Genomic DNA, 72089 nt, shown 5'->3' on the forward strand with positions numbered 1-72089 from the left:
AGGATAGTCAGTTTTACGAGGGTATGTTTGGCAGCATGAGTGAAGGATGCTTTGTTGTAAAATAGGAAGCTTAATGTGAGTCTGGAAGGAGAGTTTACAGTCTAACCAGACACCTAGGTATTTGTAGTTGTCCACATATTCTAAGTCAGAACCGTCCAGAGTAGTGATGTTAGACGGGCGGGCAGGTACAGGCAGCGATCGGTTGAAGAGCATGCATTTAGTTTTACTTGCATTTAAGAGCAGTTGGAGGTCACGGAAAGAGAGTTGTATGGCATTGAAGCTCGTCTGGAGGTTTGTTAACACAGTGTCCAAAGAAGGGCCAGAAGTATACAGAATGGTGTCATCTGCGTAGAGGTGGATCAGAGAATCGCCAGTAGGAAGAGTTATTCCAAAATTCATTACAGTTTAAACTGTTCAACAAGTAAAAATTCAGTCCAACATTAATTCAAAATTCTAAATAATCAACAATTCAAACTATAAGTAATCAATTAAAATTAAGCAAACCAAATAGTCATCCAATCAAACAAAAGTAAAGAGGGGGGGAAGAAAAGAAACAAAGCAATCGTTAAATAAAAAAAGGAATACGAAAAATCTGTCAGTCAATTCAGTCCATCAGTCAGTCCACAATGTGTCTTTGGGGAGGGGAAAGGTTGAGCTGGCAGTTGCTGGATGAAGGTGGCAGTTCTGGTTGGTCAGTGCTCTGTCCAGGGTTGGTGCTGGACCTGGGACCAGGAAAACCTGGGTTGGTGTTGGGGCCAGTTTAGAAATTGTGGTCATAACAGGGCTGGAAATCCAGGGGTTGGTGCTGGGACTGTGGGCCTCTGAGAAAGCAGGAACCCGGCACCGGGAACTGGGGCTGGGTTGGGATCTGTAGAGGGGAGGAAAGACAACCTGAAGAGCAAGCAGACACAAGGGAGCCCTAGACCTGGAGGTCAATTGTGGCACTCCCCTGTGGTCCGCTTGCTCCGGGTGAAGGTCTGGTGTTTTTTCCCTCCTCCGCACCTCGTGGTCTGGTGCTGGGACCGGCCAATGGGATCTGGAATGGTGCTGGGACTGGTTCTGGATCTGCAGAAGGGAGGAAGAACAACTTGAGAAGCAAGCAGGCAGACAAGGAGCCCTAGAACCAGGGGTAAGTGATGGCACTCCCCTGCGGTCCGCTCGCTCCGGGTGACATTAAGCCACGGTGCACCTGGCTATGGCTGGTCTAACCAATAATGGAGTGCTGATGTTACACCCATCACTGTTGATCCACCCACTGATGTTACACCCATGGCTGTTCAGTGGGACAGGTGAACATTGCCCTCCAGCTGAACCCTGAGGAGTTCAAGGAGAAGTATGGTGGAGATGCCCCAGCGACAGACCACATTGTCTTTTCCTGCCTGGCTGGGATCAGGAGCCAAAAAGCCCTAGACCGAGCCGTCTCTCTAGGATATAAAGAGTGAGAGACTGCATTATCCACACACTACTAGTAGTACCATAGTATACATTTCAGGCCTATATCATATTGACAAAATGCATAGGCTCGAAATAACTTCTCACTTTAGAGATTTCCTCATGTCATGCTTTTTCATGCTGTAGAAAATACAATTCAGCTCGACTTAAACAAAATTAAGGCCCATTTAGGGAACTCCCTGTTTTATCTCACTTCCTTACACAACAGTGCTTTACCCAGCATGCTCAGCACCACAGTGCCACGTACAGTACCAAAACATCTGATCAAGTACAAGGAAAGATTTACTTTCTTTTTACTAATATGTTGTAGTTATGAAAAACAGGGACTGTTACTGTCTCTGGAAGGTGGTGATTGACTCCGCTGTCCTGGCGTCGTGAGGGAGCTTGTTCCACCATTGGGGTGCCAGAGCAGCGAACAGTTTTGACTGGGCTGAGCGGGAACTGTGCTTCCTCAGAGGTAGGGGGGCCAGCAGGCCAGTGGTGGATGAACGCAGTGCCCTTGTTTGGGTGTAGGGCCTGATCAGAGCCTGAAGGTATGGAGGTGCCGTTCCCTTCACAGCTCCGTAGGCAATCACCATGGTCTTGTAGCGGATGCGAGCTTCAACTGGAAGCCAGTGGAGAGAGCGGAGGAGCGGGGTGACGTGAGAGAACTTGGGAAGGTTGAACACCAGACGGGCTGCGGCGTTCTGGATGAGTTGTAGGGGTTTAATGGCACAGGCAGGGAGCCCAGCCAACAGCGAGTTGCAGTAATCCAGACGGGAGATGACAAGTGCCTGGATTAGGACCTGCGCCGCTTCCTGTGTGAGGAATCTCTTAATCTTTTATCTCTCTTTCTAGCGTACAACACTATGCAGGGGGATGGCAAGATTGGGCAAAATGTGAACAGGAAAGCTGATTCTCCGGGAGGCTCAAGAATTGTGCCATTCTTGGACGTCATAAGTTTTAAGGTTTTATTTAATCAATTGATTGAGCTAATTAATCAAAGATTGAGCTATTATCTGACATTTCAGATTATTATGGAAGGTAATCCATAAATAGACAACTTTCTTTATATCATTAAAGAGGGAATGTACACAGCAAATTGACCACAGTTACCTGTTGATTCAAGAGTGAAATTGACTCTGTGGTTTAAAATAAACCCATTGTTGGTGTTAATAACCAGTTTCAAGTGTGATTGTGTCAGTTTTACTCTGTGGAGAGTAAAACATTACCATCAAATTCACGCCCATCATTATCATATTTCCCAGCATTCTCTACTGCAGCAAAAAATAGGATTGTTTTTAATATCAGTGTTATTGCATGTACATTGATTCATTTCAAAATCTTATGCTACACAAAGATAAATAAACTAAACTAATCCAATCAGTTAGTTTGATTTATTGCACCTGAATTGGTATTTCCAGTTTAAATGGTATAGGTAGTCTCCTTTTATTAATGCTTCTAACCCTGACAGTCATTTTGAATGCAGGTTGCGGGTGAATAAAAATGGGTGAATAAAAATTCCAGCTGTTGGATGTCCTAACTCTGGCTAGATTCGAATAGGAATTACTTATCACTTTGTAAACCAGCATAATGAAACTTGCAGGCTTGATGAGGCCTGTAAACCAGGAGGTTCCTAACCCCACTGTGTTTGGGTAAAACTTGGCCATAAAAGTAAGGCATTATGATATATGTAATGTATTTTCATAAACAATTCAATTTTAATGATAACATTCCCCTGACAGTAGGAATTCACTTGGTGAAGTGCACAGGACTAAAAATGAATGATTTCAACAACCATGTCTTGAAAATGAACAAATTCAACAACCACTAACAAATCCAGTCATGGGTGGTAACTCTACAATTCACTTCAAAATACAAGCCACACTGGGAAAATATATTGTAGGCGTGGCTTAGTTGGGGCGTGGCTATCAATAAGTTATTTTTGGCGACCCGTGAGTGGAAGTGTTATACTATTTTAAGTGGTCTGTGGTTATGTTAATTGAAGTTTATGCATGTCTACTGCCAATTCTAAATACATGCTTACGTAAGAGCATGTGGGAATAAAGACTTGTACATATTATTGTAATGTTCTGTTGATATGGACCTCTTCGTGTAATGGTTAAAACTACTATATGAGGTGTTATTGCAAAACACCATTGGAGTAAACTATGTACACTTTCTACTGTTAAAAATACTGTATGAGGTTTTATTGTATTCCCTAACACTGACCGATGTAAAAGCGTCAGCACTAAGCAGTGTTAATTTAACACTAAAAAGTGTGGACCCATATAGACACTGGCACATTGTTATATTTAGCACTGTCAGAGTTTATTTAACACTGGAGATTTTGCTGTGACACGGAGCATTATATACAGTATAAATTCCTTAACATAGATTCTCAAATAAAACTGATAAGTTGTATTATATTTTAATTAACTGATAATGCCAGAGAAGACGGTGTTTGGAGGATATATTGCCACGGGTGTTATTAGCAGACCATGCTAATATATCCTCCAAACACCAGCTTCGAGGGCATTATCATTTGTATACAACGGGTTACCAACATATTCAAATAATGATTGACATATTTTTATTAAACATTATTTTGATGAATTTCTTCATACTATTTAATTATTACACAAGATATAGTCCCGACACAAATCTAGGGTTACTATCCAAGTCGGCTGGTCGTTCGTTCTTTCGGTTCGGTTGTCAGAGAATCGACCCAGTCGTTAAGTCTTTTTGTCTATTCATTCTAAATGTTCCGTTGCCATGACCTCTGAAGAGCTCAGTGGCTTTCAACTTGTCACCGTCATAGGATGCCACCTTTCCAACTAGTCAGTTCATAAAAGTTCTGCGCTGCTAGAGCTGCCCCAGTCAACTGTTGTGAAGTGGAAACGTCTAGGAGCAACAACAGTTCACCCACAAAGTGGTAGGCCACACAAGCTCACAGAACAGGACTGCCGTGTGCTGAAGCACACAGCGCGTAAAAATCGTCTCCTCGGTTGCAACACTCACTACTGAGTTCCAAACTGCCTCTGGAAGCAACATCAGCACAAGAACAGTTCGTTGGGAGCTTCATGAAATGGGTTTCCATGGCCGAGCAGCCGCACACAAGCCTAAGATCGCCATGCGCAATGCCATGCGTCGTCTGGAGTGGTGTAAACGTTCTCTGGAGTGATGAATCACGCTTCACCATCTGGAAGTCTGACAGACGAATCTGGGTTGGGTGAATGCCAGGACAACGCTACCTGTTCGAATGCATTGTGCGGCAGGAATAATGGTTTGGGGCTGTTTTTCATGGTTTGGGCTAAGCCCCTTAGTTCCAGTGAAGGGAAATCTTAACACTACAGCATACAATGACATTCTAGACAATTCTGTGCTTCCAACATTGTGGCAACAGTTTGGGGAAGGGCCTTTCCTGTTTCAGCATGACAATGCCCCCGTGCACAAAGCGAGGTCCATTCAGAAATGGTTTGTTGAAATCGGTGTGGAAGAACCTGACTGGCCTGCACAGTGCCCTGACCTCAACCCATCAAACACCTTTAGGATGAATTGGAATGCCGACTGCGAGCCAGGCCTAATCGCCCAACATCAGTGCCCGACCTCACTAATGCTCGTGGCTGAATGGAAGCAAGTCCCCGCAGCAATGTTCCAATATCTAGTGGAAAGCCTTTCAAGAAGAGTGGATGCTGTTATGTCAGCAAAGGGGGGACCAACTCCATATTGATACCCATGATTTTGGAATGAGATGGTCGATGAGCAGATGTCCACATACTTTTGGGCGTGTAATGTATTTGCTCTCTCACCAGGCCACTATTCAGAAGAGATAGCTGTGAAACGTTAGCAAACTAACATAATCACTTCAAACTGAAGCTGCAATGACAGCAAACCAGCTCCATTTTGTTTTTTTCTATTGACATTTCTTTGTATATATCCATAAAATTATGCTGATTCATGATTTCGACTGGCTGAGAAAAGCGGCCAGCCTGTATGTCTCGTCCTTACTCCCGACATGTTCATTACTATGGGATAGCTGGAGATCGAATTTCAATATTGAAACAATGTTGCAAATGTTGGAGAGACAGCAAGGTTAATACAAATCACTATTAAAAACCAATTGTTAGTCTAAAACAAATGGGAGATACTGTCTAGATGCTTTTTACAGTGTAGATCTAGTGTATACATTGTGTGGCTGGGCTGATGAGACAGTGGGTTGCACAGTCAGATGGAACAGAGTAAATAGGCTTTTCAATGCCATAGATTTAGTCGCTGGTAACTTGTGGAATAGACACCGGCTGGAATGCAGTTTTAACCGATCAGAATCTAGGATTAGACCCACCTGTTGTATAAAGTTAATAATCAACTCCAAATTAGTGTTTTTATTGGTGGAGTATGTCACTGTTAACGTTGTACTTTGTGCAGGCTACTGTAGGTAGCTGATATGGTAATCTAGGGATATGTTTTGGCTTCAGATTGTATCTGGGCTGCGTTCAGCAGTGCACAACATTGTGACACGTGCAGATAGAAATATATTGTGTAGGACAGACATGATTCTCTGTCTGTTTATCCATCAAACACTATGAACTGAAAAACAATCAGGTCTTAAATGCCTTTACTATAAATCTTTACTATAAATCTCTACAGCCAGAAGAGGATGGGCCAACCCTCTGAGCTGGATTTTTCTCTCGTTTTCTTTTTCTGTCTAGGGAGTCCTGGCCACTGTGATTCGCTTCTGCTTTGCTTGCTCTTTGGGATTTAGGCACGTAACTGGTAAAGTACTGTGTGACAACTGCTGTTGTAAAAAGGGCTTTATAAAATAAACTTGATTGACATGGAAAATATTGAATTACATCAATTCGTGACATTTCTATCTGCAACGTTCCATAATGTTTGCCTACTCAACGTGGCCCAGGTCTCTGCTGTGATGTAAATATGAGCATTGGTGAATACAGCATGCGTTGAAGGCTAATGTATTGGATATAATATAGATAGGTAGGTAGGTAGGTTGGTGCTGCATATACTGATCAAATAAACTATTTTATTTAGCTTTGTATGAAATGAAATAAACACATTGATTTACCGGTGTCTTTTTATTGTCAAACAGGTTTTCTGAGGATCGAGCAATGGAAACTAGGCTAAATCAAGGTACAAACAACATTATTTACTAGATAAATACAGGTTCTCATTAAATAACAGACATGGCCATATAAAATGCTATTTAACTGAATTAAATTAGGATATTTGTCTGCTATGAAAAAGGTATTGGAAACTTAATCCCTACCATGTAGAAAGCTGGTGCAGAGGGGGATATACTGTATGTAATAACCCCTTCAAATAACCAATAACTCTCTATATGAATTTGCCACAACCTCCAGAAGGCATTCACTAGTTCCTTTGTCATCAATGACAGATGTGTCAAGTTTGTTGCCAAATTCATCAGTCCTTGTACACAAATACATAGCTGTGGGCATCTATTCACCTAGTGGTTCTCCACTCCATCCAATTAAAAAACCACCATAAACACAATCCAGGTCCAATAATGAAAGGCAGATCATTTAGAATTGCTTTAGAAGGAACAATGTCTATGTCTTCTTAATTTTCCTGGCTCAGCATTCTCTGTTTAATTGCGTTCTCATCTTGAACTAATTTATGACCAGGGTTGGGGCCAATACCATTTCAGGAGGTAAATTGTCAATCCAATTACACATTTTTCGCAGTTTGCTTCCTGAATATAAATGGAAATGACCCGAACCCTGTTCATGAAAGGGTACATAGCCAAAAACAGAAAGTAAGAAATATTTTTGGACAAGTTGATGTCTTCTCAAGGACAACACAGAGCCATAGTAACTTACACTGCCTTCAGAAAGTATTAGTACCCGTTGACTTATTCAACATTTTGTTGTGTTACAGCCTTAATTAAAAATGTATTAAATGTATTTTTCTCTCCCCCATCTAGACACAATATGCCATAATGACAAAGTGAAAACATGTTTTTAGAATTTTTGCAAATTTATTGAAAATGAAATACAGAAAAATCCAATTTACATAAGTATTCACACCCCTGAGTCAATGCATGTTAGAATCCCCTTTGGCAGTGATTACAGCTGTGAGTCTTTCTCGGTTAGTCTCTAAGAGCTTTGCACACCTAGATTGTACAATATTTGCACATTATTCTTTCAAAAATTCTTCAAGCTCTGTCAAGTTGGTTGTTGATCATTGCTAGACAGCCATTTTCAAGTCTTGCCATAGATCTTAATGCCTTAATCTTAATCTTAAGACCCCAATGCCGTAAACACGGGCACCCTCAACCAAGATCTCAGCAATCACTGCCTCATTGCCTGCATCCGTAATGGGTCAGCGGTCAAACGACCTCCACTCATCACTATCAAACGCTCCCTGAAACACTTCAGCGAGCAGGCCTTTCTAATCGACCTGGCCCAGGTATCCTGGAAGGATATCGACCTCATCCCATCAGTAGAGGATGCCTGGTTATTTTTTTTAAAAGTGCCTTCCTCACCATCTTAAATAAGCATGCCCCATTGAAGAAATTTAGAACCAGGAACAGATATAGCCCTTGGTTCTCTCCAGACCTGACTGCCCTTAACCAACACAAAAACATCCTGTGGCGTACTGCATTAGCGTCGAACAGCCCCAGTGAAATGCAACTTTTTAGGGAAGTTAGAAACCAATATACACAGGCAGTTAGAAAAGCCAAGGCTAGCTTTTTCAAGCAGTTGCTTCCTGCAACACAAACTCAAAAAAGTTCTGGGACATTGTAAAGTCCATGGAGAATAAGAGCACCTCCTCCCAGCTGCCCACTGCACTGAGGACAGGAAACTCTGTCACTACCGATAAATCCACTATAATTGAGAATTTCAATAATCATTTTTCTACGGCTGGACATGCTTTCCACCTGGCCACCCCTACTCCAGTCAACAGCACTGCACCCCCCACAGCAACTCGCCCAAGCCTTCCCCATTTCTCCTTCTCCCAAATCCAGTCAGCTGATGTCCTGAAAGAGCGGCAAAATCTGGACCCCCACAAATCAGCCGGGGTAGACAATCAAGACCCTTTCTTTCTAAAATGATCTGCCGAAATTGTTGCAACCCCTATTACTAGCCTGTTCAACCTCTCCTTCGTGTCATCTGAGATTCCCAAAGATTGGAAAGCAGCTGCGGTCATCCCCCTCTTCAAAGGGGGGGACACTCTTGAACCAAACTGCTACAGACCTATATCTTTCCTACCCTGCCTTTCTACGGTCTTCGAATGCCAAGTTAACAAACAGATCACCGACCATTTCGAATCCCACCGTACCTTCTCCGCTATGCAATCTGGTTTCAGAGCTGGTTATGGGTGCACCTCAGCCACGCTCAAGGTTCTAAATGATACCTTAACCGCCATCAATAAGAAACAATACTGTGCAGCCGTATTCATTGACCTGGCCAAGGCTTTCGACTCTGTCAATCACCACATCCTCATCGGCAGACTCAACAGCCTTGGTTTCTCAAATGATTGCCTCGCCTGGTTCACCAACTACTTCTCTGACAGAGTTCAGTGTGTCAAATCTGAGGGCCTGTTGTCCGGGCCTCTGGCAGTCTCTATGGGGGTGCCACAGGGTTCTATTCTTGGGCCGACTCTCTTCTCTGTATATATCAATGATGTCGCTCTTGCTGCTGGTGAGTCTCTGATCCACCTCTACGCAGACGACACCATTCTGTATACTTCTGGCCCTTCTTTGGACACTGTGTTAACAACCCTCCAGACGAGCTTCAATACCATACAACTCTCCTTCCGTGGCCTCCAACTGCTCTTAAATAGAAGTAAACTAAATGCATGCTCTTCAACCGATCGCTGCCTGCATCTGCCCGCCCATCCAGCATCACTACTCTGGACGGTTCTGACTAAGAATATGTGGAAAACTACAAATACCTAGGTGTCTGGTTAGACTGTAAACTCTCCTTCCAGACTCACCTAAAACATCTCCAATCCAAAGTTAAATCTAGAATTGGCTTCCTATTTCGCAACAAAGCATCCTTCACTCATGCTGCCAAACATACCCTCGTAAAACTGACCATCTTACCGATCCTCGATTTTGGCGATGTCATTTACAAAATAGCCTCCAACACCCTACTCAACAAATTGGATGCAGTCTATCACAGTGCCATCCGTTTTGTCACCAAAGCCCCATATACTACCCACCACTGCGACCTGTACGCTCTGGTTGGCTGGCCCTCGCTTCATACTCGTCGCCAAACCCACTGGCTCCAGGTCATCTACAAGACCCTGCTAGGTAAAGTCCCGCCTTATCTCTGCTCGCTGGTCATCATAGCTGCACCCACACGTAGCACGCGTTCCAGCAAGTATATCTCACTTGTCACCCCCAAAGCCAATTCCTCCTTTGGCCGCCTCTCCTTCCAGTTCTCTGCTGCCAATGACTGGAATGAACTACAAAAATCTCTGAAACTGGAAACACTTATCTCCCTCACTAGCTTTAAGCACCAGCTGTCAGAGCAGCTCACAGATCACTGCACCTGTACATAGCCCATCTATAAATATCCCAAACAACTATCTCTTCCCCTCCTGTATTTATTTATTTATTTATTTTGCTCCTTTGCACCCCAGTATATCTACTTTGCACACTCATCTACTGTCAAATCTACCATTCCAGTGTTTTAATTGCTATATTGTATTTACTTCGCCACCATGGCCTATTTATTGCCTTTACCTCCCTTATCTCACCTCATTTGCTCACATTGTATATAGACTTATTTTTCTACTATATTATTAACTGTATGTTTGTTTTACTCCATGTGTAACTCTGTGTTGTTATATGTGTCGAACTGCTTTGCTTTATCTTGGCCAGGTCGCAGATGTAAATGAGAACATGTTCTCAACTTGCCTACCTGGTTAAATAAAGGTGAAATAAATAAAAATTAAAATCTTCAAGCAGATTTAAGTCAAAACTGTAACTAGGCCACTCGGGAACATTCAATGTTATCTTGGTCAGCAACTCCGGTGTATTTGGCCTTGGGCTTTAGTTCATTGTCTTGCTGAAAGGTTAATTTTTCTTCTAGTGTGTGTTGGAAAGCAGACTGAACAAGATTTTCCTCTAGGATTTTGCCTGTGCTTAGCTCTATTCCGTTTCTCTTTATCCTAAAAGAAATCCCTAGTCCTTGTCGATGACATGCATACCCATAACATGATGCAGCCACCACCATGCTTGAAAATATGAAGAGTGGTACTCAGTGATGTGTTGTGTTGGAATTGCCCCAAACATAACACTTTGTATTCAGGACAAAGTTTTTTTTTTAGCCACATTTTTTCGAGTTTCACTTTAGTGCCTTATTGCAAACAGGATGCATGTTTTAAATTTTGTAATACTTGTACTCTGTACAGGCTTCCTTCTTTTCACTCTGTAATTTAGGTTAGTATTGTGGAGTAACTACAATGTTGTTGATCCATCCTTAGTTTTCTCCTATCACAGCCATTAAACTGTTTTAAAGTCACCATTGGCCTCACCAGGGGTGTGAATACTTTCTGAAGGCACTGTATATCTCTCGATATATGGCTCCGGCACAGTGCACCCTTGTGCAATGGAGCAAGTATGTTATGGATGAGTGATATCATAGTTTGATTTGTTGTTGAACTGCGCTTGTGGGCATACTTAGCTTCTGTTTTCATCACTGAGATATGCAGAGCAGACTCCTCCACATCCCACACGCCTGCAAGCTCTGAGTTAAATGGAAAGAATCTTACCAACAAAAATTCTGTGAATCTCTCGTAAAAGTGTTGACACCTTCACACAATGTTACAATGTTGCAGTTTGTCAGATCAGGCATTAGGCCTATAGGACAGGAGTCCAATGTACTGTATTTGAGGTAACACTTTAATATATGATTATACTTGTCAATCAATACTCATTGTTTTGCTGTACTTAAAGGGACAATCTGCAGTTCAAACAACAACAAAGCCTTCACTACGCCACTATTTTTGTAAACAGCTGTGAGATGGTCCCTTTATTGTGAATCGTTTTACTGCTATAAGTACAGTATAACATTGAGTATTCATTACCTACACTGTATGCACAATAATTATTATAGAAATAACACTGTAAAATAATGTGTCACCATCTTTGACAGTTTTATGACTTAGGCAGTGGCTCAAGCAAATAATGAGTAGGAACCATGAAATCCTGAGTATAGTACTCAGGGCAGCAGAAGGTTTGCTATCTTCTATATACAGTGCTGGCCTAGTGTAGCTCATTCGAGAATCCTGACTTCAGTGGTGCATAGGTTGTAATAGGGAACACATATATTGATGCTGTATGTACAGTTGAAGTCGGAGGTTTACATACACTTAGGTTGGAGTCATGAAAACTTGTTTTTCAACCACTCCACAAATTTCTTGTTAACAAACTATAGTTTTGGCAAGTCGGTTAGGACATCTACTTTGTGCATGACACAAGTAATTTTTCCAACAATTGTTTACAGACATATTATTTCACTTATAATGAATTGTATCACAATTCCAGTGGGTCAGAAGTTTACATACATTAAGTTGACTGTGCCTTTAAACAGCTTTGAAAATTCCAGAAAATGATGTCATGGCTTTAGAAGCTTCTGATAGGCTAATTGACATCATTGGAGTCAATTGGAGGTGTACCTGTGGATGTATTTCAAGGCCTACCTTCAAACTCAGTGCCTCTTTGCTTGACATCATGGGAAAATCAAAAGAAATCAGCCAAGACCTCAGAAAAAGAAATTGTAGACCTCCACAAGTCTGGTTCATCCTTGGGAGCAATATCCAAACTCCTGAAGGTACCACGTTCATCTGTACAAACAATAGTACGCAAGTATAAACACCATCGGACCACGCAGCCGTCATACCGCTCAGGAAGGAGATGCGTTCTATCTCCTAGAGATGAATGTACTTTGGTGCAAAAAGTGCATATCAATCCCAGAACAACAGCAAAGGACCTTGTGAAGATGCTGGAGGAAATGGGTACAAAAGCATCTATATCCAGTAAAACGAGTCCTATATCGACATAACCTGAAAGGACGGTCAGCAAGGAAGAAGCCACTGCTCCAAAACCGCTATAAAAAAGCCAGACTACAGTTTGCAACTGCACATGGGGAAAAATATCGTACTTTCTGGAGAAATGTCCTCTGGTCTGATGAAACAAAAATAGAACTGTTTGGCCATAATGACCATCGTTATGTTTGGAGGAAAAAGGGGGAGGCTTGCAAGTCGAAGAACACCATCCCAAACGTGAAGCACGAGGGTGGCAACGTCATGTTGTGGGGGTGCTTTGCTGCAGGAGGGACTGGTGCACTTCACAAAATAGATGGCATTATGAGGGAGGAAAATTATGTGCCTATATTGAAGCAACATCTCAAGATATCAGTCAGGAAGTTAAATGGGTTTTCCAAATGGACAATGACCCCAAGCATACTTCCAAAGTTGTGGCAAAATGGCTTAAGGACAACAAAGTCAAGGAATTGGAGTGGCCATCACAAAGCCCTGACCTCAATCCTATAGACAATTTGTGGGCAGAACTGAAAAAGCATGTGCGAGCAAGGAGGCCTACAAACCTGACTCAGTTACACCAGCTCTGTCAGGAGGAATGGGCCAAATTTCACCCAACTTATTGTGGGAAGCTTGTGGAAGGCTACCCGAAACGTATGACCCAAGTTAAACAATGCTACCAAATACTAATTGAGTGTATGTAAACTTCTGACCCAATGGGAATGCGATGAAAGAAATAAAAGCTGAAATAAATCATTCTCTCTACTATTATTCTGACATTTCACATTCTTAAAATAAAGTGGTGATCCTAACTGACCAAAGACAGGGAATTTTTACTAGGATTAAATGTCAGGAATTGTGAAAAACTGAGTTTAAATGTATTTGGCTAAGGTGTATGTAAACTTCCGACTTCAACTGTATGTACTTGCTGTCTATGCTTGTGAATATGTTTGGGGGGTTTTGTTTGTTAGTGGCCAATTAGGGTTTAGGGTCAAGGAAGGCAGTATCTTGTCAGGACGATGTCTATTTGCTGACGCCCTGGCCGGCTGAGTGGCCTTATAGGTGTTAGGAGCTACTCCCTGGCCAGACCAGACTACCGTTTACTCCATTCACATCCTTCTGCCACATCAAGCGTGAACTTCAGATAAACCCCCCTGCTTCTTCATTTTCCCTGATTCTCTCTCAAGCAGTTAATTCAAAAAAAATTCTACATATCCTTTATTTAATGTAAAAACAGACCAGAGTAATAAGTACTAATTTATGTCAAATCTCAGGCAGCCCCTTGTCCTGTCCCTCTGAAGCCAGCCTGACCTCATCGGGTCACCCCCTGTGCTCTGCGTGCAATTAAAGCCCCCTGCCCCATCAGAGCAGATTACATCAGTGACTGCTGCTGCACGCGCCTACTGCCTAATGGGCCCTGCTAGTGCTGCCTCTGTTCTATCTGCCTTTCTGTTCCATAGCCCCTATTCAGATCCTCGCAGGTTGCTGGCAGATGTCTGAATGTCATGGCAGGTCTGGCCCAGTGTGGTGCTGAGGTTAGAGATTCCAGAGTTCTTGGCTCATGAGTTGGGTTGGGCCAGGCCATGTCTTTGGGTTGGGCTAAGCCAGGCCGTGTGGAGTATAAAGAGCCTCGGCGATGGAGCTAGTGTACAACAAAAGCAGCAGAGGTCCCATAGGTGAAGACTGACCACCTCCAGAGAACCCAGACATAGGCAAACCCGAGCAGCCGCCAACATGAGTCGCAGCCCTGAGAGGATTTCGTCCTACCGACGCCGCTTTGAGGACATCAGCAGCTCATCCTCCTACCAGGTTAGGGTGTCCAGCCCAACCCCAACCCTGAGAGTTAACCGCCACCAGTCAGCCAACTACTCGCGCAATGCCGGAGCCAGCAGAACGCAGGCCCAGACCATAGGTAGAAGGACCGTCTCCACCTCACGCAACGCCCACATGGCTGGGTAAGACGCTCACTCCACCCTGTACACCTAGTACACTAACAGCCTTTTCACACAACTAAGCCAAGCTGAGCTGTACTGAGCTGGCCTGGTTCTGCATCCACCATAGTTGCAAGGGCTATACCAAAGATCTTTATAACTAACCCAAGATAGACCAGAGCCTGCCGTTTCCAATGGGAGCAAATTAATCATAGTGGACAGAACAAGCATGAGCTAGCGAGATCCTACTGGTGCATTTTAGCATTTATTTCAGTTGGGGAACGCCTACTCTCTGAAGTCCCTATGTGTAATAACTCAAATGGCCCTTGCACTCCTTCTAAACAATGCAATTCTTAGAACCTTTGGCAAAGGATAAAGTCTACCAAACGTGGTCCACTCTGTTTGTTACAGATTCTAGTTTTGGAAACAGAAAACTATATTAAGATCAAATGTTTCATCAAGGAGAAAATTAGCGGAATGTCTGCCAAAATCCATCTCTCCATCTTCTCCCAGGTAGCCTAGTGGTTAGAGTGTTGGGCCAGTAACGGAAAGGTTGCTGGACCGAATCCCCGAGCTGACAAGGTAAAAATCTGTCGTTCTGCCCCTGAGCAAGGCAGTTAACCCACTGTTCCCTGGGCGCCAAAGACGTAGATGTCGATTAAGGCAGCCCCCCACACCTCTCTGATTCAATGGGGTTGGGTTAAATGCAGAAGACACATTCAGTTGTACAACTGACAAGGTTTCCCTTTCATCACCATATTTGGAAGTGAGTGGAAACGCCAACTGGATGCTACACATTTATACATCCAGTGAAATATCTGGTTCATTGTTCCATCTGTGGCTATACTCAAATGTTCAAGCCCAGTATGGTTCGGTTTGGCATAGTAGTGGGTAATAGAGGTTATATAGATACAGTTGATAAAATATAGGTAACATCTTAAATAGATAATGTGAGATTACACACTGCTGATACACAAGCATTGTATTTGTGAATTTACAGAAAACTACACATTACATTACCACCAAAATACATGCAATTATTACAGTACAAGATAGATGATATGTTGCTGTAAACAGTGTATGTACCTCCCCTGCCCTTACCGCTCTTCTGAGGCTATAGGCCAATTTGTCTCCTTACTGGCAGATGACTCAAAGACTTGCCACAATTCTTCCTGACAGACAAAACAAGTCGAATTCTCCTTCACTCTGTGAAATAGATTTTCCCATCTCATTGCACTAGAGATGAGCATGGCTTTCAGAGCTGATAGGCTACCTTTATTGTAATCAAGCATTAATAACACCCTCAAGCAAATTAACTCTTAGATAGTGGAAACACAGACAATTTATAATCCACCACCTCCCCCTCTCTTACACAAACCACAGTTTTAATTGTTTCTTATTGTGCAGCTTTAGCCTATTTCTAAATGTATTTTGATGCAATTCGAAGGCATCAATTGATTAAAACGAATAGAGAAACTATTAGTTGTCAAAAAAAGTAAGGCCTATGTCAATTTTCCACATAAAGCTTAGCCTACAGGCCTAGCATCTAAATAATTTACAACTCTTTATATTATTGTGAATTTTAGGTTTTAGGTATCAATAAATACATAAGTAGGTAGGCCTAAACATTGTAAGAGACTAAATTTGATACATTTCAAAAACTGCAAAATAGCAAATAGCTCATATCCATGAGAACAACATTCATTTTATTAAAATGTATTATTTTAATTTGTAACAGCTGTAGGCCATAGCTGTGGGATTTATAGGTGCTGAAAAGTTAGAATTAAAAATATATATATATATAAATTATGCTTTGTAAAAAAAAAAAAGAGGGTCATATAATTAAGAACAGTATTTTGAAGGATTCAAACAGTTGGAATTGTAAGAGTTGTTGCCCTTTCCCTTTCTCTGCGATTTGTCATTCTAATGGAATCAATAAAGAACAAAACCCTGTCCTCAAACACTTACATCAAAAGGTGCAAAGTTATGGGCAAAGGCACAAAACATCCACATGAAATAAAATATTTTTCTTGGTCATATAACATGGAAAACAACCACTTTTTGAGAAGTATTAAATTACCATCCTTACAAACCAGTTTATGTCAATGTACATTACTGTATTGGCTGGTCATCTAGGTTTGTACCTGTAGATTTTCCATCACCACAAAGGAAAACAATGCACAATACAGTAATTGAGTACATTGAGACATCAAGTGGTTTGTGATGATGAGGCTCAGTTGGTACAGCATGTTCTTGCAACGCTAGGGTTGTGGGTTTGATTTCCACGGGGGACCAATACAAAAAAGTATGAATAGGTATGCACTCACTATAGTAAGTTGCTCTGGATAAGCGTGACTAGTAAAATTAATGAATAGACCATTTCAATTTTCACATAGAATTAAGTTACATTTGCAAAGTATTTCAAGAAACTGCAAACCATACTTTATATCAAGCAAGTATTAGGCTATCAGATTAATTGTCAGATAATTATCAGACTCAAGTTACACATGCTATTAAACACTCAAATACATATACATTTAGTTTTTTTTAAATCACAGAAGTAGTGCACTGGGCCTTTACTAGTACTGTATTAGCGGACGGATATAGATTTCTTCAGCGCAGCCAAAACCTTATTTTGCATCTGACATCAGAGTAGGAACAAATGTGGCACCTGGAAATTAATAAAATATTATTTGACAGGCCATCGATCAACCATGTGGCTGTGATATGACATGCAACTGACAATAACCTTTAAAACATTTCATGTTTACGTTATGTCTTGATATTCACAGAATAACAAAGTGATGTCAGTTATCTCTAGGTCAAGCGGTGAGTGTTGAACTGTCTGTCATTTTAGCGGGAATGTGGGAACCATGGCATGTGTGGGCTATGGCAATGGGGCCCCGGTGGACCTGGACGCATCTGCTGCCGAGAACAAAGAATTCCTCAGCACGCGCAGTGGTGAGCGGCAGGAAATGGTCGTATTGAACGACAGACTTGCTGTTTACATTGAGAAGGTAAGCACTCACCAGGCTTGCTCACACACAAGGCGCCAAGGCTAGTGCACACGAACAGCTTATTGGATAGGTGTGCGTGCACAGACTACTTCACACAACATATGGGGATGAGCTTGTTGTTTTGTGCCTTTTCATATTAGAGAGAGCCAACTTTCTAGTAAGCTATAGCCTATACATAGCTGTTCTTCACACATGCATGTGCTATTGTGTGTAGATTCTGGCCGGATACATTGCCTCAGTGCCACTGCCAATATTCTTTAACATCTGTGCGATATTCTGCCGCCCTTAACGTAGAGGAACAATGTTTATTTGATGGAATTTGTCTGATTAGACTACGCATGCTTGAGTGTGCCATACAGGCCTGAAGTGGAGAAACGCGCCTTCTGGCTGTGGAGACTGAGGCGCTCATTATTCTCACTTATTTGGGCAGCGAGCATATTCAAGTGGGGGGGCCCTGGCGAACTTGATGATAATTCATACCCTGCCATTGTCATTCTCTTAAAAAGGTTCGGTCCCTGGAGCAGCAGAACAAGCTGTTGGAGATGGAGATTGACGGCATCCAGAACCGGTTCGTGAAGCCGTCGGGGCTGCGCAAACTCTATGAGGATCAGCTGAGAGATCTGAAGAGGATTGCAGATCAGATGAGAAGGCAGCGGGTGAGACGGAATGGCTTAATCCACACGTCATCACTATCCCCGTTTTTCTTGTTTACCTCGCAGAAAACAGAAATCACACACACACACACACACACACACACACAGGAGGAGAGGGAGAAAGAATGAAAGAGAGCGAGAATTAGAATGTGTCCAATATGGTGACACGGCTGACACAGCCTATAATTTATTATCGGCTTGTTACCTTTATACCCCAATAAAGGTTAATCTGTGTTTTGGTTTACAGGACCAAGCCTTAGCCGGTAAAGAGGCTATGGCCGGTCAACTGGAGATAACCAAAGTCAAATACGAGGAGGCAGTTGAGCTGAGGAGGCGTGCCGAGATGGAGATAGAAGCATTCCGTCCGGTGAGAGGTTGTTTAATCACTATATAGTCTTAGCCAAAATTGCCTAATAAACATTAAAGTGCCATTGACGCCATTGTGTGCCGCTATGTGGTTTTCAGGATGTGGACAGAGCCACCTCTCAGCGCATCGCCCTGGAGAAACAGCTCGAGCAGTTGGAAGTGGAGTTAGAATTCCTTCAGAGGGTGCACAAAGCGGTAGGTCCCGTATAGCGTGCACTGATTGATTTGGACCGACCTGTACCAACACTAGCTAATGGACGAAATGCTAAACAGTAAATCAAGGATTGTTGTAATCACAGTGTTAAACATTTTTTGGGTTAAATTCACTCTTAGGAGTTATCTTAACCCTCAAGAGAGTGATATGCTTCCTGTGTTGATAACTGGAGTTCATTGGGATGGAGTACTTTTAACTCCATTAAGAGTAACCAGAGACAGGCAGTTAAATCTATGGAGTTATCCACAGATGTGGGAGGGGCCTCTGTCATATTTCCCAGCATGCTATGTTGCAGGTAGATTTTTTATATTGTTTCAATATGTGTTTTTGCATGTACATTGATTGTTTTTTATCTTATGCTACACAAAGATAACAAACGTAAATGTATCTTAACAAATCCAATCTGTAAGTGGTTGGATTTATAGCAACTGTTAGTGAGATAGTTGTTATAGTTTACATGGTGTAGGTAGTCTTCATGTAATGTGTTTTCTTTCCTACTTTGACAAGCATTTTAAATGCAAGTTGTGAGTGATGTAAAAGTGCTGGATATATTCCTGCAAATTGGCTTCCAACAGAGATTGGATATCATATTGCAAACCACCATAATGTGACACATTAAGAAATATTCAAGGGAATTGATTAAAAAAAAACATCACTGAAAAGGGTAAAATGGCAATTGGAATTTAATTTAAGCAACTCTGAGATTTTGATATTTACTCCATATAGTGTCGTTTTAACTCCAAAAATATAAACACCATGACCAGAGTAGTTTTAAAACAAACTGGTGGTGGGACCATATAAACCCCAAAATAGTACTACATTGGACTTAATTGAACCTTTTTTTCTTTCTCAGGAAATTGAAGAGCTACTGAAAATGATATATGCTGCCCATTCCTCAGCCCAGAGCGCTTATGACCTCCCCGACCTCTCAGGCGCACTCAAACAAATCCAAGCTCAGTATGACGAAATTGCGGCAAATAATCTACAGGTAGGCCTAGGCCTATTTATAATTAACTGGAGTGTATACATACAGCAGTCATTAAATTCAAGGTGTGAATGCGTTTCATGGCCCCTATATGTTCTAGGAAATGGATTCCTGGTATAAAAGTAAATTTGAAGACCTGAACAACAAAACGACAAAACATGTGGATATGGTTCGAAGTGTCAGGGAAGAAGTTGCTGGCGCCAAGAAGGATGTAAGTTAGGCTATTTGATAAAGATATTACTACATGGTTGTAAAATGTGACACATTAACTATTATTATCGAGGCTATATCTAAATAAGAGTTGGAGCCTATGGCAATGGAAATTTTTCGTCAATCAAAATATGAATGAAAAATTCATTTTTATTGTATTTTTCCTAACCTTTTGAAGATCCTAAACAAAGAGCGTGGCCTGGAAGCTCTGAAGACCAAGAATGAGGCTCTGGAGGCACAAATTCGTGAAGCACAGGAAAAGTACAAGAAAGAGCTGGACGACCTTCAGGTGAGCATGTTAGATCAGTCCGGTTTTCTACAGAACGCAACCATTAAATATATCTGAATTGATTGTACACAGTTCAAATCCAAGTAGGCTGCATATGTAAGGTTGGTGTTGAACCTTTCACCTGTAGCCTACTAAGGTGCAAACTCAAGCTGGTTCTTTTGACGTCACAGGCAAGAATTGAGGCCCTGAAGGAAGAGCTGAAATCCACCAAGTCGAAAATCGCTCTGCACCTGCGTGAATACCAGGACCTTCTGAACATGAAGATGGCTCTGGAGATTGAGATCACAACTTACAGGTGAGGTACCACTCAGGTGGTGCCAGGTTTAGTGCAATAGATTTAGATAGGATCATATAGAGCATGTAAATAACCTTTAGAAGAGTGAATTTGTGGTAATGTCATATTCTTGATTCTGATCCATTGATACGGCTTTTCTCTGTTTCCATAGGAAGCTGATTGAGGGCGAGGACATGCGACTCACAACCATGGTTGGGACCATGTCCATAATGAGTAGCAGCTCGAGCTCCATGAGCGCTGGGATGAGTGTGGGCATGGCTAGAGGCATCGGACCTGGAGGCAGTGGTGGAGGAATGGGTGGAGCTGGAGGGATGGGTGCAGGAGGGGTGGGTGCAGGAGGCATAGGAGCTGGAGGCATGGGTGCCGGAAGCAATGGCCCTGGAGGCAGGGGTGGAGCTGGAATCATGGGTGGTGGAGGAATGGGAGCTGGAGGAATTGGAGCCAAAGGCGTGGGTGCTGGAGGCCTAGGAGCTGGAAGCACAGGTGCTGGAGGAATGGGTGGAGGCATGGATGGTGGAGGAATTGGTGCTATAGGCAATGGTGCTATAGACATGGGTGCTGGAGCCATGGGTCCTGGAGGCAATGTTGGAGGCATGGGCGGAGGCATGGGAAAAGGTGCAGGTGAATATGGGTACGGCGCCTCCATGGACTACTCCCACGAGGAGCAGGCGGTGGAGATGACTGAGAGGAGGACGGTGCTCATCAGGTAAAAGTAACCTGCACTTAAACAATAATGAGAGTAATGTAGGCTTATCATTGACCATTGTTAGGACACAACATTGTTAGGTCAGAATGTTTAACACAGTTTAACACAGAGGAGAAAACATTTTCTTCACATTGTGTCTTTGTAAAGAAACTTATTCAACCAGTTAATTTTTAAAAACTCCCTTAGAACAGTTAAATCAGAGGATGAGACACTGGAAAGCGACACAACGGAGCAAACCTACATAATCTCTGGCGCTGCCGATGACTCGGACGAGGAATAGGCATGAATGACCATGTGACCTCCTCTCACCCCTTAACCCCTCACGCCCCTGGAGCTTTGCACTGACGGCTCATGTCTGGTCTCTGACCTTTGACCAAGACATGAGACCATGAATGACCCTGCCACCTAGTCAAGTAGTACCCTTTTTGCTCTAGTGATGTGCCTTTGAACCACATATTCAGAACCTCTGTGTGCATTACACAGCTACTCAACAAGCAGCAAATAAAGCTCTCAGCAATCAATTCCTGCTGTGTCTGCTGTTTCATTCATTACATTATGTCTAGTTTGGTTTAGTTATTAGGCTACATAATGTTTTTGTGCACGATGAATCATAGAAGATGTTATCCTGAAACGCATTTCTATGTAAGCTTTTGTGACATCCCCCTAAGGCACAATGAAAACCACAATCAATATGGTACCATGGAGAGGTTAAATTACACACATTCCATGTTACACAAATTCACACTCGTTCTCCCACTCACATTCAATATATGAGGTGGTCCTTGCTCTGCACACTAGGCCTACAGGTTGTACGAGCGTGTGGAGAGGTAGGGTGCAATAGAGCAAAAAGAGAGTGAAGGAGAGGTAAAGTGAGGATTGAGTGAAGAAAGAGAGTCACCTGAGGGGTCCTTCACCCTGACATCCTCTCGAGGGGCCATCATACAGCTTCAGTCTTGCAGCGAAGCGATGGCACACAGGCGTTCCATGTCCCCATTCCATCCATATCCACACCTTTTCTATCTACCACTGATCGGGAGTGATTGGGTCTCGTCAGCACATGCCAAACACAGTCCGCGTCCCATGATGGAGAGGACCAACAGCACAGAGGACATGAGGCAGATCAGAGCATCTAAAGGTCATGCAACACTAATCCACTCAAATACAACACAACTGAGATTAGAATACCGGTAGTACTATATCAGAATAGTATCATGATTCTAGTCATATATGCGAATGCACCTGCGCTCTTGTGTTATTGAATTGAATTGTAGCATCAGTGGATCTGGAAGACCTCACTCACCTACTATTAGTTGTGTTCAAGATAAACTGAGACCCATTGCTGGTTTGGCTACAGGCCTACATTGACAGGGAGTGTTTTGACATTGCCATTCCCTGAAGCCTATAAAATATAAATGTGGGAGTGAATGAAAAGAAACACTTGCTGCTGTTTGTGGACAATAAAGAGTATTTTGCCATGAATTTAGGTCAAATACAAAAGAGAAATATAAGTAAAATGTTGAGGAAGATTTTTGAGAAGGTGAAAAGGTTTTCAGGCCTATGGGTATAGAAGACAACCTATAATATATGGTGTTTACCTCTCAATGCATCTCTCTCATTCTGTTTCTCTAATGTGATGTATTTTATGACACCGTTTGTGAATGTAGTGACTTGTAATCATGAACGAAAATATGTAGCATTTTTGGATCACTTAGGGGAGCGTCTAATTGTATTTATATTTTTGTAGTTGGGGGTATGTTACTTAATATGTAGTCAAGCGCAACAAAAAAAACCTGCTGGGTCTACAGTAAGATGCAAATGCATTTGTAAAATACGAATGTATGTTATGTGTAGGCTATAGGTTCCAATTCAGCTCAAATCATTTTAATGCAGCAATTATCCGGATGATTCAGGAGCATACACGAGATAATGTAGGCATATATTGAATTAATCAATAGCCGCCATTGTCCCTGGGTCATCATTTCCACAAGCTCATCCCATCGAAACACAGGCGCAATTAATATCCAGTATACAGGACTCTCACTCTCTTGCTGTTTCTCGTTAGAAGCGCACAGGAGATTATTTGAACCTAGAACTGTCAATCCCGCGCTCTAATGAGGAAGAGCCAGACTGACGTTCTCTCGACTTTGATTGGCCTTGATTCATGTCATTAGATTATATTTTGTTCGCTACTTAATGTGCATCCAACCTAAAGGAGACTCGGATCTTGTAGGACTACTTGCGAAATAGAAAAACAGCGAACAATAGCCTTCATCTAAATGATGGGATGCAGTGTATTATCAATATAATTAAGACATAAGAAAGAGCCAGAGGCCTGCGAGTGACCTCTGCGTCGAGATGCGTTGATGTGGCGTAGGCATAACCCGGAGCTAGCCGTGTTTCTGTCAAGCACATTCCATCGTCTGCTGGAAATCGAACATATTAAACAGGCAGAATATATATTGAACAAAAATATAAAATATATATATCAGCATTCCTGCAGTCCACCAGAGTTGTTGCCAGAGAATTGAATGTTAATTTCTCTACCATAAGCCAATGTCGTTTTAGAGAATTTAGCAGTACATCTAACCCGCCTCACAACCACTAATCACGTGTATGGCGACGTGTGGGAGAGCGGTTTGATGACGTCAAAGTCGGTGGGGATATGGTATGGGCAGGCATAAACTACGGACAACGAACACAATTGCATTGTGTCGATGGCAATTTGAATGCACAGAGATACCCTGACGAGATCCCAATGTCGTGCCATTCATCCATCTCCATCACCTCATATGTTTCACCATGATAATGCACGGCGGCATGGTGCAAGGATCTGAACACAATTCCTCGAAGCTGAAAATGTCCCAGTTCTTCCATGGCCTGCATACTCACCAGGCAGGACACCCATTGAGCATGTTTGAGAAGCTCTGGATTGACGTTTAAGACAACCTGTTCCAGTGCCCGCCAATATGCAGCAACTTCGCACAGCTATTGAAGAGGAATTTGACAACATTCCACAGGCAATAATCAACAACTTGATCAACTCTATGCGAAGGAGCTGTGTAGCACTGCATGAGGCAAATGGTGGTCACACTAGATACTGACTGGTTTTCTGATCCACGCCCCTACCTTTTTTAAGGTTTCTGTGACCATACAGATCCTTATCTGTATTCCCATTCATGTGAAATCCATAGATTAATTAAGGCCTAATGAATTAAGTTAAACTGACTGATTTCCTTATATGAACTGTAACTCAGTAAAATCTTTTAAATTGTTGCATGTTGCTTTTATAGCTTTGTTCAGTATAAATAGCACAAAAACAAATATTAGTCCACTAACAACCAGTTATTGTGTAGAATGGCAATGAAAACGTAGAACTAAATCTAGTCAATTGAAGTAGCCTATACGTATGCAGAGTTCCTGCACTAACTTTGTTATAGGCCTATAAATCATGCTCTTGGAATAAAGCCCCCCAAATTTGACCTGCTTTGAGAAATGTCTGAAAAATAGAAAAATAAAAGCAAAAGCACTTTGACATTTATCGAATTTCTCTGAAGTAGACAAAATACTTGAAGTATCCTAAAATTAGGCCTTGTTACATCCCTTATATTGACACATGCATGTTCAACTGAAATATATAATATTCCATGTAGGCCTAATGCATTTAATAGAGAAAAGGTCAGCTATTGACGTTTATCAAAATGTAGCCGAGTTGTTACTCGAGCATGGAAGATCATCCTCATTGTGAATGAAAAATAAAGATCCCACTTATATTTGTGTAAATACTCATATTTCTCCCTAAATGATGCCTTAACAATTGACTTCATGGATTTTCCATTGATTAATTAATTTAGACTAAAAGCTTGACAAGACACAACATGAAAACGGTTGTTAATAGTTCTGTACGATAAATTAAGAAATGAATGTCAGTCAAATCAGTCAAATGTAGGCCTATGGAAACTAAACTAACAATTAGGCCTATGAGAATACAATAATAACATATAATACCTGTAGGCTACTGAAACGCACGTTCCTTGTTGATTTACAATTCCAAGAATATATGATACTATTTTGACTTCCTCTATACCTTCATTGAGAGCCTTTAGTATTTCCTCAATAAGAAAATCTTGAAAATATATACATGGAAACATTTTATTTTCCTAATATAATTTGTGGTGTGATTTTTTAAATTAGCAGACATTCATTTATTAAGGTGTTTTAGTCCTACCTTTGATAAGCAGCCAATGTCTAATTCAAATGATTTACATATAGTGCATACGAGAAGCAAGAAAGCTAAAACACACATTACTCATCATGCATCCAGCGAAAAACGTGCATACGCAACATAGGCAATTCCACACAAAACATTTAAAAATGCCATCAAATATTTCATAATTATTGCCTAAACATAAAGCTCTGAGTGTGCTGGAAGGACAAAAGTTTGACTTATTTGAAACCTGTGAATGTCTGTCATTTTTTTATGTTTTAAGTGCCTTAATCCCAATTAGGGGCGGCTGATACGCCGCGCTATTCATCTCGAGCGGACCCTGAATACATTTGCCTAGGAATGAACTTCACAAATAGAGCTCGTGCTAAATGCGCTCGACAGCAGAGAAAATCGAATAGAGTGACAGTTTCATTCTGAGGCGGTCGAGTGAGAAAAGGTATGAATTTATGAGGTACACCGAAACAAATTTTCAATTCAAACAACTTTACACCCCATTATCCGGGTCTCCTCAACCGAGGCAAGTGAGTTAAAGTCAGGGAAATGTGGTTCAAAACCCGGCGCAAACTTCGTTGAGGATTTTGAATGCTGAAATGGAGCAGCCCTTCTCTAAAAAGGGAGCGTTTAAAAATGAGAGCACGCATGAACAGCGTCGAATCAGTTGCCACTTATTTCGCCACTCTTTAATGCGATTTTGAATATTAGTCTGGGTTAACATCCGAGTCAGTATGTCCCGCATCACCTACCTGCAAAGCAACTGGTCCAGCCTTTGTGCAGCATATATTTTCCACGTTTTAGGTGGAAAAGCAAATTTAAATAAAGCCTGTGGAATTTCCTAAAAGTGAAAAACATAATCATGGTAATATTATCATTAAAAGGGATAGGCTATGTCCGAAGTGTGAAGTTATTAATGGAAAATACGTTGCTCTTTGGGTCTCATTCTTTAAAGCATGCTCTTTATGAAAATTCACTTGTTCCCCCAGTGGACCTGGCTATAGTCCATGCCAGAGGTGTCCTGCCCATAGGGGCACGTGCCCCCTCAGATTTGTCCTGTTTAAACATTACAAATAAATAAATGAATATATATATATATATTGGTACTGTAATAAGTTTGGACACAACTACTCATTCAAGGGTTTTTCTTTATTTTTACTATTTTCTACATTGTAAAATAATAGTAAAGACATCAAAACTATAAAATAACACATATGGAATCATATAGCAACCAAAAAAGTGTTAAACAAATCAAAATATATTTTAGATTATTCAAAGTAGCCACCCTTTGACTTGATGATAGCTTTGCACACTCTTGGCATTCTCTCAACCAGCTTCGCCTGGAATGCTTTTCCAACAGTCGTGAAGGAGTTCCCACATATGCGGAGCACTTGTTGGCTGCTTTTCCTTCACTCTGCGGTTCAACTCATCCCAAACCATCTCCATTTTTGTTGAGGTCAGGTGATTGTGGAGGCCAGGTCATGTGATGCAGCATTCCATCACTCCCCTGCTTGGTATAATAGCCCTTACACCGTCTGGAGGTGTGTTGGGTCATTGTCCAGTTGAAAAACAAATGATAGTCCCACTAACCAGATGGGATGGCGTATCACTGCAGAATGCTGTGGTAGCCATGCTGGTTAAGTGTGCCTTGAATTCTAAATAAATCGCTGACAGTGTCACCAGTAAAGCACCCCCATATCATCACACCTCCTCCATGCTTCACGTTGGGAACCACACATGCGGAGATTATCTGTTTACCTACTCTGCGTCTCACAAAGACACGGCGGTTGGAACCAAAAATCTCAAATTTGGACTCATCAGACTAAAGGACAGATTTCCACCGGCCTAATGTCCATTGCTCGTGTTTCTTGGCCCAAGCAAGTCTCTTCTTCTTGTTGGTGTCCTTTAGTAGTGGTTTCTTTGCAGCACTTCGACCATGAAGGCCTGATTCACGCAGTCCCCTCTGAACAGTTGATGTTGAGATGTTTCTGTTACTTGAACTCTGTGAAGCATTTATTTGGGCTGCAATTTCTGAGGCTGGTAACTCTAATGAACTTATCCTCTGCAGCAGAGGTAACTCTGAGTATTTCTTTCCTGTGGCGGTGCTCATTAGAGACGCTTTCATTATAGCGCTTGATTGTTTTTGCGACTGCACATGAAGAAACTTTCAAAGTTCTTGAAACTTTCCATATTGAATGACCTTTATGTCTAAAAGTAATGATTGACTGTCATTTCTCTTTGCTTATTTGAGCTGTTCTTGCCATAATATGGACTTGGTATTTTACCAAATAGGGCTATCTTCTGTATACCAACCCTACCTTGTCACTACACAACTGATTTGCTCAAACACATTAAGAACAAAACAAAGTCCACTATTTAACTTATAACAAGGCACACCTGTTAATTGAAATGCATTCCAGGTGACTACCTCAAGAAGCTAGTTGAGAGAATACCAAGAGCGTGCAAAGCTGTCATCAAGGCAAGAGGTGACTACTTTGAACAATCTGAAATATAAAATATATTTTGATTTGTTTAACACTTTTTTTGGTTATCTACATGATCCCATATGTGTCATTTAATAGTTTTGATGTCTTCAGTATTATTCTACAATGTAGAAAGTAGTAAAAATAAAGAAAAACTCTAGAATGATTGATACTGTATATATGTAATACTACTAGCCACCTAGAATTTTTATGAAGTTGGCCTTAGCTAGCCCAGATAGGTTCCCAAGGTTGGAAGACTTTGCTAAAGCAACCAATTACTAAATGTTCTGATTAAACAAGTTGTTAATTGAAAGCTAATTGAAAGCTGTTAATTGAAAGCTGTTTAGCAGATTTCAATATTTTACCCAGATTTTTAGCAGAGATGCAGATAACCATATTTTGTTTCTCAAGAGGTATGCTTAGATATGAAGAAGAATTAAGCATAACTATTATGGCTCTAGATTGCAGGAAAATGTGTTTCAGGTGTTTGAAAATGCAAAAATCTCCACTTTATGGACGGGGCCTAGCCCCCCTTCGAACCACCCCCCAGCCATCCTCACATACTTAAATTGTGCCCCCTCAGATTTTTGTCGTGCGTGACACTCCTGGTCCATGCTACACAAAAAAATGAAGTGGGGAAAAGTATCAGAATGACACGATATTTCACAAAATGTCATTATGTCAGTTATCGGAACATGGGGCCAATAATGTGACACTGCTGATGGTATGAAGTATGACACTTTGTCTTGTCTTTGCACTTTATCACACTGAACATGCTAAAGTAAAAACAATAAGCATCAAAGAGACAATCTAAATGAAGGTTAAATAACAAAATATAATAATCATTGTGCATAAGATGCAATGCTACCCCCTCTACCCAACACATGATTATACATGGGGAAAAAATGACCTACCAGGCTAAGTTAAAATGGAACAATGATTTGGTCATTTGAAAAGGCCTGAGCAAAGTTTATGGTCTACTTATTTTTCCTGGGAGCCTGGTGGGACTGAAATGGTATTGTAACCGGTCCAGAAGAATGTGTGTTGAACCCTTGGCACTCTCGGGTAGTTAAGGAGCATGAATTGAGTTCCCTGGTGGGGCATTGGTCCCCGTAACTGCGCTGCTTTACACACTGGTTGTCCCTCTACATGCATGGCTCATTAAGGGCCAACCTGTTAAATCAAAACCCCACATTACGATGGGATTGTAAAATTGAAGTGCTGGCACTCTAATCTGGAGGTCCCGGGCAAAGCGAAATAGGCCAACTCCTATAAAAACGTCTTCCTCCGCTCAAGTTCCAATTATTCAGTGGTCGTTATTTACAATCATTAAAGAGATGCGAAGTTCGTTAAGAGAGTAAGGTTTTGTGGAATATTGTGATTGACTCCGCAATACTGTTCTCGAATAAAGCTGAGACCATGTAATTAATGTGTCGTTTAAAAAGAGGAGGACAATACCGCCTGTCAAGCTATTTAATTTCATTTAATTTTCCATCCCATTTGTTTCGAACACTGCTTTCACTTCTGACACCTCGCCTTTGACTATTCACTGTGCTTCAGTGCGCGCATTGGAATGGGATTCACCCTTACTTTTCGAGGGTTAGCAAACGTTCCCCCTCTGAGAATAATTAATTTCACTTTGAGAACTTCGACGTTGAGCCACAGGATGCGAATGAGAATCGTCCCGACTGGTGTGAGAGTTTTGGAGGCCGGACCCGTTATTCCCGGGTGGATGGGAACCAGTCACAAATGGCAACATTAATAAATAACCCTCCGCACAGCCGGACTTTGCATACGCCTATTGATGAAATTGTTCGCGTGTCGTTCACGCTCGTTGACTCGTGAAGCTGGGAGAAGAGAAGCCTTACAGAATGGAGCAGTGGGATACCTTTACGTGGCTAGAGAGAGACCCCATCTCCACCCCCCTCAATTATGGCGCAGTGTCATCCCAGAGTCGCCAGGGCAGAGGTTAGCAGGACATGTTCATGGCCTGAATTTATCGCCCACAGGTTATTGTTCTCACTATCTCGCCCTCTGTTGAGACTTCCACGACAGATGATCAAGGGATCAATCGCAGTTTTAAAACCTGCGGTGAAAAAGCGACTGGAGGTTTATTTCACTTTTTTTGAGATCACATGACTTTGTGAAATTAAGTAGGCCTAATAATGATAGGCCTATAAATATCGTCTATGGAATTTAGACTGTACAAAATACTGAGTAGGCCTATACTCAGCCTAGTATACTAGTATTTCATAATATAGGCATGCCTATTGTAGCTTATAAGTAGAACTAGTGAAGTTTTCCCACGTAAAACAATGAAAGTTCATTCAGAGGATTTGAGCATCCAAAAGCCAGTAATCTACTACAAATAGTAGCCTAAGAAAAACACAGCATAAATAAATGGTTTATTGCCTAATGTATTGATTCGTATTTGAATGTATCAATAAAAAGAAAACAAAATGGAAGTTTATAACAAACATATACATTATGATATAATAATGTAAAATATAAAATATGCCCTTAAAATATCAGGGCTCACTTGAAAAAGAGATACCAGTCTCAACGTAATTACCCTGCTTAAATAAAGGATGAATAAAAAAATAAAAAAATAAAAAAACTTCTTAAAATAAGATTTATTTCAAATAAATAATTGGATGACATTTAAATGATCAAACTCAAAACTGTGGCCACTTAAAGTCAAAGTTATGAAGGTCTGTGTTGTGCCATGTCACATCTGAATTAAAACGTCTGGAGTGAATTCGTGACAAGAAAACCACAAGTGTGAAATGATAAGATGGTGGTTATTTTGAAAGCTGTTGCTATTTTTCTGGTGGTTCTGGTACCTGCCCGATCTCAACCCGGCACACGCCGGGAGTCAATAGAAGTTAACAAGTCTTCCAAGCATTCCTGCTCCTTTTGTTAAACTAGGGACACACAATGCAGCCAAACGGAGATAATGAAGTGCTTTGAAGTATATAAACCCAAAATAACGCAGCCAAGTAGATTTAAAGTAGTGACTGATTTCCAAAAACTGGTTTGTAAAGGAACAATAAAAAGGGGAGAATTTATGGAGAAATTATACAGTGGATTTGTCAGTTAAAATATCGGAGCTGTCTGGGGTACAAAGCCACATGCTGAGGATTAATGGTAGCTCCAGACCTTTGATTCTGCACTCTTTTTTTCTTTGCCCTTGACAAATTGGATTTTGGGGATGGGAAGGTCGCCTGGCCCATTGTCTCCTGGCGGTTTTGCAGCAATTCATTATTTGCAAGGGTGAGGGAAAGTCTCCATGTGACCATCTCAGCCCGTTTTCTCCCCACAGCTGCCGAAAGAGGCAAACTCTCTCACACCGCGCGCATACTGCTCGCCCTTGCGCGTTAATGTGTCGAGGGGGTACCTTGCTGCTCCATTAGAAAAGCCGGATCACATACGCCACCGCATCACTTTGCGGGCGGAGATTGGCCTGTCCTCATCTCTCTGACTCCTTCTTGTCTCAATCAGTCATTGCGTGGTCTTCATGGTTCTCAAACCACTGCACGCAGAGCCAGCCATGCAAGCAACTCGGGCATCAACTATCAGTGTGTTTGCAGACTGCAGCATCCCGGCCGGCCTGCGGATAGGACCGGTGCAGGGTATCTTCAAACTAGGGAAATACTTTACTGATCGCAAAGAGGTCGTAACCAAGAAAAAGGTAAGCACAGTTTTTATTATGGCATGAAATAGGATTTATTCCTAATTATTTCTATCTGCAAAAATTCATTTTTTACAATTCTACTTTTTGTAGGATGATACAGTATAGGCCTGATGATGCTGCTTACTGGAATTGGCATTTTGTGAGTTCCATCATTGCACAGTTAAGTGACTGTCCAAACCTTAGCGTCCAGCTATTATAATCAATTTCTGTGGAAAGGTTGTAGTCCGATATTTTCACAGTTGACAAATGTGCATCCCCAGAGGATACATTTCAATTCCGGGGTCATTTGAGGGTTTTATTTACATTAAAAGTTAAATGGTCTTGTTAACTAATTTCGTTAATACTCATATTAATATAGGCCTAAAGGCTGATATGAATAATGGATGCATTTCGAAAACATTATTTTCTTTATATAGAACCTACATTTAATTATCAGGGCAGGTAAAGGGGACACAGTGATCTTTTTTTAAACATTTTTGAACCAGACCTGTCAAAGTTCATTGGGCCTTCGGTTATTAATTGGTTCGTGCTGTCAGGTTGGAAATAATTGAGTTATATTAGTGGGACGACTTGTCACTCTGTGCCTTTACTTAACCGCCCTAATAGGGCGACCTGGGGTGCTATGAGAGATTTCATTTCCTCGCCTACTTTAAATTTCACAGGCTAGTAGGCAAGTTATTCAAATGAACAATTTAATTTTAATGCACTCCGGCCATGGAAAGATGCTAAGTCATAGAACACAGCCTCGAGTTATAAAATAAGAACATGGATAAGAAATACTAAAATATAGCCTATAGAAATGTATTGAACATCTAAAATAACATTATTGCAACATATCGTTATTAATACAATATGGAACTACCAGAAATGGATGCTATTTCTATTTTAATGTAATGTTTTATCATTGATTTAACATAATTGTTTTATATAGGCTAATTGTTTATTGGTGAATTTATGGTCCTTAACAAACCAATAGATAAGTACCCTACATTATAACTGCATTTTAAGATAGGAAAAGGCCTACACCCTGCTGTCGTAGTTTGTGATTGATGCGGCTAAATGCATCGCCCTGGGCTTCATGTGATGCATCAGGTGCAATCTCCGTGTCAAATGTCACGCTTCATTCTTTAATTTGCTTGAACAGTTTAGAAACCCGTTGACACTTCTCAAATTCGTTTCCCATATCAACTCAATTATGTGTCATTCTCCCTGGTAAATGATCACCGCTGGTTAACATCGCGGATAAAAGACGCATTAAACGTATTGGCACACCTCAAGGTACGCTGTAGCCTATCATTTACCCATTGGGCATAATAACAATCATATTTAGAAACTATTAATTCAATATTTAATAAACCAACATTTCTAAAACTAAATCCTTGAATATTTACATATGTTAAACCTATACGAAAAGAAACACCCAAGTTTTTGTATTGCTCCAATTGCAGTCAAGCGTGATGTCGCAATGTCAAATATGCAACTCTGTTTATGATTTATTCATAAACTATTATAAACTGCGGCTGCCGGCCTTTTAGTGAGCTGTGATTTTATCGAATGTTAGGCCTCATTAGCATCATTTCTAACGTTGAACCGTCCATGTTGTGGATCTAGATTCGGCTGCTGAGGGGGGAAATCGTGGATGAATCAGGTTGTCCTGTGCCAGACTGGATTGGGTGTATCCGGGCAGCCAGAAACAGTCAAGAACAGAACTTGGAGGCTGTCTCAGATCTACCTGGTGGGCAGGTCAGTACTGTGTTTTATTTAAAATGCATAAAGCTCAAGTCATTTGATTTAAAAAAAAACTCAAGCTGAAACAGTTAGTTGAATGTATCTAACGTTGACCTTTTACATTAGATTTTCTATCGTGTGCTGACGGAGATCCCAGCAGGCGAGGAGCTGAGTGTGTGGTACTCCAACACTCTGGCCCAGTGGTACGACATCCCTACCACTGCCACTCCAACACACGACGAGAAAGGTACGAAAACTGTAGAATGATCCTGTAATATAACCATACAAAACGATGAGAAAAGTAGCCAAAAATAGATGATGGATATTTGTTTGCCGGCTGGTTCAACACGCTTATGCACGATCGAAATCCACATGTGGTATTGTCCAAACAAAAGTTTTAATAGAAATGGATTAGGCTACAGTATAGGCCTGATGATGCTGCTTACTGGAATTGACATTTTGTGAGTTCCATCATTGCACAGTTAAGTGACTGTCCAAACCTTAGCGTCCAGCTATTATAATCAATTTCTGTGGAAAGGTTGTAGTCCGATATTTTCACAGTTGACAAATGTGCATCCCCAGAGCATACATTTCAATTCCGGGGTCATTTGAGGGTTTTATTTACATTAAAAGTTAAATGGTCTTGTTAACTAAATAGGCTTGACAGAATTTCATGTTAAACAATTCAATAATACAATTAAAATGTGTAAAACAGCCAGCAATAGGTCTAACCACCACCTACTAGGCTTCGTTGTGCTAGTGTAATAAACAGAAAATAACAATAATAATCCCCCCCCCCCCCCCCCCAAAAAAAAAAAAAAGATTATCTGGATAATTAAACAGTTGCATCGATGCCATGGGTTTATAGGCTTGTCAAATTTAAGCCTAATCATATGATCACCAGCTAAATAATACGATTTTAATCAGATTACACCTAACGGATACCGCCTACTCAGGAAAATACAATAACTGTGTTCAGATTAAATTATAATGCCTAGACTATATTAGAGTAGCTGCTGCTTTTGCAACGGCTAATTGAGATCCTAATAAAATACCAAATACCAATACCGATCTATTACTGCACTCTTAGGAAAAAAAAGGTTCTGGATAGAACGAAAAAGGGTTCTATGGTTGTTGCATATATGGTACCCCTTAAGGGATTCTATATAGAACCTTTAAGGGTGCCATCTATGAACCCTATTTGGTTCTATCTATAATATGTTTGTGTGTGTAATTACTCTGTCTGAGAAAAATAGGGCATGAGAAAGGGAAGGCCTGACAATCATTTTCAAGATATAGCCTACCAAAATTATATTCGACTGTTACACTAATTACAGTGACAGGCACATGGAATAAACCCGCAATTTAAAAACAGGGATAGGCGTGTTTTAACAACCTCAAAGCAGACGATAGTAATTCATGGTGGGACAGAGGTTAACAAATGTCATCGCCTCATTAATATTAATGTATTCAAAAGAAAATCAATTCAAAAAAGGTACTTTACGGTAAATTAGCTGGCTACATAAGGTATTGTTGCCTAATGAATGCTAACTTTTATGTGGGATGTATATTGCCCTGATTTGTGGCGAAGCACTTTCTGCTGCTCTCTGGCCAATACACCGGGCGCTCCTTGACATACGCGTCCTATTATTTGGCGTTAACAGATGGGCCAGCCTTATTGTCTATGGCGATTTGCGATTTCAAGCAACAGCTGCTGTCACTTCTACGGGAAAGAGCACAGAGAAAGTCCCCCTATTCAACGCATTGGTTTCGGAGCGACAGATTGGACGGGGCGTTTGCTCTTTTGATGGAGATGATAAACAACAGCCCTATAAGGATTACAAAATCATTACATCTATATAATTGACCCCCTATTGTTCAACGTGTGTCATTGCTCACTTTGATGAGGTGGATAGGGTTAATATACTCTGTCGCCTATTCAAAACCTGAATCCCATTGGAAACGTGTAGATTCATCTCAAGGGATTTATCCATAACATTTAAATAGGAAACGGAAAAGATTTGCATGTGGCACAAAATAACAGTACAGTTTGAGGTTACTCTAATAGGCCACTGGGAGCATCTGCAAATGGGAGCATCTGCAAATACCCTGATGAAGACAGCTTCGCTGTCTAAACGTTGGTGATTACATTTTTGCATCTGAGCTCTTAGAGTGTGCGGCTTTCCTTTATTTTTTAGCATCTGCAAATGGAACATCAGTCATAAAGCACCCAATAATAGGCTTCTACACTCACAAAGCAATAGATAGAAATGTGTTGTAACACAAATGTTCAAGATTGAACGGGCTTTATTGACAGAAGTGGGGAGAATAACGAATACCGAGACCCATCGATATTAACATCATGTCTCTCTGCTTCTCTACAGGTGAAGAACGCTACATTTGCTGGTACTGCTGGAGAATATTTAAATATCCAAACACACTCAAGGCCCACGTCCATTTCCACTGCGCTTTGAGCAACGGGCGGGGCTTTGTGAACAGCGAGCAGGCCAGGAGCACAGACAGCTTCAGCAGGTCACCCAAATCCGGGGACATTCCCAACACCTCGGCCTCGCCCAGGAACGGCCACAACACCTCCATCTCAGACTCTGTCAGACGGATCGTGTCTTCCTCACCCTTCCTCAACAAAGCGGGGGTAGCAAAGAAACCCAGCTCTGAGGAGCAGGACAGAGCACTTGACATGAGCTTCACCTCAGCCAGAAACCACGGACATCTCATGGGCCTTGGCGCAACGTCTTCAATGTTGAGCAACATGGGGTTCCACCCAGGCGTGCGCTCTGCATTCAAGCCCATGGGCCAATCCAAGGTCCCCGCGGCTGACGTCTACAGAGAGGAAACTAATGGGAAGCATAATGGACTAGGCTTCAGCAAACTCCCGGGGAACATGAAATCGACGCGAGCCTTGAATGAACCTTTAACCGGAAGCCATCCCTCCAAGTTCGTCCATCCATTAGATTCCACATCTCCCGTGGTCCCGTGCGCAAACGCCATCAGGGGTTTTCCGTTAATACCTAATTTCGAGGAGACATCGGCTTTCAAGCACGTGGAGAGCAGGATGCACTCTGGACTGTCCCCCTCGCGTTTCTCTCAGATGTCCTCTGGATTCCAGATTGAGAGGTTTTCTCTGCCTCAGTTCGATGGCGTCAAGCCATATAATGGAGATTGCAATATCCCCCTCATGCCATTCACCGTGTACAATGGCGAGCTGCTTTATAGTTCACCCTACTACCCACTGAAATTCCATTTTAGCAATCTCCTAAAATACCCGGAGTCTATGTCCTACTTTGGCTCACCTGCACTCAACCAAGACCTGGGTTCAATAACCAACATTGACAGGGAGATAGCCATGCACACTCAACAGTTGTCTGAAATAGCCGTCGAAAAGAACCGAGCCAGGCTCGACTCTATGCCCACTGCTAACACAGGCTCAGGGAAGCCCAAAAAGGGACACTTATGTCTTTACTGTGGTAAACTGTACTCTCGGAAATACGGACTCAAGATCCACATGAGAACTCATACAGGGTACAAACCACTGAAGTGCAAAGTTTGTTTTCGGCCTTTCGGTGACCCCAGCAACCTGAATAAGCACATCCGTCTGCACGCGGAGGGGAACACCCCGTACAGGTGCGAGTTCTGTGGCAAGGTGCTGGTGCGCCGGAGGGATTTGGAGCGTCATGTCAAATCAAGGCACCCTGGACAAACAATAAAAAAAGCTGAGGACAAAACCGAGGGCATATTCGAAGATCAAGAGCAAAAGAGCGACAATGACAGCGACGTTGATGTATGCTTCACCGATGATCAGAGCGACCAAGAATCCAGTAAAATAGATGATTAATTGAGATTTTGACACATACAGGGGCTATGGCAAAGACGGCACAATGTTTTATGAAATGGTTACAGGTTACCTGTACAGATTTCTGTGTAATTTATTTAAGGAACGAAAGTTATTTATGTATCTTTTAAAGCTATTGAAAATGTAATTGTTTTTTATTTTAAAAAATCTGATTAGGACTAGACAAGTTTCAAATGACAGCTTTTTCTTTTACAACAATGTCTATTCGTTTCAGATGGAACAAAGTATAGGCAGTATGATTTCAGAATTGTATAATATCACAGCTGATGATAATGCATTTCTTTTTTTATATGCTAATTGGTAGCCAATTTGTTCCCCAAATAGAGGTCGGCTGCACTTTAAAACAGTTATGAACAACTCATTATCAAGCCATGTAGGTCAAGTGTTTAAACACTGAATATCACACTTACTGCTATATTTTTTTCATTCATTTGAATTACAATAACTTAAATGTTGCACTTTCTGGCGAGGGCATTTCATTGTTTTAGGACAAAGTTGAGAAGGACAGGAAATATTTATAGCAGTTAGTACCAATCCATTATTTAAGGCTCTTGTTTATAGTAGAAAATAACATCTGATTTAAAAAGCATCATGTATAAATGTAAGAATATGATATTTCACTGTTCAGTGAAAAAGTGTTGTACGTTTGTTCATAAGTGATATTGTATATTGACAATATTTTCCTCTTGTTCACTGAGTTGTTCCTTTTTAATAAATGTAATTTAAAACTTTGAAATTGTTTGTAACTTGCTTGATTCAAATATATAGTCTACTCTAAAGCCTACTTGTTTATTAGGCTATCTAATGCACCAACGCATGCACAGAAACAAAATTCCCCTCACTTTTAACTGCCATGGTTAGTGCACTAATGAATAATTCGATATTCCACTTGTAGGCCTACATTGTAGACAGGGTTATCATCAGGATGTTAGTCTCTATATTTCCTGTTTTTCAAATGGGGTGTCCTCTGAATTCCTCTGAGGAAGCAATCGCACCCAGACGAAACGCTTGGCTGTGCGCATTACTGTAAACCTGCAATATATTACATTTGGTTAAAGAGGTTATCATCATCATCATCGTTATCATCAAAATGGTCTTCAACCAATTGTCTGATCAAACAAGTAAGAGATTCAACAAAATCCATGTTAAATTGAAAACAAACAAAAACATGTGCGGTCTGCAACAAGTAGGCTTCTAGATACATACGCGATACATTTTATTCAAATTTTTTAAAAAAAATCGGAATTTAATTAGGAAAATAAATAAACATGGTCAGTTTCCAACACATTCATGAATGTATACGAATGTGTGCTGAAATGCCTGGCTGGAAATTAAATTAAATTAAATCAACCTCAATCTTGATAGAGAGCCTAAACCTTCGACAACACGCACTATTCACGAAATAAAGTCAACTTTTCGTTATAGAGATAACGAACAGTTTTAACCGTGCAGTGAAAATGCTTCCTTCCTACATTGTGCGTAAAAGTGCATTTCGGAACGTGTCTTGTTCCATGGAAAGAGCGGATATAATCTTAAAATAACAGGTCAGATTTATGGCCTGTTGTAAAAGGAACATTTAAACGAGTAAAAGACGTTTATTTGGGTAAAAGGTGAGATCCAGAAAAGGTTTAGAACAAAAATATTGATGCATTTGAGAAGCAGATAGTTCTAAAATAGTATAAAGTTAATAACACCCATTAAAAAATCTATTTAAAAAAACCCTCTTATTTGGTTTTCCCATTTTGAAACAAAAGCCTATCAGACTTTTTAACGACTCCCGCTGTTTACTTTTTCTTTTGCTAAAGGGCTCTGGGTCTCGTTTCCTAGTTGCGATGTAATTTAAGCATTATGATGATCGTACCAGATTAATAACTATTTACAGACAACCTTTTAAGTGTTTCCCAAACAAGCATGCAGAGAGAAGGTTCGCCAAGTGCGTCGCTAGACCATGTGTCTATACTGATAGAATTGAAAGAAAAGCAGCGCTGTTATCAAATCAGCTTTCTCCATTGAAACCTAAACATTATAATTATTCCACAATACTGACGACGGATCAGCTCCTAGAGAGAGATTACCACCTTTGGCTGCAAATAGGCTATTGAGGTGCTTATCATTGTCATATCTGGTGTAGGCCTAATTCTCCTGTCTTATCTGGTGTCCTGTGTTATCTTAGGTATGCTCCCTCTAAATCTCCCATCTCTCTCTCTCTCTCTCGCCCCCCCCCCCTCTCTCTCGGAAGACCTTTAGCCCTTGGACCATGCCTCAGGACTACCTGGCCTGATGACTCCTGGCTGTGCTAGAAGGGTGCAATTGCTGCCAGCTATTCAGGGCGTTTCTGCATGTGGGCATTCCTGCATCTACAGGAATGTATGCTTCTATTGGTCTAGCAAGGACAGGTGGGGGCACTCCAGTACAGTAGGTGACGTTAATGCACAATAATGTTGGATGCCAGCCGCTGATAAACCCCACAGAAGAAGGGGCGGTGGTGATCATGGTAGCTAGCTAGCTTTACACCGGTAGACAGTGTCCTTTGTCTCTGCCTGTCGGCACTGTTTTCCCGCAGTTCTGTTAACGATGGCAAGGGCAGGTTTTTGGCAGGAGAGAGCGAAGGACATTGTGCTAGCTTAGTCAGCAAGTCCGGTACACAGTAGGCGGGAGGCGACACTGTGTGCTAGCTAGCTAACTAACCTGCTAGCTAGCACAGGGTGTCCCTAACTAACAAGCTAGCTAGTTAGCTAACACACAATTTCGCCCCAGCCCGGGTGACCGGTAGACATTGTCCTTCACCTCCTCCTGTCAGGCACGGTTTTCTCCAGCACACAGCAGGCGGGGGCGACACAGTGTCGGTAACAACTCTAGCTAGCCAGCTAGCACCTGGTGTCGCTCCAGCCTCCTGCCTGCTGTGCTAGCGGGAGGTGGGGGAAACCGGAAGACAGTGTCCTTTTCCCCCCCAGGGAAGAGGTGTTCCTGCAGATGTTCCTGCAGATGCAGGAATTCCCACATGCAGGAACGCCCCGAATTGTGGGCTGAAGTTGCACACTATTGGGTCATGCTGCTGATCCAGTTTCTGCGGTTCTGCCTGTGGTTATGAAACCCTGACCTGTTCACCGGACATGCTACCTTGTTGTGCTGCTGATCCAGTTTCTACTGTTCTGCCTGCGGGTATGGAACCCTGATCTGGTCACCGGTCGTGCTACCCTGTCCCGGACTTGCTGTTTGTCCCTCGCTCATCTGCTGTCTCGACCTCTAAATACTCGGCTATGAAAAGCCAACTGATATTTACTCCTGAGGTGCTGACCTGTTGCACCCACTATAACCATTGTAATTATTATTTGACCCTGTTGGTCATCGATCAACGTTTGAACATCTCGAAGAACGATCTGGCCTTAAAGGCCATGTACTCTTATCTCCACCAGGCACAGCCAGAAGAGGACTGGCCACCCCTCAGAGCCTGGTTCCTCTCTAGGTTTCTTCCAAGGTTTCAGCCTTTCTAGGGAGTTTTTCCTAGCCGCCATGCCTCTAGATCTGCATTTCTTGCTCTCTGAGGTTTTAGGCTCGGTTTCTGTATGAGCACTTTTTGCGAAATGATGATGTAAAAAGGACTTTATAAATACATTTGATTGATTGATTGATTATGCCTACCCAATAATAATGTACTGAATAACAGATTGGGCACATCATTGCGCACGTTGTCACACATCATGAAACACAAAAAATTGACAGTAGCCTAGTCACAAAATAGAACTCAATTGATTGAACATGAAATTGATTTCAATATGATTTAAATAGCCTATATAGGCCATGTAGCCTATGTATATTTTAATGCAGTCATCTCGGTTTTCATTTGAAACATAATTTTATCCTTCATTTGTTTGTACAATTGCAAATACTTTGGCAACTTTGTATTTGTAGGCCTAGTGAACTTCGTTCTGAAGTTATCAGCAGTCAGTCAGACCGATAGCCTACCTGCGTTGAGCATCCAAAGTGCATCATTAGATTATTTTTGGCCCTTCCGCTTCACTTTATTCACAGAAGATCTCTACTAAACAGCCTAAACATCTTGATTCTATGTTTAGCAGAGATCTTCTGTGAATGAAGTGAAGCAGAATGGCCAAAAATAATCTAATGATGCACTTTGGCTGCTCAACGCAGGTAGGCTAACTTCAGAACGAAGTTGACGACAAATACAAAGTTGCCAAAGTACTTGCAATGATGCACCCAATTTGTGATTTAGTGCATTATTATTGGATATGCATAATAAGCCACCTCAATATTTGCAGCCAAAGGTGGTTGTATCTCTTTAGGAGCTGATCCGTTGTCACTATTGTGGAATAATTATAATGCTAAGTTAAGATATGAGTGATGGCCAATCCGAGATCGGCATTGCTTTTCTTTTGATCCTATCTGTATCGACACATGGTCTAACGAAGTACTTAGCAAACGTTCTCTCTACATGCTTGTCTGGGAAACACTCTTAAAAAGTTGGCTCATAAATAGTGATGCAACTGGTACGATTATCGTAATGCTTATGTTCCATCACAACTGGGAAATTAGGCCCTTAGCTATACTGAAGCCAATTATGACGAGGCTCTCTGCTGGTTCCGTTTCTCTGTGATGGATGACGTTTGACTCCCGATCGAGCGCGAGCCTGTGGGAGGAAGCAACTGGATACGAAGTACATTAAGACTGCTCAGACGTCAGCGGCCCTCTCCTGAAGATGAACCACTGCGACCTGTATGCTCTAGTCGGCTCACCCTCGCTACATATTCGTCGCCAGACCCACTGGCTCCAGGTCATTGTCACGAGAATTTTCTATCTCAATGGTTGAATTCAACTACTACTCAAAGCTTTGTCTATTTCCCAGAGGTTGTAAGGCTCTGGTTAATGAAGAATTAGACAAAGTCTCAGTCTGCAATAGATCAATACTTTATTCAGAGAGCGCTCTGTCTTCAAAATGAGAACACAATCTTTTTATAGCATGGCACTTTGAGATTTTTATTTTAAACTGCAAAACCCTTACACACCACTACACTTTGTATACCAGGGTTGGCTGTCCTTCTCTAGTCACTCGTAGGCTCAGTCACTGGTATACTTTTATTTACAAAGTCATTTTGGGTTTACTACCTTTTTATTTGGGGCATTTTTATTGTTCAGAAATGTGGTGGGTACTCTCTTCGTTTGCTGGACTTTATCCTGCTAACTGTTCCAAATGTCCGAACTGAATTTGGTAAAAGGGCTTTTATGTACTCTACGCCATCGTCTTGGAACGCCTTACAAAATACTTTTAAACTGGAAGAACTTGTCCCGATTGGTATTTTTAAATCACTGATGAATGATCTTGAGTCTGATTCCCTGACCTGTCAATGTTTTTAATTTGCTGTTTTTGATTTTGTTATACTCTTGTGAATTCTATGGTTTTTACTAGATTACTTGTAGTTTTTCATGTTGTTTGACTGTAATTTTTGTAATGACTTGGTGCTGCCTATCTTGGCCAGGACGCTCTTGAAAAATAGATTTTAAATCTCAATGAGCCCTTCCTGGTTAAATAAAGGTTAAATAAAAAAATACAAATAAAATAGCACACACACACACACACACACAAATGAACTCACATCAGTAGAAACTCCACCTCTCTTTAGGTGGGCTGTATTTTTTCCAAAGTTCACATACATTATTTATCACCCTTCTGCAACATGTTTCATCATCTTCTGCAAGCCTAGCCGTTTCTAACAGTGCTTTTTCCTCCCTAGGGTGGGGAGGCCTCTTTCCAGTTATTAGTTTCACCATTATCACAAGTCAACAGTTCAGTTGTCCTTGAATGTCTCAACTATACCCTGCTCATATTGCGAAATAGTAACACAATGGCCTAGTCACACTCATTATTGGATTATGACTCTAACACATTTCATACAATTATATGGTTTCAGGGTGGAATACTTTAGTCATTATCTTAAACATACAAATTATTCTATCAGTCATCTATAAGTCTATGCTAGGTAAAGCTCCGCCTTATTTCAGCTCACTGGTCATGATAACAACACCCGCCCGTAACACGCGCTCCAGCAGGTATATCTCACTGGTCATCCCCAAAGCCAACACCTACTTTGGCCACCTTTCCTTCCAGTTCTCTGCTGCCAATGACTGGAACAAATTGCAAAAATTGCTGAAGATGGAGACTTATATTTCTTTCAATAACTTTAAACATCAGCTATCGGAGCAGCTAACTGATCGCTGCAGCTGTACATAGCCCATCTGTAAATAGCCCACCCAATCTACCTACCTCATCCCCATAGTTTTTATTGACTTTTCTGCTCTTTTGCACACCAGTATTTTACTTGCACATCACCATCTGTTCATCTATCACTCCAGTGTTAATTTGCTAAATTGTAATTACTTCGCTACTATGGCCTATTTATTGCCTTACCTACTCACGCCACTTGCACACACTGTATATAGACTTTTTTTCTATTGTGTTATTGACTGTCCATTGTTTATTCCATGTGTAACTCTGTGTTGTTGTTTGTGTCGCACTGATTTGCTCTATCTTGGCCAGGTCGCAGTTGTAAATGAGAACTTGTTCTCAACTAGCTTAGCTGGTTAAATAAAGGTGAAATATATATATATATTTTTAAAGATAGGCACCACAATAATTGAACAGGGACTCGTTTCCCAGAGCCTTCGTAGCTGGTGATGGGAAACAGAGGCTTTCTGAAGCCTTTGGGTCTTCCACCAATTGTTCCTGAAAACCGTTTCATTACTCTGAGCTTTTAACACATTGAAAATTAGTGATATCCATGGGTCAGCAATGAAAAGCAGGGTTTGATGTTCATATAGAAGTTTATTGCACAACATATCATATATCCGTGGCGCGTTGGTTAGTCGCCTATTTTCAGTTAGCTACTGTTACAGGTTCGCACCTTTAATCGTGCTTCTCTTTTTTGAAGTGAATACCGTTTTTTTGCTGTCAGAAATTGTGAATCTATGACATTATTTAGGATAGAAGCTTATACTTTACTAAATAAAACAAATTGTTTGAACAACAATGTGCATAAAGTGTGGTGTACTATTTTCTAAATAAAATGCCTTCGGCAGGATTCAACCTCATTCACTGTGGTCTGAGAGTGTTCTTGTCCTTGTCCCCAACTCTACCTGCTAAACTACCAATCAGGTGACACTATATGAAAAAATCCTAAGTACATTGTAAATACGATGTCAAGTAGAGGTCGGCATTTGAAAGCAGCTTAGAATTGAAGAAAGCACCAGAACCATGGCAAAATCAGTGGGATCTCACATTTTACAACATAAAGTTTCAAAAACCATGTGATCAAACGAAGCTTCATATGTCATTGATCACGTGATAATGTTACTTTGAAACGCCATGGCTTTCACTGTTAGAGAGTTTGTCCCACCTCAATTAAGGTGTTTTAAATAACAAAGAATTGTCACGCCATGATCTGTTTCACCTGTTCCTGTTATTGTCTCCACCCCCTCCAGGTGTAGCTTATTTTCCCCAGTGTATTTATCCCTGTGTTTCCTGTCTCCCTGTGCCAGTTTGTCTTGTATGTTTCCAAGTCAACCAGCGTTTCCCTGTTCTCCTGCTTTTTGCATTCTCATTTTTCTAGTCCTCCCGGTTTTGACCCTTGCCTGTTTCAGGACTTTGTACCCACCTGCCTTGACCATGAGCCTGTCTGCCACTTTGTACCTCCTGGACTCTGATCTGGTTTTGACCTTTTTGCCTGTCCACGACCATTCTCTTTGGATTAATAAACATTGTAAGACTCCAACCATCTGCCTCCTGTGTCTGCATTTGGGTCTTGCCTTGTGCCTTGATAGAATGGGACATGTAGCGGCTCTGTGCAAAGGATAGAAAAGATGTGCCAAGTATGGATGGGAACATGATTATGGTGAATGTGGGAACAATGTCAGGGTTAAATGTTGTCATTTTGGGGGGAACACAGTGCAGTATTTGGTGCATGCGAGGTGCAGAAAGAGGCAAGAGGCCCAAAGATATAAACTCACTCATATTGTCTCTTATGCAGAGGCTGCAAGATAGATTGGTGGAACTATTAGGCAGAATGATGGAGATAATAGGGTTACTACTAGAATTAGTAGACCTACTGTAGTAAATGTTGCTTATGTTGGTCCAGACACGGATAGAAGACCTGCTCAGAAATATTGCTCTCACAAATGTGTTGTTTCAAAGGACATCTTAATAGTTAATCAGATTGACTTTATAGCCTTCATTGGAAAGGTTACCAATCTGACTGTGTTTGTGGAAGGAAGAACTGCCAAGTTGAAGATCATTGTGGAAGCAACAACAGAGTTTTTAGGAGTAATAGATGTTACTGTCGCCATGATTGTAGATATGATGACGCCTAATAATACTAATGATGGAATGTCTCAGTATGATGATAATCAGAGTTAGGGTTTTTGTTATCCTTCAGTGGAATGCCAGAAGCCTTATTGCTAACGGTGAGGAGTTTAAGAATACTTAAACTCCTGAACGTTTAAGTATCAAACCTGATGTGATATGTGTTCAAGAAACATGGCTTAGACCACATCTTGATTTTATTATTCCTGGTTATTGCTCATTTCGATCTGATAGATCAACTGGACAGGGTGGTGGGTGTGCTACGTTCATACGTGAAGGTCTTATATATAGTAATATACCTGTCTCATCTGAATATCAGTGTGTGATGGTGGAAATCTACAGTGCAGGTAGGAATATTAAGTTACAAAATTTTTACAAGCCTTGTCATCAACTATCTGTAGAGATATTTGATGAAATATCAGGGGAATTGGGCTCTTGAGAGATATGGTGCGGAGACAATAATGCACATAGTAGTTTATTGGGAACCAAACATACAGATGCTAATGGTACTATTGTGGAAGATATGATGGAAACAATAGCATTAGTATTTCTTAACAATGGATGTTTTACAAGAGTTAATGTTGTTAGATGGGTTACATCCTGCCTGGACTGGCTTCTAACTCTATTGCATCAACTGTATGTGTGAATGGAATGGAATGAATGATTCTACTGTTGGAAGGGATCATTCCTGGATTTCGTGTACCATGAACTATGATGCTACTATTCCAGATAGAGTACCATTCAGAAGATGGGGCTTTCATGAAGCAGACTGGGAAAAGTGTTGTGTTCATTGCTTAAAGTCTGTTTGACAGTTGTCTTTAGAGAGGCCGGTTGATGTATGTGCTGCCTCTGTGACCTCTCTGATTTTGAGTGCTGCAAATATGTACCAGTGAGTGAAGTGGGTGAGAAAAGGAAGGTGGCGCCATGATGGACTGACGAGTGCACTGCGGCTATTCGAGAAAGAAATAGGGATTACAGAGAGTTGCGTCGGAATATGACTCCCGATAATCTACTTGATTTCCAAAGAAAGAGCTTTAGTACGCAGAGTCAATAATATAAAAAAAATGAATGGAGACAGTTCTGCTCTACAAAAGACAGGGGTACTGAGCTGGGGGATGTATGATCTATGTTGAAGAAGATGACTGGAAGAAGGAAGTTCACTCGAATTCCTGTTTTGATTGTGGGTCAAAAAACTGATAAAGAAAAAGCTGACTTGTTGGGGGAAGACATTTGCTAGGGTACATAGTGGTGTTACTTTGGATAAAGTATATAAGCAACGCAGGTGTGCGATTTGAAATGCTCATGTCAATGTGTATAAGAAAAGGGATAACGTTAACTCTTCTTTGGATGCTGTTTTTACCATACATGAGAAGCGTTCAGCCTTAATAGGCTGTGGATATACAGCCCCCGGTCATGATCAGTTGTGCTATGCATCATTTAAGCATCTACCTGATGAGATCATACATGTTCTCCTTGGATTATTTAATGCGATTTGGAGTGAGGGGGTTATACCTTCTGGTTGGAAACGTGCGGTAATATTACCTTTTGTAAAGCCTGGTAAGGACCCTTCATGTGCTGATAGTTATAGACCAATAGAACTGACCTCTAACTTGTGTAAACTGATGGAAAAGATGATTGTCATATTTCCTGGAACATTTATTTCACCTTTATTTAACCAGGTAGGCAAGTTGAGAACAAGTTCTCATTTACAATTGCGACCTGGCCAAGATAAAGCAAAGCAGTTCGACAATATACAAAAACACAGAGTTACACATGGAGTAAAACAACATACAATCAATGATGCAGTAGATAAAAAAATAAGACTATATACAATGTGAGCAAATGATGTGAGATAAGGGAGGTAAAGGCAAAAAAATGCCATGGTGGCAAAGTAAAGAAAGTATAGCAAGAAAAACACTGGAATGGTAGATATGTAGTTTGAAGAAAGTTCAAAGTTAAAATATAAATGATATGGTGCAAAGGAGCAAAATAAATAAAATAAATAAATACAGTAGGGGAAGAGGTAGTAGTTTGGGCTAAATTATAGATGGGCTATGTACAGGTGCAGTGATCTGTGAGCTGCTCTGACAGCTGGTGCTTAAAGCTAGTGAGGGAGATAAGTGTTTCCAGTTTCAGAGATTTTTGTAGTTCGTTCCAGTCATTGGCAGCAGAGAACTGGAAGGAGAGACGACCAAAGGAGGAGTTGGCTTTAGGGGTGACCAGAGAGATATACCTGCTGGAGCGCGTGCTACAGGTGGGTGCTGCTATGGTGACCAGTGAGCGGAGATAAGGGGGGACTTTACCTAGCAGGGTCTTGTAGATGACCTGGAGCCAATGTGTTTGGCGACGATTATGACATAGAGGTTTATTGAGTCAATGTCAAAGTGGATTCCATAAAGATAGATATACTTTGGATGCATTAGTAAAGGTGAACAATGAAGTTGAGAAAACTCTGGTCATGAAAGAAGTAATGGCTACTGTCTTTTTTTACATTGAAAAGGCTTATGACACTATGTGGAGCAAAGGCCTACTGATTTAGATGGAAATAATTGGTAGTGGTGGGAGATTATATAACTGGGATTTGGCTTTCTTATATAATCGCTCAAGTTAAAATAGGATCCATTTTATCTGATGCCTATGGGGTTGACAATGGTATTCCTCAAGGCAGTGCTATCAGTCCTACTTTGTTCAACTTTATGATTAACAATTATTTTGGGGGGTATTGGGGCTTTCCTAAATGCTGATGATGGAGCTATTTGGAAGAGGGGGAGGAATGTCTCTTGTGATCAAAATAATTCAACAACTATAGTGGAGGTTGAAAGATGGTCGATTGACTGGGGTTTTAAATAGTCAGTGGCGAAGTCTTGTTGTATGTTTTTCTCAAAGAAGAAAGTTGCTGATATTATACAGTTGTTTCTGTATGGACAGCCTATGGGGAGGGTTTATAAGTACAAATATTTGGGTCTATGTTTCAATGAGCAATATGCATGGAAAGATCATGTCATAAATGTTGAAACAACTTGTAAGAAGGCGGTGAATCTTATGCTTATGAATGGGGTGCTGACAGACAATTGTTGATGGATATTTATAGAGCTCTGATCAGGACAACAATTGATTACGGGTGTATAGTTTAAGGAACAGTGGTGAAGACTTGGCTTCAGAAGCTGGACAGAATCCCATATATATAGTGCATTTGGAAAGTATTCAGACCGCTTGACTTTTTGCACATTTTATTACATTACAGCCTTATTCTAAAATATATTAAATTAATGTTTTTCCTTATCAATCTACACACAATACCCCATAATGACAAAGCGAAAACAGGAAAAACCCTGTTTCCATTGATCATCTTTGAGATGTTTCTAGAACTTGATTGGAGTCCACCTATGGTAAATTCAATTGATTGGACATGATTTGGAAAGGCACACATTGGAAGAGAAGGGCTTTGGTCAGGGAGGTGACCAAGAACCCGATGGCCAGTCTGACAGAGCTCCAGAGTTCCTCTTTGGAGATGGGATAACCTTCCAGAAGGAAGCACTCCACCAATCAGGGCTTTATGGTACAGTGGCCAGAAGGAAGCCAATCCTCAGTAAAAGGCACATGACAGCCCGCTTGAGTTTGCCAAAAGGAACCTAATGGACTCTCAGACATGAGAAACAAGATTCTCTGGTCTGATGAAACCAAGATTGAACTCTTTGGCCTGATAGCCAAATGTTGCGCTCACCACCTGGCCAATTTCATCCATACGGTGAAGCACAGTGGTGGCTGTGGGGATGTTTTTCAGCGGCAGAGACTGGGAGACTAGTCAGGATCGAGGGAAAGATGAACAGAGCAAAGTACAGAGAGATCCTTGATGAAAACCTGCTCCAGAGTGCTCAGGATCACAGACTGGGGTGAAGGTTCACCTTCCAACTAAACAAGGACCCTAAGCACACAGCCAAGACAATGCTTGAGTAGTTTTGGGACAAGTCTCTGAATGTAATTGAGTGACCCAGCCAGAGTCCGGACATGAACTTGATTTAACATCTCTGGAGAGACCTGAAAATAGCTGTGCAGCGACGCTCCCCATCCAACCTGACAGAACTTGAGAGGATCTGCAGAGAAGAATGGGAGAAACTCCCCAAATACAGGTGTGCCAAGCTTGTAGCGTCATACCCAAATAGACAGCTCTAATCGCTGCCTAACGTGTTGCAACAAAGTACTGAGTAAAGGGTCTGAATACTTATGTAAATGTTATATTTCCTTTTTTATTTTTAATACATTTGCAAAAATGTCTAAAAACCTGTTTTTGATAAGGGAAAAAACGATTTAATCAATTTTAGAATAAGGCTGTAGCATAATAAAATGTGAAAAAAGTCAAGGGGTCTGAATACTTTAAGGATATGTATTGGTGAATCAACATCTGGTGAATTAACATCTGTATGTGTCTTAATAGTGGAGGCAGGTGGGATGCCTTTGGATATACAGCGTAAAAAAAATCATTAGCTTATTGGGTTAGGTTGAAAAGCTGTGAGGTTGAGCAGCCCACTGCTACAGTTCTAGATGACTGTTGGGAATACTTGTAGATAAGGCAGTGGTTTTGGTTGGACAGTTGGAAAGCTTGCTGATGAGAGTGGTTTGAAGGAGATGAAGGTTGGCCCTTTTGTGATGATAGGGAATGTTCCTCCATGGTTACTCCTAGATCTTGTTCTTGAGCTAACCTTGATAGTGAAAAGGAAAGATTGGTCAGATGTCAGTGATATAGGTAAACTGGTTGACAATTACATTGGTTGAAGTTTTTATGCTTTTTTTACCACTTTCACAGATGGATCCAAGCACCCAGATAGTGGGCGCACAGAGGCAGGTGTTTACGTTTCTGAATTTGATGTGAAGATATGTAGAAGACTAACAGATGAACTGCCAGTATACTCAGTTGAATTGTTGGTGATAGTAGTTGCCCTACAGTGGGTGGAGGACATACAACCTGTTATAATTATAACAAACTGTTAGAATCTGAGCAATTATAATATGCTCAGATTCTCTGTCTGTATTGAATCTGGTAACTCTAACAGGAGTGACCTACTATTGGAGGTAGTCATGTTATTATGGAGAATTGAGAGAATGTGTGTTGTAACTAGATTTCCAGCACATTCTGGTGTGGAAGGGAATACAATTGTAGACCAGTTAGCCAAAAGAGCTTTGAAATTAGATATAATTGATATTAATGTTCAACTCGGTAAAGGTGAGGCCAAATGTAAGACTAGAGACATTTTGATAGATGTGTTGCAGAAGAGATGGGACTCTGAGCCCATTTATATGCCCTCAAAATATATTTGTATTTAACTTGGCAATTCTGTAAAGAACAAATTCTTATTTTACAATGGCAGCCTTCCCTGGACGACGGCCTTCCCCGGACGACACTGGGCCAATAGTGCACTGCCATATGGGACTCCCGATCACAGCCAGTTGCAATACAGCCCGGGATTGAACCAGGGTCTGTAGTGACTCCTCTAGCACTGAGATGCAGTGCCTTAGACCACTGTGCCACTCGGAAGCCTTAAAAGAAATGTCGGTGGACCAAAATTCAAAGGTCAGATTAGGAAGGAAGAGGTGGTGTTTGCTCGATTGCGCTTAGGACATTGTACATTGAACTCGTCATTACATCTGGTTGGTAAGCATGTGAATTGTTCGTGACTGGAGTATATGGTTAACCTGTTGGGGGTAGGGGGCAGTATTGACACGGCCGGATAAAAAACGTACCCGATTTAATCTGGTTACTACTCCTGCCTAGTAACTAGAATATGCATATAATTATTGGCTTTGGATAGAAAACACCCTAAAGTTTCTAAAACTGTTTGAATGGTGTCTGTGAGTATAACAGAACTCATATGGCAGGCAAAAACCTGAGAAGATTCCTTACAGGAAGTGCCCTCTCTGACAAGATCTTGTTCTTCTTGTCTCTGTTTATTGAAGACTGAGGATCTTTGCTGTAACGTGACACTTCCTACGGCTCCCATAGGCTCTCAGAGCCCGGGAAAAAGTTGAATGATATCGAGGCAGCTCCAGGCTGAAACACATTTGCGCGTTTGGCAAGTGGCCGATCAGAGGACAATGGGCTTAGGCGCGTGCACGAGTCGACCCCGTGCTTTATTTTCTTTCGTCTTTTTACCTAAACGCAGATTCCCGGTCGGAATATTATCGCTTTTTTACGAGAAAAATGGCATAAAAATTGATTTTAAACAGCGGTTGACATGCTTCGAAGTACGGTAATGGAATATTTCGAATTTTTTTGTCACGAAATGCGCCGTGCTCGTCACCCTTCTTTACCATTCGGATAGTGTCTTGAACGCACAAACAAAACGCCGCTATTTGGATATAACAATGGATTATTTGGGACCAAACCAACATTTGTTATTGAAGTAGAAGTCCTGGGAGTGCATTTTGACGAAGAACACCAAAGGTAATAACATTTTTCTTATAGTAAATCTGACTTTGGTGAGCGCTAAACTTGCTGGGTGTCTAAATAGCTAGCCCTGTGATGCCGGGCTATCTACTGAGAATATTGCAAAATGTGCTTTCACCGAAAAGCTATTTTAAAATCGGACATATCGAGTGCATAGAGGAGTTCTGTATCTATAATTCTTAAAATAATTGTTATGCTTTTTGTGAACGTTTATCGTGAGTAATTTAGTAAATTTTTAGTAAATTCACCGGAAGTTTGGCTTTGGATAGAAAACACCCTAAAGTTTCTAAAACTGTTTGAATGGTGTCTGTGAGTATAACAGAACTCATATGGCAAAAACCTGAGAAGATTCCTTACAGGAAGTGCCCTCTCTGACAAGATCTTGTTCTTCTTGTCTCTGTTTATTGAAGACTGAGGATCTTTGCTGTAACGTGACACTTCCTACGGCTCCCATAGGCTCTCAGAGCCCGGGAAAAAGTTGAATGATATCGAGGCAGCTCCAGGCTGAAACACATTTGCGCATTTGGCAAGTGGCCGATCAGAGGACAATGGCTCGATTGCGTATGCTAGTTCTGAACGTCACATGCTAATGTAAAAAGCTGGTTTTTGATATAAATATGAACTTGATTGAACAAAACATGCATGTATTGTATAACATAATGTCCTAGGTGTGTCATCTGATGAAGATCATCAAAGGTTAGTTCTGCATTTAGCTGTCTTCTGGGTTTTTGTGACATTATATGCTAGCTTGAAAAATGGGTGTCTGATTATTTCTGGCTGGGTACTCTGCTGACATAATCTAATGTTTTGCTTTCGTTGTAAAGCCTTTTTGAAATCGGACAGTGTGGTTAGATTAACGAGAGTCTTGTCTTTAAAATTGTGTAAAATAGTCATATGTTTGAGAAATTGAAGTAATAGCATTTCTAAGGTATTTGAATAACGCGCCACAGGATTCCACTGGCTGTTACGTAGGTGGGACGATTTCGTCCCGCCGACCCTAGAGAGGTTAATGAAAAGGTGGAGCATGTGTTATATTGTTTTTAGTATGTTGAAGAGAGGGAAAGATTGAAGTTTAGGGTCATTGAGGTTGGGGGGGTTTGAAAGGTATTTTGGGAATGGGGGAGGGTCTATTAGAAGTTGGTAGGGCTCTTTTTTATTTTCTTAGAAGTACTGAGTTAGGTAGGAGGATTTGACCACACACTCCAGCACAGTAGGTGGTGGAATGCACCTTTAACATTGGTTTGCGGACAGCCATTATATCATAGAAGAAGTAGAAGTTACTTTGAAACGAGCATGGTACGTTGTGTTGGGTCAAGCCAAAATCATACGAAAAGTGTATTTTACACACATTAACACACTGGAATTAGAATGAACGGTAGTGAATGAGAGAGAACAGAGGGGTCGTGGCCTCCCGAGTGTCGCAGCGGTCTAAGGCACTGCATCTCAGTGCTTGAGGCGTCACTACATACCCGGGTTCAATCCCAGGCAGTGTCATAACCAACCGTGACCGGGAGTCCCGTAGGGCAGCGCACAATTGACCCAGCATCGTTAGGGGAGGGTTTGGCCAGGGGGGCTTAATTGGCTTGTCGCACTCTAGCGACTCCTTGTGGCGGCCGGGCGCCTGCAGGCTGACTCTGGTCGTCAATTGAACGGTGTTTCCTCTGACACATTGGTGCAGCTGGCTTCCGGGTTAAGGTGTGTCAACAACATCATAGCTGTAAAGTTAGAAGGCAAGTCTATGTTTCTCACTTCTACGCAAAGCAATGCTGGTGAACTTAGCAGATAAATTCCCAGACAATAGACTGTTTATACATTGTTAAGTCTGGAATTGTGACATGTATAGTTAAAAGGTGTCTATTTAGTTTTGATAATAATAATACTGCCAGTGCCAATAATACATATTTGAAAACAATAACATTATGCCTACCTTGATTTGATTTCGATCACAGGCATACAGCCTAGGCAGGCTACGGCTGGGAAACTCGAGGAACTTCTTTATGAAGTGCTCAGGTGTATTAGCTACAACTGTCCTCACGTTCGTGAGCTAACGTAACAACTGTTCAGAGCAGGCAGATATGGTGGCTCCAGTAGGACTTATAAGGAGAGTTCAAGAGGAACACACAACAATAATTAAGGGCAGTGTATGTGAATTGTTCTCTGCTCTTGCGTGCTCATTTTGATGCCATTGACGTCTCTCCATATGATTTGTGCTTCCATGTTGCGTCTTAGTGCTATTCTTAGCGTTAAGATTATCGTTAGAAACTTCTTACGATGTATCTTTAGTAGCTGAGGTGTTTCAACAGCCTTCGTTAGAAACATGGCTCTTAAAGAGCGACTGCGTTTAAAAATCTACGAAACAGACTAGCTATACTGAAAAAAAAAGTCCAAAATCCAACATGTTTCATAATTTATTTAAAATGTTGTGCACAAATGTGTTTACATCCATGTTATTTAGCATTTCTCCTTTGCCTAGATAATCCATCCACCTGACAGGTGTGGCATATCAAGCAGCTGATTAAAAAGCATGATCATTACACAGGTGGACCTGATGTGGACAATAAAGGGCCACTGCAAAGTGTGCAGTTTTGTCACACAACACAATGCCACAGATGACTCAAGTTTTGAGGGAGTGTGCATTTGGTATGCTGATTACAGGAATGTCCACCAGTGCTGTTGCCAGATAATTGAATGTTCATTTCTCTACCATAAGCCACATCTGACGTCATTTTAGAGAATTTGGCAGTAAGTCCAACCAGCCTCACAACCGCAGACCACATGTAACCACGCCAGCCTAGGATCTTCACCTGCGGGATCATTTGAGACCAGCCACCCAGACAGCTGATGAAACTGGGTTTACACAACCAAATAATTTCTGCACAAGCTGTCAGAAACTATCTCAGGGAAGCTCAGCTGCGTCCTCAACAGGATCTTGACCTGACTGTATTTCGGCATCGTAACCAACTTCAGTGGACAAATGCTCTCCTTTGATGGCCACTGGCACACCGAAGAAGTGTGCTCTTCATGGATGAATCCGGTTTCAACAGTACCAGGCAGATGGTGTCGTGTGGGCGAGTGGTTTGCTGATGTTGTGATACCGTGACGACATCCTGAGGGAGGCCCATTGTCGTTCCATTCATCCACTGCCATCACCTCACGTTTCAGCATGATAATGCATAGCCCCATGTCGCAAGGATCTGTACTCAATTCCTGGAAGCTAAAAATGTCCCAGTTCTTCCATGGTCTGAATTCTCACCAGACTTGTCACCCATTGAGCATGTTTGGATTGCTCTGGATCGACGTGTATGACAGCGTCTTCCAGTTCCTGCCAATATCCAACAAATTTGCACAGCCATTGTAGAGCAGTGGGACAACATTCGACAGACCACAATTAACAGCCTGATCAACTCTATACGAAGGAGATGTGTCGTACTGCTTGAGGCAAATTGTGGTCACACCAGATACTGACTAGTTTTCTGATCCACGTCCCTACATGTTTTTTTTAAAGGTATCTGTGACAAACAGATGCTTATCTGTATTCCCAGTCATGTGAAATACATAGATTAGGGCCTAATTTATTTATTTAAATTGACTGATTTCCTTATATGAACTGTAACTCAGTAAAATCTTTGAAATTGTTGCGTGTTGCATTTATGTTTTTGTTCAGTGTACATGAGTCAGAAACAGTTATTCTAGTGTCAAAACGTACTACAAAGTGTAAATAGGATAAAGTCAGTCTCGTCTAAAAACAGAGTTTGGAACGTCTGTGTGTCAGAATTGGTTAATGAAGGTTGGGTTTTGATTTGACAATGTTCATTTTCCCACTAACATGGGGCAAACAGCTGTGGTGACTCCTCCTCTATCCAATAGCATAGACAATGAGACAGACCTGCCCAGCAGCTCCGACTTTGTTTACAGAAGACAACACGTCGCACATTTCTTTACTTGAGAAACTGCACCAAACACCTTAGATGAAAAACTGTGCAACTAAACATCCTCGGCAAAAGTGCCAAAACGAATTACAGATTTATTGAGTTAGATTCATTCTGGGGATTTTGAGAAAGTGAAATAGGATTCTCATGGTGAACAAACATCATTAACCAAACACAAAATTGGTCAGGAAACACACCTCCGAGACTGAAATCTTGTTTTTCTAACGAGCAACAGAAAAATACACGTGCCAATATGCATGTTCAGTGGATCCTTAAAAACCTTCTCAACCTTATGAAAACGCATCTACAAGTGATCCAGATCTGGATACCCAGCCTAAACATCCTGATTCTGTTTAGCAGAAATCTTTTATGAATAAAGTTACGCGGAATGGCAAAAACATTTTACATTACATTTTAGTCATTTAGCAGACGCTCTTATCCAGAGCGACTTACATTTCATAATTTTTTTTCTTTCCATTCTGGCCCCCCGTGGGAATCAAACCCACAACCCTGGCGTTGCAAACACCATGCATTGCAAACACCATGCTCTACCAACTGAGCTACAGGGAAGGAAAAAACCATCTAACGATTCACTTTGGCTACTTTACGAGTGGTCTGGATCACCCAGGTTGTCATCCCTCATAGATGTGCTAAGGTTTTTAAGAGTAACGTTACTAACGAAGGCTCTGGGGAAAAAGATTGGCTACTAAAGCTACATTTTAAGATGGTTCTAAATGATCTTAACCCTACGAAGGCTCTGGGAAACGAGGCCCAGTGCGGTGTCTGACGGTTTTCTCCTGAATCTGGCGTATTGCCTGCAATCACAAAACTGGAAATAAAATAAGAACATGATGGCCATTCAGACTAGAGGCAATTTACAGTATGCACCATTATTGGCCATTTTGACTTGTATGGTCTTAGTCATGATATTGTGTGCTCTGTGTTTTACAAGACCTCCTCTTACATATACTGCAGTTGCATTGCTGTCACGTCCTGACCAGTAAAAGGGTTATTTGTTATTGTAGTTTGGTCAGGACGTGGCAGGGGGTGTTTGTTTAGAGTGTTTTGGGGTTTGTTGGGCTATGTTATTATGTAAGAGGGGTGTTTGTTTAGAGTGTTCCGGGGTTTTTGGTCTATGTTCTAGGTTAGTGTTTTTCTATGTTCAGTCTAGTTTTCTACTTCTATGTTTAGGGTTTGTTGATTGACCTTCAATTGGAGGCAGCTGTTCCTCGTTGCCTCTGAAGGTCCTATGTATAGGGGTGTTTGTGCTATGGGGGTTTGTGGGTAGTTGTCTCCTGTTTTGTGTTTGTGCACCTGACAGGACTGTTTAGTGTCGTTTGTTGTTTTGTATATGTGTTTTTTTTTTTTTTTTCCTTCTTTTAATAAAAATAAAGAAGATCAGTATACACGTTCCCGCTGCACCTTGGTCCAACCCTTATGACGCCCATTACAATTGCAGTCTTTACAAAGCAATAACCTACCCACAAAACACATATGTCATAGTAATTTGACTATAGGCAAAATTGACTATTTTACAGGAAATCTAAAGTTTTAGAAATATTTAGCCTGGAAATCTAAGACTTTCAATTCCTTTAGTGCTTTTCCCGAAGTCATTTGTTAACTCATTTACTCATCTCAGCGCATTATGTATAGAAAAGGACTGGTGTGGTTTTGATGTGGCCTACTGACTGATTCTCAGTCTGAACACCCTGGCTCTGTCTATCTGTCTTTGGCTGGCCTGGCACACAAACACAGTGTCTTTAGTCTCCTTCAGTCCTCTGTTGTTACCAGTCAAATTTAGCAGGTTGTCATGGCAGTGACATGTGAAACACTTGGGCTACACCATAGCCACGGCCATTCTATTTCTATGGGCAACACTTTCTAGTGGTGGTTTCAAATGACTGTGATCGACGGTATTTTCTTTTGTAGGTGGAATGCTTATTTTTCTGTCTGCGTGTGCATATGCATGTGTTGCATTCCAGTATTATATAGGGCATCGGTGTGCATTTCTTTGTTTGAGTGTTTGCCTGTGTACACCTGATCTCTTTGTGTGCCTGTGAGGTGGTGCATGTTGGAGAGTGCCTCTGTATCTATTTCCATTCCTGTTTATTCATATGCAAACATGCTCTCTGTACACTAGTAAGCTCGCCTTTTGTTCTATAGCTGTGCTATATATTCTGGTATAATGTTTCACTGAGTTCACAATACTGTATGTTTTCCCATCTCTCTCTGTGCTGTGGGCCACATCAGTCTGGGATGAGGCTAGAGACCATATTCACCCTCCCAGTCCAACACCCTGCTAACACCCACCCCCTCCCACCAGCGTTCTAATCGATTAGTGTCGTTCATTAGTGAGGACACTAGAACGAGTTTCATTGAGAGAATTTGACACTCGGCCTTGGAACTACAGCCAAAATCCAAATCCATGTGGCTGTCCATTCCAACCAAACAACCAGACCACCATCGAATCTGAAAAACAACGCCCTGTGAAACCAGTCAGAGAAAATTCAATGTTTTGGACTTTTTTAAAGGCTGGTACGTACATAGGAATATAATGACATTGGTAGGCACAATTGAAAAACTCTCGGAGAAAGATGTGCATTCGATCAATGCCATGTCTTCAGTTCATCCGAGGAAGACATATTGTCATGAAGGAGAAAGAAGGAGGAGAATGGAGAAAGAGGAGAAAGTACAGGTACAGAAAAGAAGACCCACTCAGGTGGAACCATGGGAAAACACTGAGGGCCAACAGTTCATACTGTGAATAGGAGAACCGTGTATATAGGATGAAATAGTACGGGTCGTAGGTGTTATCCACACAGGAAGATACAGAATATAAATAGCACTTCACGGTCCCACAGGGCTTGTGCAGCCATAACAAAAAAAACTATTACTCATTTGTTGCTGATAGAACAAGAGCACTTGGTGGACTATCTTCAGAATTTTTAGTGGAAGGCTAAAGTGCTTGATCAAATTTAAGACCCTTTAATATCAGTTATTTAAAGGTATTTGAAGGTACTTAAGTTTCTCCCAGTTGGGGTTGTCTCTTAACAATTTTACTAGAAACCAAGTGTGTTCCAATGCATTTAAAAAATCTGTATATATATGCTTTATAGGACATTAATTAATAAACTCTTCATAAGCATTGCATAAATGCTTCACAAATGTGTGTGTGTGTGACAGGCAGTATGTAATAAGCAGCAACTCTCCTCCCTTGTCAGAGACTGATCTTTCTCATTGAATCCGCTATACAACCACCACCGATGCACTTGCAAGCATCAGTGCTTAAATCTAGTATCAACATTTAAAAAAATCTTGATTATGTTGAAAATCTCTCGTTCACCCACTAAGTCTGTCAAAAATAAGTTGATTAAATTCTCTCAATTTGCTAATTCCTGGAGTCACACAAACCAGGCACACAAAAAGGCCACGCACAATACAGTCAACATATTTTTTGGATAATTAAATCAGATAAGAATAATTGCAAAGAAAAGTAACAGGCCAAACAGACCTAAATTAATAATTGCAATTCTAATTTGTGAAGCAACCTTGAGCTTAGAGTGAGACAAAGCTCAGGGGAATCAAAATTAGTTTTTTGTATTGACATGTTCTTCTCTTTCATTTGATTTCTCTGTAAGATGCAATCACATTGGCTTTGTTGAACTGCTCCTACTGAGGGAATCTGATGGAGAAAGAGAAAGTAACAGTGTGAGAGCATAAGAAATACTCCGCAACAGCACAAGACCCCAGGCATCTGTGTGCGTGTGAAAGTGCGCATATGTGCACAAGAATGTGTGTGTGTGTGTGTGTGTGTGTGTGTGTGTGTGTGTGTATGCATGCATGTGTGCATATTGCTTCAAATCTGTCCATGGATGACACAATTTGATAGTGATGCTCTGCGATGCCAGCTAACACAACTGCCTGTACTTTGGTTGAAGACATGTCTCGTTTCTAGGGCAACTGGGAAGTCAGCACCTATCAGAGTATATACTCCAAACTCCTCAGGAGGGGATGTGAATTACACGTCTTTATGCTTCAAGGGGATTAATCTTACTATTTCATTTGAGTAGGATACAGCTACAGTAGTGTATTACCTGCTTCTAGAGGGGTCACAGCACATCAGGCCTTTCTAATCGACCTGGCTCGGGTATCCTGGAAGGATGTTGACCTCATTCCAGTAGAGGATGCCTGGTTATTCTTTAAAAGTGCTTTAGTCACCATCTTAAATAAGCATGCCCCATTCAAAAAATGTAGAACCAGGAACAGATACAGCCCTTGGTTCACTCCAGACCTGACTGCCCTTGACCAGCACAAAAACATCCTGTGGAGTACTGCATTAGCAGCGAATAGCCCCCACGATATGCAACTTTTCAGGGAAGTTAGGAACCAATATACACAGGCAGTTAAGAAAGCAAAGGCTAGCTTTTCCAAACAGAAATGTGCATTCTGTAGCACAAACTCTAAAAGGTTCTGGGACACTGTAAAGTCCATGGAGAATAAGAGCACCTCCTCCCAGCTGCCCACTGCACTGAGGCTAGGAAACACTGTCACCACCGATAAATCCATGATAATTGAGAACTTCAATAAGCATTTTTCTACGGCTTGCCATACTTTCCACCTGGCTACTCCTACCCAGGTCAACAGCCCTCCAACAGCCCACAGCAATTGCCAAAACCTCCCACCATTTCTCCTTCCCCCAAATCCAGATAGCTGATTTTCTGATAGAGTTGCGAAATCTGGACCCCTACAAATCAGCTGGGCTAGACAATGTGGACCCTCTCTTTCTAAAATGATCTGCCGCAATTGTTGCAACCCCTATTACTAGCCTGTTCAAACTTTCTTTCGTATCGTCTGAGATCCCCAAACATTGGAAAGCTGCCGAGGTCATCCCGTCTTCAAAGGGGGAGACACTCTAGACCCAAACTGTTACAGACCTATATCTATCCTACCCTGCCTTTCTAAGGTCTTCGAAAGCCAAGTTAACAAACAGATCACCGACCATTTCGAATCCCACTGTACCTTCTCCTGTATACAATCTGGTTTCCGAGCTGGTCATGGGTGCACCTCAGCCACGCTCAAGGTCCTAAAAAATATCAAAACCGCCATCAATAAAAGACAATACTATGCAGCCATATTCATCGACCTGGCCAAGGCTTTCAACTCTGTCAATTACCACATTCTTATCGGCAGACTCAACAGCCTTGGTTTCTCAAATGACTGCCTCGTCTGGTTCACCAACTACTTCTCAGACAGAGTTCAGTGTGTCAAATCGGAGGGCCTGTTGTCCGGACCTCTGGCAGTCTCTATAGGTGTGCCACAGGGTTCAATTCTTGGGCCGACTCTTTTCTCTGTATACATCAATGATGTCGCTCTTGCTGCTGGTGATTCTCTGATCCACCCCTACGCAGACGACACCATTCTGTATACTTCTGGCTCTTCGTTGGACACTGTGTTAACTAACCACCAGACGAGCGTCAATGCCATACAACTCTCCTTCCATGGCCTCCAACTGCTCTTAAATGCAAGAAAAACTAAATGCATGCTCTTCAACCGATCGCTGCCCGCACCTGCCCGCCCGTCCAGCATAACTACTCTGGACGGTTGTGAATATGTAGACAATTACAAATACCTAGGTGTCTGGTTAGACTGTAAACTCTCCTTCCAGACTCACATTAAGCATCTCCAATCCAAAATTAAATCTAGAATCGGCTTCCTATGTCGCAACAAAGCATCCTTCACTCATTCTGCCAAACATACCCTCGTAAAACTGACTATCCTACCGATCCTTGACTTCGGTGATGTCATTTATAAAATAGCCTCCAACACTCTACTCAGCAAATTGGATGCAGTCTATCACAGTGCCATCCGTTTTGTCCCCAAAGCCCCATGTACTACCCACCACTGCGACCTGTATGCTCTCGTTGGCTGGCCCTCGCTTCATATTCGTCGCCAAACCCACTGGCTCCAGGTCATCTATAAGTCTTTGCTAGGTAAAGCTGAGCCTTATCTCAGCTCACTGGTCACCATAGCAGCACCCACCCGTAGCATGCGCTCCAGAAGGTATATTTCACTGGTCACCCCCAAAGCCTATTCCTCCTTTGGCCGCCTTTCCTTCCAGTTCTCTGCTGCAAATGACTGGAACGAATTGCAAAAATCACTGATGCTGGAGACTCATATCTCCGTCACTAATTTCAAACATCAGCTGTCAGAGCAGCTCACAGATCACTGCACCTGTACATAGCCCATCTGTAAATAGCCCATCCGTAATTAGCCCATCCAACTACCTCATCCCCATATTGTTATTTTATTTTTATCTTTTTGCTCCTTTGCACCCCAGTATCTCTACTTGCACATTCATCTTCTGCACATCTATCACTCTAGTGTTTCATTGCTAAATTGTAATTACTTCGCCACTACAGCCTTTTTATTGCCTTACCTCCCTAATCTTAACTAATTTGCACACACTGTATATAGATTTTTTTCCTATTGTGTTATTGACTGTACGTTTGTTTATTCCATGTGTACCTCTGTGTTGTTGTTTGTGTCGCACTGCTTTGCTTTATCTTGGCCAGGTCACAGTTATAAATGAAAACTTGTTCTCAACTGGCCTACCTGGTTAAATCAAAGTGAAATAAATAAAATAAAAGAAATCTGCCCTAATGAGAAGTTTATCAACAAGCTCCATTAACAGGTTAGTGGATCTTAATCTCTAAGCCACAGAGATTGGCTACATATGGGCAGACAGCGATGTATCTAGATGTGCATAGAATTGTGCTTGAAAGGAGAGATGTACATCCCTAGTACAACATAATGTGACTGGTGAAGGGGCCAATCGATATTAACCTCACGGATGAATTTATCTCGAGATCATATTTGGCAAAGTATCTCTCTTCACTGCAGTTGTTGATGTGTGGTGGGCATTATGCATCACACAGGTACAGATTTGCTATTTTAATTTGATCACTCTGTTGGCGCAGGGAATTCTCCTGTGCAGCAGTAAATGCAAATTGTAGTGTATTCAAGGTTTAAAGGATCCACAGTTTTTTCTCAATTTTCGCCTAAAATGACATACCCAAATCTAACTGCCTGTAGCTCAGGACCCGAAGGAAGGATATGCATATTCTTGATACCATTTGAAAGGAAACACTTTGAAGTTTGTGGAAATGTGAAAATAATGTTGGAGAATATAACACATCAAATTTTTGAAAAAGCTGTTGCGCAGCAACTCGCTGCCTTCCTGAAGACAAACAATGTACACGAAACGCTTCAGTCTGGTTTTAGACCCCATCATAGCACTGAGACTGCACTTGTGAAGGTGGTAAATTACCTTTTAATGACGTCAGACCGAGGTTCTGCGTCTGTCCTCATGCTCCTAGATCTTAGTGCTGCTTTTGATACCATCGATCACCACATTCTTTTGGAGAGATTGGAAACCCAAATTGGTCTACATGGACAAGTTCTGGCCTGGTTTAGGTCTTATCTGTCGGAAAGATATCAGTTTGTCTCTGTGAATGGATTGTCCTCTGACAAATCAACTGTAAATTTCGGTGTTCCTCAAGGTTCCGTTTTAGGACCACTATTGTTTTCACTATATATTTTACCTCTTGGGGATGTCATTCGAAAACATAATGTTAAATTTCACTGCTATGCGGATGACACACAGCTGTACATTTCAACGAAACATGGTGAAGCCCCAAAATTGCCCTCGCTAGAAGCCTGTGTCTCAGACATAAGGAAGTGGATGGCTGCAAACTTTCTACTCTTAAACACGGACAAAACAGAGATGCTTGTTCTAGGTCCCAAGAAACAAAGAGATCTTCTGTTGAATCTGACAATTAATCTGGATGCGACCTGAGACAGTCGTCTCAAATAAAACTGTGAAGGACCTCGGCGTTACTCTGGACCCTGATCTCTCTTTTGAAGAACATATCAAGACTGTTTCAAGGACAGCTTTTTTCCATCTACATAACATTGCAAAAATCAGAAACTTTCTGTCCAAAAATGACGCAGAAAAATTAATCCATGCCTTTGTTACTTCTAGGTTGGACTACTGCAATGCTCTACTTTCCGGCTACCCGGATAAAGCACTAAATAAACTTAAGTTAGTGCTAAATACGGCTGCTAGAATCCTGACTAGAACCAAAAAATTTGATCATATTACTCCAGTGCTAGCCTCCCTACACTGGCTTCCTGTTAAGGCAAGGACTGATTTCAAGGTTTTACTGCTAACCTACAAAGCATTACATGGGCTTGCTCCTACCTATCTTTCCGATTTGGTCCTGCCGTACATACCTACACGTACGCTACGGTCACAAGACGCGGGCCTCCTAATTGTTCCTAGAATTTCTAAGCAAACAGCTGGAGGCAGGGCTTTCTCCTATAGAGTTCCATTTTTATGGAATAGTCTGCCTTCCCATGTGAGAGACGCAGACTCAGTCTCAACCTTTAAGTCTTTACTGAAGACATATCTCTTCAGTAGGTCCTATGATTAAGTGTAGTCTGGCCCAGGGGTGTGAAGGTGAACGGAAAGGCTGGAGCAACGAACTGCCCTTGCTGTCTCTGCCTGGCCGTTCCCCTCTTCCCAGTGGGATTCTCTGCCTCTACCCCTATTACGGGGGCTGAGTCACTGGCTTACTGGTGTTCTTCCATGCCGTCCCTGGGAGGGGTGCGTCACTTGAGTGGGTTGAGTCACTGACGTGGTCTTCCTGTCTGGGTTGGCGCCCCCCCCTTGGGCTGTGCCGTGGCGGAGATCTTTGCGAGCTATACTCGTCCTTGTCCCGGGATGGTATGTTGGTGGTTGGAGATATCCCTCCAGTGGTGTGGAGGCTGTGCTTTGGCAAAGTGGGTGGGGTTATATCCTACCTGTTTGGCCCTGTCCGGGGGTTTCATTGGATGGGGCCACAGTGTCTCCTGACCCCTCCTGTCTCAGCCCCAGTATTTATGCTGCAGTAGTTTATGTGTCGGGGGGCTAGGGTCAGTCTGTCACATCTGGAGTATTTCTCTTGTCTTTTCCAGTGTCCTGTGTGAATTTAAATATGCTCTCTCTAATTCTCTCTTTTTCTTTCTTTCTTACTCTCTCCCGGAGGACCTGAGCCCTAGGACCATGCCTCAGGACTACCTGGCTTGATGACTCCTTGCTGTCCCCAGTTCACCTGGCCGTGCTGCTGCTCCAGTTCCAATTGTTCTGCCTGCAGCTATGGAACCCTGACCTGTTCACCGGACGTGCTACCTGTCCCAGACCTGTTGTCCCAGACCTGCTGGAACCCTGACCTATTCACCGGACGTGCTACCTGTCCCAGACCTGCTGTTTTCAACTCTCTAGAGACAGCAGGAGCAAAGATCGGCTATGAAAAAGCCAACTGACACTTACTCTTGTGTTACTGACTTGTTGCACCCTCGACAACTACTATGATTATTATTATTTGACAATGCTGGTCATTTATGAACATTTGAACATCTAGGCCATGTGCTGTTATAATCTCCACCCGGCACAGCCAGAAGAGGACTGGCCACCCCTCATAGCCTGGTTCCTCTCTAGGTTTCTTCCTAGGTTTTGGCCTTTCTAGGGAGTTTTTCCTAGCCACCGTGCTTCTACACCTGCATTGCTTGCTGTTTGGGGTTTTAGGCTGGGTTTCTGTACAACACTTTGTGATATCAGCTGATGTAAGAAGGGCTATATAAATACATTTGATTTGATTTGATCTGGTAAAAGATAATACAAAGAATATTTTTTTATTTTGTACCATCATTGAAATGCAAGAGAAAGGCCATACTGTATTATTCCAGCCCAGGCGCAATTTAGACATTGGCCACTAGATGGCAGCAGTGTATGGGCAAAGTTTTAGACTGATCCAATGAACCATTGCATTTCTGTTCAAAATGTTCTATCAAGATTGCCCAAATGTGCCTAATTGGTTTATTCAAACATTTTCAAGTTCATAATTGTGCACTCTCCTCAAACAGTAGCATGAGATTATTTTCACTGTAATAGCTATTGTTAATTTGACAGTGCTGTTAGAGTAATAAGAATTGAAGCTTTCTGCCCATATCAGATATGTCTATGTCCTGGGATTCTTTTTTGTTTCTTACAACCTCATGCTAATCACATTAGCCTACGTTAGCTCAACCGTCCCACGCGGGGACACCGATCCTCTAGAGGTTAAAAATGCTTCTAAAGTTTGTAATTTCCAATTAAAAACGTCAGACTTGATTTCAAATAACGAAGACTGCATCAACCCCAACAAAATGTCCATTAATTATAATCCATATAATAATTCACATTTCCTGTTCCTGCAGGATTATTTTCCTGCTGTGAGAAGCACGGTCAAATTAAGATAGTATATCTGTAGGAGGGTGCCATTACACATTGGTGATGGGCGACACACCAGAAAGGAGGCGCTACATATAGCAAATGCAATCCACCATCGTCCATGATGATCAACGTTGAACTACAACCTCAGCACATCCTCAGCGTCTCTCATCCACAACATCCTGATCTTGGGTTATATTCACTAGGCACGGGACACAAGAAAATGGTCTGAAATTGAAGAAAACATGGAAGTACTACCAGAACTTGTCCAATGAGAAACTGCTTTATTCGTTTTCTGTTGCGCAACGTTTTGAAACTAATGAACATGACCCTAAAAACATTCTATGAACACAGAGCAAAATTCTGTTTAATTATTGCACACATGTACAGTGGCCGTCAACAGATTCAAGCTACTTGAAAGACGAAGGCGAGGTGTGATACTGCACCTACCTCACCACACACAAGCACGCACGCACGCACACACACAAACATAGGCTGTGGTGGAGACAAACACAATTGGCAGGGAGAAAGGGACATGTTGTTGCAAAGACAGAAGAGCAAGGACAAGAGAGCACAAAGATAACTCTGCACTGGCACAGAGTCAGAGACAATCTCCTTCAGAGGCATTCAGTATCACCAGTATTGGTCCCCTCTCAGTCAAACCAGGAAGGCCAACCTTACCTGCTGCTGTATGAACCAAATTTTTACTCTAAAATAAGGAAGGACACAGTTTCTCTCAGGAAAGAACACTGATACTACACTGGTGGAACTAACTGCGCGGTTCTGCATGTGTGGGTAGATCTGCATTTATTTGATATAAAAAAACTACTTTTTTATTTGTATTTGTGGTTTAACTGTCTTTTCCAAGCTGATGTCTCAGGGTGAACCACAGAGATAGATATAGGACTCATCTTTGCATCTGTGCTATTAAGGCATCTGTGATAGCAGACCAAAAAGATCATCAAGGACAACAGCCACCCGAGCCACTGCCTGTTCACCCCACTACGATCCAGAAGGCGAGGTCAGTACAGGTGCATCAAAGCTGGGACCGAGAGACTGAAAAACAGCTTCTATCTTAAGGCCATCAGACTGTTAAACAGCCATCACAAACACAGAGAGGCTGCAGCCTCACTTTAATAAATGGATCATTAGTCACTTTAATAATGTCTACATATCTTGCATTACTCATCTCATATGCATATACTGTATTTTGCTACACTCGAAACAACATCTGCTAACCATGTGTATGTGACCAATAAAATTTGATTGCCGTACTCTCCATTTTAAAGTACTACATTTTCTTATTTTATGTTTGAAAAAAGCATAAAGCTAATATTGGTGATTTACTGCACCCGCAATGCTGGAGTCCTAAACCAAATGTTGTGTGTCATTAATTTTATTGTGGCCACTAGATGGTGGTGATATAGTTTAAAGCCATTTACAAACCATAGGCAACCAAATTTAAAGGAGAAGACAATGCTCTGATCATGGGCCGATCACTCCAAACCTATAGGAATCCCCACCCAGTTGACTACATTAAAATGGTGGAAGCCCTCGATGGCAATGTCCATGCTAAAACGGCTTATATCCATCTAGAGTCCTCTATCTCTATGGGGTGAATCTGTCCCTCTCAGTGGAGCAGTGAGCTCTCAGGCCAGTGTTCTGTCTATCTGAGGTCAGAGAGATAGGATGTGACGTGACTGCTCTCCTGCTGCTGCTGACAGACTGGCTTTCCTGGAGCAGGTAAAACAGAAGAGTAGTGCAGGTAGAGTAAACACACAATGCTGGTCAAACACATACACTGGATAGTGAGGGTCTGAGGGTCTATGGGCACGCACACACACACAGTAGTCAACAGTGAACACACCTTTACATGTTGTTTTCCTCTTCCGATTCAGTCTAAAATTATTTTATTACCATACTGTTTGTGCTTCTCATAGAACACATGCCAAGCACACCTGCCCAATCCTCACTCACATCAGAATAACTAATGTCACTCATGTCACTCATTGTACCTCAGTGTAACCCTAAACCTGCCACCCAGACTGATAGTGATCCACCTTGGCATCTCGAGTGGCACAGCAGTAAAAGCACTGCATCTCAGTGCTAGAGGCGTCACTGAAGACCCTGGTTTGATCACGGGCTGTATCACAACCGGCCGTGATCGGGAGTCCCATAGGGTGGCGCACAATTGCCCCAGCGTTGTCCGGGATAGGGGAAGGTTTGGCCGGGGTAGGCCGTCATTGTAAATAAGAATTTGTTCTTAACTGACTTTGCTAGTTAAATAAAGGTTAAATAAAAATAAACGGTATGGAGGTGACAGCTAGTTTGTGTTAAGGTCATCCCAAGTCAGACCTGATGCACCAGCAGGTAGGGGTGCGGCACACACCAGCTGTGGCTCACTGGTACCCTCTCCTCCTCTATCCCACGGCCGCATCCACAAATAAACACATGCTAAACAGAGCTCCATCCCCACTGCCTCCCACATTCAGCTGCAAATGAGCCGGCATATGGGCCTCACTACCCCTGTTTGATGTGGGGAATAATGTGAATGCATTCGCATTCGTCCAGGCCTGAAAACGCTAATGTGCATTGTGTGTCCCTCACACAAAGCGTGATCTAGTCCATACAGATACAGAATAAGCAAGTAGACAGACAGACACACACAAACACACACACACAAGCAGGTCCCCCCTTTCCCCCCCAGTATTTGGAGAATCCATCTCATAGAAACATCTGTCCCTTATGTCAGTGTTGTGTCTATCTGAGGTCAGAGAGATAGGATGTGATGTGACTGCTCTCCTGCTGTTGCTGATGCTGACAGACTGGCTATCCTGGAGCAGGTAAAACAGGAGAGCGCAGGTAGAGTAAACATACACAACTGGTCACCCACTAGATACACTGCATACACACTCACATAGACTCAAAAGTAAGGGCTACATTTTCCTCAACACAAAAGAGCACTGAATTGTGCAAAGAATACGCAGTGTTCAGAACCATCCTTGGATGTACCGTTCCATCTAATTTGATGGTTACATTAACTTGGCACACTGCAAATGCTTTTCTCTTGAATCGTTTCCCTTTTTCATTTGGTATATTGTATTGGATAGGACAGGAAAGATAGAGGAGAGAGTGTGCTGAAACAGCATTGTGCCAGATTCAAACTTTTTCACTCAGGCCCCCCTCCAGCATTGGGGAACATCCCACCCCTCCAGCAGGGTGTGAAGGAATGTGAATGTACAGTTGAAGTCGGAAGTTTACATACACCTTAGCCAAATACATTTAAACTCACATACATTTTCACAATTCCTGACATTTAATCCTAGTAGAAATTCCCTGTCTTAGGATCACCACTTTATTTTAAGTGAAATGTCAGAATAATAGTAGAGAGAATGATTTATTTCAGCTTTTATTTCTTTTATCACATTCGCAGTGGGTCAGAAGTTTACATACACTCAATTAGTGTTTGGCAACATTGCCTTTAAATTGTTTAACTTGAGTCAAATGTATTAGGTAGCCTTCCACAAGCTTCCCACAATAAGTTGGGTGAATTTTGGCCCATTCCTCCTGACAGAGCTGGTGTAACAGTCAGGTTTGTAGGCCTCCTTGCTCGCACATGCTTTTTCAGTTCTGCCCACAAATTTTCTATAGGATTTAGGTCAGGGCTTTGTGATGGCCGCTCCAATATCTTGATTTTGTTGTCCTTAAGCCATTTTGCCACAACTTAGGAAGCAGGCTTGGGGTCAATGTCCATTTGGAAGACCCATTTGCAACCAGCTTTAACTTCCTGCCTGATGTCTTGAGATGTTGCTTCAATATATCCACGTAATTTTCTCCTCATGATGCCATCTATGTTGTGAAGTGCACTAGTCCCTCCTGCAGCAAAGCACCCCCACAACATGATGCTGCCACCCCCGTGCTTCACAGTTGGTGTGTTTCGGCTTGCAAGCCTCCCCCTTTTTCCTCCAAATATAACAATGGTCGTTATGGCCAAACAGTTATATTTTTGTTTCATCAGACCAGAGGATATTTCTCCAAAAAGTACAATCTTTGTCCCCATGTGCAGTTGCAAACCGTAGTCTGGCTTTTTTATGGCGGTTTTGGAGCAGTGGCTTCTTCCTTGCTGAGTGGCCTTTCAGGTAATGTCGATATAGGACTCGTTTTACTGTGATATAGATACTTTTGTACCTATTTCCTTCAGCGTCTTTACAAGGTCCTTTGCTGTTGTTCTGGGATTGATTTGCACTTTTTGCACCAAAGTATGTTCATCTCTAGGAGATAGAACGTGTCTGCTTCCTGAGCGGTATTAAAGCTGCGTGGTTTGTGAAATTTGTGGAGCGGTTGAAAAACTAGTTTTAATGACTCCAACCTAAGTGTATGTATTCTTCCAACTTCAACTGCATATAGCACGCAGCATAACAGCTGCACCAACGCATAGGTACTCACACCACCAACAGACATGGGAACAATTATCAACAAAGACTGAGGGAACAGAGGGCACATATATAACATACTAATCAGGGGAAATGGGAACTAGGTGTGTGTAATCAGATAAGACAGTCCGGGGTTGATGATAATGCATCCTCTTCAGTGAAGCCTAGAAAGCCAGTGGCGTATACCTCCGGAACTGGTGAACAGAATGAGCTTCAGTACCGGGGGGATCCGTGAAACATCCTCCTCAGTGAATTTCATAAAACTACAATTTTAAAACATTTAAACATTTATCATTTTTTAGATAAAACTATACTAAAACACAATATTTTGCAATGAAGGTCTACAGTAGCCTCAACAACAGTCTGACGAGTAGCACCATGGTGTAGCTGGAGGACAGCTAGCCTCTTTTGGGTACATTGACTTCAATACAAAACCTAGGAGGTTCATAGTATTCACCCCTTCCATAAACTTACACAGTAATTATGACAACTTCCGGAGGACGTCCTCCAACCTGTCAGAGCTCTTGCAGCATGAACTGACATGTTGTCGATCCAATTAAAGGATCAGAGAATGAATCTAGTACTGCAAGCATAAGCTACAGCTAGCTAGCACTGCAGTACATAAATGTGGTGAGTAGTTGACTGAAAGCGAAAGACAATAGTTAAAGAGAGAGATTGTCATTTTTTTTTCAGTTTCAGTTTCACTTACTTAGCAGGCAAATGCAGCTAGCTAGTTTAACCTACTCAAACACCCTGCTCAAACAGTGGGATGCTATGTTAGCTAGCTGGCTATGACTATCCAACACAACACTAAACTCTTCCAAGTCAAAGTAAGCTTTTGGTTTGACTAATTTATTGCCATGGGGGCCCGCCGGAGTAAGTGCTAAACTGCTTACTGACTGTACACTGTAACGTTACTGCAAAAGTGTAGTGGGTTTACTAACGTGTTAGTTCTATAGTTCTAGATCTATTAGCTATGTTGACTATGACATTACTTTAGCTAATATGGTGACAATTATGTAGGCTGTGTGTAGTGGTTATGATATGGTTTGGCTTGGAAAGTATTTTTTGCCTGGTCACATACAGCTGATGAGTTGTGCATTGAAGTCCACAACCGAAGGGAAAAAGTGAGAGGAGGAGAGCACATAAACGCAAGAAGGAATACAAAGTGGCCGCTATGAAAGTGAACTGTGTTTACGCGTGATCAGGGGTGTATTCATTCCGCCGATACTGTTGAAAAACGTTTCCTAAACGGAAGCAAATGGAACAAAACGGTATAAACATACCTGAATTCGTCCAATAGAAACTCATGTTTGCAACTGTTGGACTAATGATTACAACCTATATCAGCTAGATGCAGGCAAGGGTGTGCAGGGTCTTGAATGTGTCACTGTCTGTCACCTCAAATTTCTCTCAAGACCTGTGTGCTCCTGCAGTGGCAAGAAAAAGTATGTGAACCCTTTGGACTTAGATGGATTTCTGCAT

At 41.7% G+C, this 72089-nt stretch overlaps 2 protein-coding genes across 3 annotated transcripts; both read left to right on the forward strand.

The window, feature by feature from the left end:
• Window positions 1–14100: 14100 nt before the first annotated feature.
• On the forward strand, window positions 14101–21649 carry LOC106605028 (desmin). 2 transcript variants are annotated; one of them, XM_014200252.3, is made up of 11 exons: window positions 14101–14417; window positions 17251–17410; window positions 17917–18066; window positions 18311–18430; window positions 18529–18624; window positions 19497–19631; window positions 19729–19839; window positions 20017–20127; window positions 20298–20422; window positions 20574–21128; window positions 21315–21649. In XM_014200252.3, the coding sequence occupies exons 1-11, from the start codon at window positions 14197–14199 to the stop codon at window positions 21406–21408; spliced, it is 1878 nt and encodes a 625-aa protein (XP_014055727.3). In that variant the 5' UTR covers window positions 14101–14196; the 3' UTR covers window positions 21409–21649. The 2 variants fall into 2 exon arrangements, with proteins under 2 accessions (XP_014055727.3, XP_014055728.2); XM_014200253.3 differs by having other exon boundaries at window positions 21320–21649.
• Window positions 21650–31103: 9454 nt separating this feature from the next.
• LOC106605027 (PR domain zinc finger protein 13-like) lies at window positions 31104–37856 on the forward strand. The gene is made up of 4 exons (XM_014200251.3): window positions 31104–31518; window positions 33133–33264; window positions 33376–33496; window positions 35634–37856. Exons 1-4 carry the CDS (start codon window positions 31345–31347, stop codon window positions 37100–37102), a joined length of 1896 nt encoding a protein of 631 aa, XP_014055726.1. The 5' UTR covers window positions 31104–31344; the 3' UTR covers window positions 37103–37856.
• Window positions 37857–72089: the final 34233 nt, after the last annotated feature.

This window comes from Salmo salar, chromosome 05 (genome assembly GCF_965601325.2).
Source record: "Salmo salar chromosome 05, fSalSal1, whole genome shotgun sequence".
Taxonomy (NCBI): domain Eukaryota; kingdom Metazoa; phylum Chordata; class Actinopteri; order Salmoniformes; family Salmonidae; genus Salmo; species Salmo salar.

What these genes read in the sequence shown, in the direction of transcription:
- LOC106605028 (XM_014200252.3), top strand. Translation starts at nt 14,197, where the DNA reads ATGAGTCGCAGCCCTGAGAGGATTTCGTCCTACCGACGCCGCTTTGAG. An exon ending in AGATAGAAGCATTCCGTCCG is followed by an intron (nt 18,431 to 18,528) that starts GTGAGAGGTTGT and finishes TGTGGTTTTCAG; the next exon opens with GATGTGGACAGAGCCACCTC. An exon ending in TTGCGGCAAATAATCTACAG is followed by an intron (nt 19,632 to 19,728) that starts GTAGGCCTAGGC and finishes TATATGTTCTAG; the next exon opens with GAAATGGATTCCTGGTATAA.
- LOC106605027 (XM_014200251.3), top strand. Translation starts at nt 31,345, where the DNA reads ATGGTTCTCAAACCACTGCACGCAGAGCCAGCCATGCAAGCAACTCGG. An exon ending in AGGTCGTAACCAAGAAAAAG is followed by an intron (nt 31,519 to 33,132) that starts GTAAGCACAGTT and finishes TTGTGGATCTAG; the next exon opens with ATTCGGCTGCTGAGGGGGGA. An exon ending in CAGATCTACCTGGTGGGCAG is followed by an intron (nt 33,265 to 33,375) that starts GTCAGTACTGTG and finishes CTTTTACATTAG; the next exon opens with ATTTTCTATCGTGTGCTGAC.